This window comes from Alexandromys fortis, unplaced genomic scaffold (genome assembly GCF_014885135.2).
Source record: "Alexandromys fortis isolate MF-2015 unplaced genomic scaffold, M_Fortis_MF-2015_v1.1 scaffold_51, whole genome shotgun sequence".
Taxonomy (NCBI): domain Eukaryota; kingdom Metazoa; phylum Chordata; class Mammalia; order Rodentia; family Cricetidae; genus Alexandromys; species Alexandromys fortis.
In genome coordinates, this window is record NW_026067925.1 from 692,454 (window position 1) to 762,528 (window position 70,075).

Below are 70,075 nucleotides of genomic sequence, written 5' to 3' on the forward strand. Positions count from 1 at the left end.
TCAATTTTAAAACATAGAAAAAAGAGAAGGCATGGGCTTGTTGAAGTAGGTGTGGACTTGTTGGAGGAAGTGTGTCATTGTGCCAGGGTAGGCTCTGAGATCTCATATGCTCAAACTATGCCCAATGTGACACACAGTTGCATTTGTTGCCTGTGGATCCAGGTGTAGAACCCTCAGCTTCTCCAGCGCCATATCTGCCTGCATGGTGCCATATCTCACCATGATGATGATGGACTGAACCTCTGAACTATAAGCCACCCATTATGCTTCTCTCTATAAGAGTTGCCACGGGGACCTTAGTTCTCTTCCGCATCTTGAAGGATGGTAGCTGAGAAGCCTGACAAAGAAGAAACCTGCAGCCAAGAAGGCTGGAGGTGATGCCCCTGCTGCTGGTGCCCCGCCGTTGGTGCAGCCAAAAAGGATGACCCTACTGTTAAAAAGCCCAAGAAGGAAAAAAAAAACCCTTGAAGCCAAAACCCTGCCTTGATTAGAAGATTGGCAGGTACTCCCGATCTGCTATGTATTCCAGAAATACAAAAGAAAATACTCAGCTGTGAAAACCAACGTTGAAAAGAAGAAGAAAGAAGTCCTTGGTATTGTCATATAAAACCGGTTGGTGGCTACAAGAATGGTGGTACCCGGCGGTTAAGCTTCAAAAAATGCCCAAGCACTATCCTACCGAAGATGTGCCTCGGAAACCACAGCAAGAAGCCCTTCAAGTCAGCATGTGAGACAGCTGAGTGCCAGTATCACTCCTGGGACTGTCCTGGTCATCCCCACCGGGCACCACAGGGGCAAGAGAGTGGTTTTCCTGAAGCAGCTGGACAGCGGCTTGCTACTCGTGACAGGACCTCTTGCCCTCAACAGAGTTCCTCTGCAAAGAACACCCCAGAAGTTTGTCATTGCCACCTCTAAATAGTTGATATCAGTAAGGTTAAAATCCCCAAACACCTGTCTGGTACTTCGAGAAGAAGCAGCTGTGCAAGTCCAGGCACCAGGAGGCGGAGGGAGATCTTTGACACAGAGGGAGAAGTACGAGATTTACGAGATTACAGAGCAGCGCAAGGCTGATCAGAAAACTGTGGACTCGCAGATTTTTTCCAAAGATCAGAGCTGTTCCTCAACTCCAGGGCTACCTGAGATCTCAGTTCTCTCTGACCAATGGGATGTAGCCTCACAAACTGATTTTCTAAATTGCTAACAACCTAATTAAACAGTTTCATGGGGTGGGGGGAACCTCTTTATCCCTCCTCCTTGCCTGACTATTTTCACCACAGGATCCACTATAGTAAAATATAAAACGTATTAAAAGAGAGACAATGTTCTCTTTGCTAGTTTCCATATTCCCACAACTGCTGGTACATACACTGGCTGAATGTGTCCCAAACGATGAAAGCTGGGCAGGCACGAATGGTCCAGCACAGCCTTCATCTTGGAGAAGAAAATCAGAAGCATGAAAGGGCAGGCTTCCCAGGGCCCTGGAATCCATCTTTTGTGAGACTAGTATGGTAAAGGAGAGAATGTGGGGGGAAATTCAGAAATTTCAGAATTCTGGAAAAAAATGTTTTGAAGCAAGGATCGAATGCTTGTGTGTTTGGGAGTGGGGCTTACCACGCATCATAACAAGGACCCATGCTGCTTGTTTGAAACCACGGCAGTAACTGAGTTTGTAAAAAATCATTTTAGTCATCACTTGTTTCTCAAAACACACATAGGGTACGAGAGAAGGAATAATTCATAAAGAAAAGACATTTCCCACTGTTCTGGAGGCTGGAGAGTCCAAAGTTGAAATGCCTGCGGGCGGGGGGGGGTATCTTACTGTATTGTCCTGTGTTGACAAGTGAAAAAGAGAAGGGAGGGAAGGAGAGAGGAAGTGGAAGAGAGAAAGAGAGAGAGAGAGAGAGAGAGAGAGAGAGAGAGAGAGAGAGAGAGAGAGAGAAGGGAAGTGGAGAGGGAGAGGTGCAACATAATTACAAAGCGAAAGGCAAACACATTCTAGACACAGGAGTTAAAATGTATGTATTATTTAAGTACTGCAATGTATATACTGCGTGTAAGTATAGAAGGTTGCCGGCCACAGCCTGCTGCCTTGCTTCTCTGACTTCTTGTCTCTCCATCTGTGTGGGATGGGAATGGTAGCACAGGGTAGCTTTGAAGAGCAATATTTCAGTGACTAAAACGTAGATGAGGGTCCAGGATGACCTTAGGTAAGATGGGCTTCCTTATGTTAACATGATCTAGATATTTCCTCATAAGTGTGCATGTGTTCTAAGTGTTTGTAGAGCCCATCAAGTTGAAACATTAACCTTCCCAGTCTCCTATTTTTTTATTTGACGTTGGGCAAGTTGACTTTAATATTCCATTTCTTAGTTATTTCCTCATCCGGGAAATAAGTACGGTTGTAGTTCCTAGTCATTAAAGTTGGAAATAATAAATGAACTCATACATATTTAAAAACAGTAAAATGGACTACCTCCTGATAAAGCTTCAGTAGCATTAGCTATCATTTAAATGGTTTTAGATTTATTTTATTTCGCGTGTGTGCGGGTTTTGCTTGCCTCGATGTGTGTATGCCACATGCATGCAGTACCCACAGAAAGTATCAGAACCTCTGAAACTGGAATTGTGGATGGCTGTGAGCTATCATGTGGATGCTTGGAATCAAACTCAGGTCCTCTTCATGAGCAGCAGGTGCTCTTAATGGCCTAGTTGTTTATATAGCAACGAAATTCGCTATTATTTTTAAATCATTTTAACAGCTTTTGCTAACTTCTGATCAGATCTCAGGTTAGGTGCTGTGTGTGTATCGATGTATTAGCAAGGCTCACTCATTGTACCTAATAGGGAAAGCTGGTGAACCACACACCTGAGTCTTTCTCAACTTGCCTTGTTTTCAGTGCCGTTCTAACTTCTTCCCATGGCAAAAATAAAATTACCTGGCCCCCAATGCCAGTCCCAGTAACTTGTGCAGTTGCCCTTTCTCCATCCCTCCCTATCTCTCTTTCCCTCTATCTCTCTGTCTCTATGTGTGTCACTCTCTGTCTCTCTCTGTCTCTGTCTCTCTGTCTCTCTGTCTCTGTCTCTCTCTGTCTCTCTCTGTCTCTCTCTGTCTCTCTCTGTCTCTCTCTGTCTCTCTCTGTCTCTCTGTCTCTCTCTCTCTCTCTCTCTCTCTCTCTGTGTGAATCCCATGTACACAAAAGGCCAGGTTTAGATGGGGTTTGGATGGGGTTCAGGAAGTTCTGTGGGAAATTTTGAGGTACATCTGTGGACAGGTGCAGAGGTCTCCGTTATAGGTACTCCCATAAGAGTGAAACTTAGCATAGAATATCAAATCTTAACATTTTTCCCAGTTGCCTAGTAGCTGTGCAAACTGATACAAACAGATCTGTAGAGCATTTCGGGCACTGTGTTGTGGAAACTAAGGGTGGTTTTGCTACTAAAGGTCACGCTAACACATTAAACTGGGGATAATGCAAAGCATATTAGAACCTCTGTCTCCCTCCACACATACACGGTTCTGATAGGCCATGATGGGCTCTGGTCTCACATCATTCAAAAGTAACTTTGTGGCTAACGTAGGCAAATATATGCAGAGTTGCAGTTAGAGGAAAGGCTCAGAAGGCAAAAGCACCAGAGAGTATAGAACATAACACAAAGCCTGTCCTACGACAGATGCAAATCTAACCAACGGCATCCTGGCTGAGTGATCTCTTTGCTCATACGGCTCTCTCCGCAGGGCAGGGCGTGCCATCTGTACCCTTTGACCCGATTTTAGACTCGTCCACTACTCCACTTCATCATGCATTTGGCCATTTTCCTTTTTGCAACTCTGCAATTCTTCTTCTCCAAGCATGTTCGCTCACCAGACACACCCAGGCATCCCAGTCTTTCTAATCACCGCTAAAGTCCTGCCTTTGCCCCACAACCCACATTCCCAAACTTCCCAGTGCAGACTGGAGATGAATCAGGCTCTGTGCCTCTGATGCAGGTTCTGTGTCTCCGATGAAGAAAATGTTCTCAGTGTTCTGTGTCCCTACGGTGCTACAGACTCCTCAGAGGTGGGACGTCTAACTCCATGCACACATTTTTATTTTGTTTGTGAACTGATATGATCATGTCTGTGATATGCCAGTTTATGTTCAGAAAATCATATAAAGTAGCGTGAAGTTTCTGCTAAGACATAAGACATTGTGTTAAAGCTAGCACAATATCCATATATGTTTACTTCCTAAGAATACCACAGAAACATCTAACTTGCGACTGGACTATTCAAATAAAGGGAGCAGTGGAGAAAGACCGAGGGAATAGTGTAGTAACTGAACGTGTGGCAGTCAGTGGCTGGAGTCCTTTGCGCTTCCTGGATGGAATCGTGATTCACAGGAAGATGTGTGAAGACTTGGTCTCTAGCAGTTTTTGCTTCCCTGTGTTTCACAACAGCTGCCTGTTTCTGCCTGTCTGGCAGCGCCCTCTAGTGTTCAGGTTCAGGGCAGTCCTTTGGTATCAAATCTTTGCCTTTTTTTTTTTACAGCCAAATCTTTATTAAAATATCTTATACCACAGTAGTAATACATTCAATACAAAGAATACATATGATAAGACATGTTTTTTTTTACTCTCACTTCATTTTCCAGGCTAGAAGACACAGTGCCTTAAAGAAAAGGCAAAATTTTATCATTTATATAAAAATCTATATTACATATATATGTAACCAATACATGGATATAGATATGCTGGAAAATATAAGTGTATACACATGCATATATGTGTATTGTTTTACTCCACCAAGAACAGTATTTTTTTAAAAAGAAAACAAACTATATCTTTTTTCACTCTACATACCAATCCCAGTTCCCACTCCCTCACCTTCCATTCCCTCCACCTTCCTCCCCACTCCACACCCCCACCATCCACTCCTCAGAGAGCGTAAGGCACAACTGCTTTGAGGAAGGACCAAGGCTCTTGACTTGCTTCTTGACAGCAGTCAGTGTTAGAGTTCTCAGTCTGGGGTCCAGGACTCTTGGCACTAAAGACTGACAGCTCTCTGTTCTTCTGGTAAGGAAGGTCTGGGGGTCCTATTCTGGCTCCTCCAGCCGTTCGTTAGTGTTATGCACTCTCTGCCTGCGTCTCTAATTCTTTCTTGTTTCCTAACCTAGCAGCTTGAAAGTGTTCAGGTGTTTACCACCTCCACCCGTATTAAAAATAAATTATTTTCTCATACAATATATCCTGATTACAGTTTCCCCTCTCTCTATTCCTCCAAGTTCCTTCTTACCTCCTACCCCATCCAGATACATTTTCTTTCTGTCTCTCATTAGAAAAGAACAGGCCTATGAGGATGCTGGACTAAAATCTGTTAAATGATGTAAACAGGCAAATTGTATACTACATGAATTATTTATCAATAAAGATTTTATAAAACTTAAAAAAGAACAAAAACATAACAAAATAAACTATAGTAAGATAAAAACAAAAACCACTACATTGAAGTTGAACAAGGCAAACCAACAGAAGAAAAAGAACCACAAAACCACATGACTCAGAGACCTATTTGTTCATGTGCTCAGACGTCCAATAAAAATACCAAACTGAAAGCTACACTGTGTATGCAGAGGACCTGGTGCAAACCTGTGCAGGTCTTGTGTTTGCTGCTTCGGGCTCTGTGACTTCATATGAGCTTTGCCTAGCTAATTTAGAGAGACTTATTTTCCTGGCATCCACCATCCCCTCTGGCTCCCATACTTCTGCCGCCTCTTCTGCTGGTCCCCCGAGCTTTGAGGAGAGGAATCTGACAGAGATATCCCAATTAGAGCTGTGTGCTCCAAGGTCTCTCTCTTCACATAATATCTGACTGTGGGTCTCTGTATTTGTTCCCGTCTGCTGCAGGAGGAGGCTTGCCTGATGATGGCTGGATAAGGCACCAATTTATGAGTATAGCAGAATATCATTAGCAGTCATTTTATAGTTGCTTTTTCTTTCTTTATAGACCAGTAGGTAGGTCTCGGGGCAATCTAGTCTCTGGTTCTTCGTCAATCACCCGAGCAGTGACAGGTATGGGTTCCATGCCATGGAGTGGGCCATAAACCAAATTAGACACTGGTTTATTAACCCCCACAAACTTCGTGCCACCATTGCCCTAATATTTTACAGGCCGGACAGATTATAGATCAAAGGTTCCACGGCTGCATTGGTGTTCATGTTTCTCTCTTAGTAGCCTGCAGAGTGCCTTCCCATACCAAAGACACAAGAACGTGCCGGTGCAGGCTTTATGTAGGCACCAGTTCACCCTCTCCATGGGCAATGAGTTGCATGGGTGCCGTCTTCAGCAATGCTGCCCTTATGTCTGTTAGGAGAGGGCAGCCCATTGTCTTGGTAACAGCCTGGGTTGTTTAGAGATTTCCATGGGACCTTTTTGCGCCAACGCTCAGTCCTGGTACTGGCAACATCATTTGGTGACAAGACCTGGTGTTTCCCCCGTTATTTGGAGACTTCATTAGGATTGTCTTCATATATTTTAGGAAGTTTCCACTGCACTAGGTGGCTATATGACCTTCAATTCTAGCTGTCTCTCCCTGCATTCCCTCCCTCAACCCTGTCTCTCCTCACCTCCCCACCTGATCCTCCCATTCTTGACCCTATTACCCTAGTCCACCCATAAAATTTATTTTGTTTCCCCCTCCCATAGAGATCCGTGTGTGTGTGTGTGTGTGTGTGTGTGTGTGTGTGTGTGTATCCCCCCAGTCCCTTTCTCTGTTCCAAATCCCTCTGGTTATATAGATTACAGGCTGCTTACCATTTATTTAATGGGTAATACCCACATATAAGCAAATATATACCACATTTATCTCTCTAGGTCTGGTTTACATCACTCAGGATGAGTTTTTTATTTCCATCCATTTGCCTCCAGATTTCTTGTCATTTTTTATTACTTTATAAATAATACCAATCAAAATTTCCACTTCTTCCCCTCCTCCCAATTCCCTCCCTTCCCCCTCCCCCTCTAGAGAGAGGGCCTGTGGGAAATCCAAGGCCATCCCCCCTCCACCCAGGAAGGTGTGCATCCAAATAGAATAGGATCCCAAAAAGCCAGTACATGTAGTAGAGACAAATCCCAGTGCCATTATCATTGGCTTCTCAGTCTGCCCCAATCGTCAGCCACATTCAGAGGGTCCAGTTTGATCCCATGCTCGTTCAATCCCAGTCCAGCTGGATTTGGTGAGCTCCCATTAGATCAGGCACACTGTCTCAGGGGGTGGACCTCGTGGTCCTGACTTCTTGCTCATATTCTCTTTCCTTCCACTCTTCAACTGAACCTTGGGAGCTCAGTCCAGTGCTCTGAGGTGGGTCTCTGTCTCTATCTCCATCCGTTGCCGGACGAAGGTTCTACGGTGATATTCAAGATACTCATCAGTGTGACTACAGGACAAGGTCAGTTCAGGCACCCTCTCCTCCACTGCCCAGGGTCATCCCCATGGATTCCTGGTAACCCCTCTAAAGACAAGCTTTTTGCAAACCCCAAAATGGCTCCCTCAATTAAAAAGCTGTTGAGTATAGCAGGTTTTCTCAGACCACCAGCCCCCAAATCATGACACAGAGACTTACTAATAGTTATTAATGCTCAGCTTTGACTTCGGCTGATTTCTTGCTAGCTCTTATAACTTATTTTAACATGTTTCTCTTCATCTACACTTTGACTCATGATTTTTTAACTTTCTCTCATTCTGTGTGTCCTACTCCATATCTAGGTGGCTGGCAGCTGCCTGGCTAACTGACCCCGGGCATCTCCCTCATTCTTTTCTCTTTTTTCTCTTCTCTTCCTTTCTTGAGCATAGATTCCTTTTCCTACTTATTCTCTGTGCCTGCCATCCCTGCGTCTCCCTCTACGGCCTAGTTATTGGCCAGTCAGCTTTTTTTTTTTATTAGACTCTCTCTTGCTGTTTTTTTTATTACCTTATGCAAGCAAAGCAGCACATCTTTAAACAAATGTAGCATGAAGAAATGTAACACATCTGCCTAAAGTAATATTCTACAACATAAACAGATGTGACTCATCTTTACATAGTTAAAGTAATATTCCACAACAGCTGAATAATACTCCATTACATAAATGTACCACATTTTTTAATCCATTCTTCTGTTGAAGGATATCTATGTTGTTTCTAGTTTCTAGCTATTATGAATAGAGAAGTAATGAACATGACTGAGTGAGTAGCCTTGTGGTAGGATAGAGCTATCTATATCCTTTCGGTACATGCCCAAAAGTAGAATAGTTGTATTTTGAGGTAGGCTGGTTTCCAACTTTCTGAGAAACTGACATATTGATTTCCATAGTTACTGTATGAGTTTGTACTCCCACTAGTAATAATGCATTTTTCTCTTATTTCACATCCTCACCAGCATGAACTGTCATTTATATTATTGAACTTAGCCCTTCTGACAGGTGAGAGATGGGATTTCAAAGTAGATTATATTTGATTTGCATTTCCCTGATAGCTAAGGATGTTGAGCATTTCTGTTAGTGTTTCTCAGCCATTTATATTTCCTCTATGGATAATTCTCTATTTAAATCCTTACCTCATTTTTAAATTGGATTATTTGGGGGTTTTTTGCTATCCAGTTTCTACACACACACACACACACACACACACACACACACACACACACACACTATATATATATATATATATATATATATATATATTAGTCCTCTATAAGATGTTGAGTTGGTGAAAAATATTTTCCCATTTTATAACCTGCATCTTTGTCCAAATGGTGTTGTTCTTAAAGAAGTTTTAAATTTCATGAGGTTCCATTTATTAATTGTTGATCTTGGTGGCTGCGCTATTGGTGTTCTGCTCAGAAAGTTGTCTCTTGTGGCAATGAGTTCAAGATCAATGCTCTACTTTTCTCTTCTATCAGGTTTAATTGCCTAGCTTTATGTTGAGGTCTTTCATCCACTTAGACTTGAGTTTTGTGCATGGTGATGAATCTGGATCGCCTTGCATTCTTCTACATGCAAAGATCCAGTCTGACCAGCACCATTTGTTGAAGATGCTGTCTTTTTTTTAAGTGTGTATTTCTGGTTTTTTTATATATAAAAGAAAAAAAAACAAAACCAGATGTTCATAAGTGTGTGGGTTGGTGTCTGGATCTTCAATTTGATTCCATTGGTCAATGTGTCTGTTTTTACACCAATACCATGCTGTTTTTATTACTGTCGCTTTGTAGTACAACATGGAATCAGAAATGGTGAGGTCTCCAGCAGTTCTTTTATTGTTCAGAATTATTTTAGTTATCTTTTCGACAGCAAGAGAGAGTTGAGTAGCTGCCAATTAGGGAGTCTAACTGCTCTCTCCTTAACATCTTTGCTTGTTTACAAAACAGATGTCAGAAAGAGGGCTTACAATATCATTATCATAAAGTGGTAATGATTTCAAGAGACCTCAATAATGTTTTTATTAATTCTTAATACCTTTCAACTGCCCAGGAAAGGATATATTTTCCTAGTCATCTCAAAAGCAATTTGATTTATCTCATATATAACATGAAATTACCACCAACACAGAAAACAGAAAGTCACTCTCCAGCCTCAGCGTTATACATCCCCACCTCTGATGATTGTGCTCATGTTCATTCTGTAAGATCTGAAAGGGGTATCACTTTCTAGGCTCTCCCACCCTCCAAAAATTTGCGAAAGCTAGCCGACTGCAACATTATGGGACAGCCCTCCAGATTTCCTTATTTCTGACATTAACTCACATGTTGAGGGACTGCCCCAAACCATAGTCAAGTTACATAATTCAGTAGAAGGGACTCGCATGAGTTACAGAAACCTGATACTGTGGTTTGGGTTAATAAGGTTGGCTTATAACCAAGGTTATAAACTAAAGGCTAAGGCTACTGAAGGGAAAAGACACTGGAGGGTTCCAAAGACATAGATTCCAACTAGTTTCCCTCTGCTCGTGGACTTGCCAAGAACTTTAACTTTTTCTTTAAAAAAAATCTTATTTTACATATCAATCCCAGTTCCTTCTCTCCCTCATCCTCCCACACCTCCCACCTTCTCCCCATCCCACCCCTCATCCACTCCTTAGAGAGAGTAAGGCCTCTCATGAGGAGTCAACAAAATCTGTCACATCACTTGAAGCAGGACCAAGGCCGTTCCCCCTGTATCTAGGATGAGCAAGTTATCCCTCCATAGGAAATGGACTCCCAAGAGCCAGATCATGCATGAGGAATAAATACTGGTTCTACTTTTAGTGACCCTACAGACTGCCCCACCCACAGAACTGCCATCCACATTCAGAGGGCCTAGTTCATCCAGTCTTATGCTGTTTCCCCAGCTGTCAGTCCAGAGTCAGTGAGCTCCTACTAGCTCAAGTCAGTTGTTTCTGTGGGTTTCCCCATCAGGATCTTGGCCCCTTTGCTCATAATATCGTTCCTCCCTCTCTATAACTGGACTCCAGGAGTTCAGCACAGTACTTAGCTGTAGCTCTCTCTGCATCCGCTTCCATCGGTTTCTAGATGAAGGTTCTATGATGACATTAATATATTCATCAGTCTGATTGAAGGGGAAGGGCAGTTTAGGCACCCTCTCCACTGTTGCTTAGATTCTTCGCTGGGGTCATCCTTTTGGTTTCCTGGGAGTTTCCCTACTGCTTGGTTTCTTGCTAACCCCACAATGGCTTCCTCTTTCAAGGTAGCTCTTTCCTTGCTCTCCCTTTCTGTCCTTTACCCAACTTGATCTTCCTGATCCCTCATGCTCTCCTTCCTGGTTCCTATTTCCCCTCATCATGCCCCCCCCCCCAATGCTGCCAACTTACTAAGGAGAACTTGTCTACTTCCCTTTCTGAGGGAGATCCATATATTCCTTTCTGTCTTCTCTGGGGTTGTGGACTGTAGGCTAGTTAGCTTTTTTATGTATAATATCCACATATGTGTGTGTACATACAATGTTTGTCTTTCTGTGTCTGTGTTACCTCACTCAGAATGGTTTTTTCTAGTCCCACCCATTTACCTGCAAATTTCAAAATGTCAATTTTTTTTTTTACCACTGAGTAGTATTCCATTGTGTAAATGTGCCACATTTTCTTTACCCATTCTTCAGCTGAGCATGTAGGTTGTTTCCAGGTTCTGGCTATTACAAATAATGCTGCTATGAACAGAGTTGAGCAAATGTCCTTGTGATATGGGTTTGCATTCTTTGGGTATATGCCCAAGATTGCTGGGTTTTGAAGTATATTGATTCCCAAGATTTTGAGAAACCACCATTCTGATTTCCAAAAGGGCTGAACAAATTTACATTCCCACCAGCAGTGGAGGAGAGTTCCCCTTGCCCCACATCCTCTCCAGCATAAGCTATTATTGGTGTTTTCTATCTTAGCCATACTAACTGGTGTAAAATGGTTTCTCAGAGTCATTTTGATTTGCATTTCCCTGATGTTTAAGGATATTTAGTAGTTCCTTAAGTGCCTTTCGGTCGCTAGAGATTCCTCTGTTGAGAATTCTCTGTTTAGACCTGTACCCCATTTTTAATTGGATTATTTGATATTTTTATATCGAGTTTCTTGAGTTCTTTCAATATTTTAGAGACCAGCCCTCTGTCCAACGTGGGGTTGGTGAAGATTATTTCCCATTCTGTAGGTTGCTATGTGTCTTGTTGACTGTGTCCTTGACTTTTCTTTTTGACATGTGACTGCAGGCACTTATTTTCCACAGCAGAAGCACACACCAAGTCTAGAGTTAGTGTTGGGATGCTGTCCTGAGGGCATTCTTAGATTCTTACGGCTGGTCTCAAAGTTCAGCCCTTCAGGAATCTGAGCAGATAGTGTATGTGATCCAAAACCCTTACATCGAATCATTTTGCTTGCTAACTGGAGCAAATCTCTGCCATACATACACAGCTCCATCAAGCATGATATTTCAAGGACTCGTATCGTTTCTCATAGTCTAAGGACAAATGTTAGTCCTCTCTTTGGGTAAAGTTATAGAGTTACTTTTTTTTCACTATCTCCTTTTCCTCCTCTTCTCCTCCTCTTCCTTGTCCGATTTTCCACCATTTTGTCTCTCTTCCCCCTCCCCCCCGACTACCATTGGACTACGTTCCCAGTCCCAAGGTAATGTGCTTTTTTTTAAAAAAAGAGCAATAAGCAATCTTTTAAAAAAATAATTTCTTTCTTTTTATTTTATGTGCATTGGAGTTTTGCCTGCATGTATGTCTGTGTGATTGTGTCCTAGGAATTATAGATAGCTGTGAGCTGCCATTTGGGTACTGGGACTTGAACCTAGGCCCTCTGGAAGAGTATTCAGTGTTCTTAACCATTGTAGTATCTCTCCAGCCCCTAATAATTTATTTATTTTTATTTTATGTGCATTGTTGTTTTCCCTGCATGTATGTATGTGTCCAATCTTCAAATTACAGACAGTTGTGAGCTGTCATGTGGGTGCTGGGAATTGAACCCAGTCCTCTGGAAGTCGGTGTTCTTCTTTTTTTTTTTTTCTTTTTCGAGACAGGGTTTCTCTGTGGTTTTGGAGCCTGTCCTGAAACTAGCTCTTGTAGACCAGGCTGGTCTTGAACTCAAAGAGATCCACCTGCCTCTGCCTCCCAAGTGCTGGGATTAAAGGCGTGCGCCACCACCGGAGAAGTCGGTGTTCTTAACTGCTGAGCCACCTCTCCAGTCCTGGTAATATTATTTACTATACAGATTTTTTTAAAGCATTGGTTAAATATCCTTTTTTCAAAAGTTAAGCATATTGAAGTTATTTGGCTTTCTAAAGCAAAATTCAGTGAATGGAATAGCTTATATATAATAGAAATTTATTTCTCACAGTTTGGGGGCAGGGGAAATACGAGATCAAGATGATGCTAGATTCGGTGTCTGGTGAAGACAACCTCTGTGTTCATAGATGAAGCCTTCTCACTGAAACTTAGATGGTGTAAAAGGTCAGAGATTTTCTAGGCCTCCTCTATAAGGGCATTAATCTTATTGATGATGACTGCACTCTCATGATTTAATCTGCTCTTACAGGTTCCAATTTCTTATACCATCAGTTATGAGGTTAGGATTTCTTCGGATGAATGGAAGGGGTGCGAACATTCAGAATAGAGTCTATGCTTTAGTTTTGATTTAGATTGCAAGCAGAGGATGTTCTAAAACTGATGGACTGGTAATGTGACTCCTGTTCCTAAATATCCTTTCCCTATTGCCATGGAAGAGACACAAGGAAATAGTGAAATTCTGGTCAAGTTCTAGTGACCTTGGAGGAAGCCATTCTTGGGTCAGATTGCTGTGTTTTAGTTAGAGTTGCTATTGCTATAATGAAAAACCATGACCAAAGCCACTTGTGGAGGAAAGGGTTTGTTTGGCTTATATTTCCACATCATTAGTCCATCTCTGAAGCATTTCAGTACAGGACCTCAAAAAGGGTAATAACCTGGAGGCAGGAACTGATGTAGAGGCCGTGGAGGGGTGCTGTTTACTGGCTTGCTCCTCATACCTTACTCAGCCTGTTTTCTTATAGAACCCAGGATCATCAGCCCTGGAATGGCACCATCCACAAGGGCCTTTCCCCTTTCCCATCAATCACTAATTTAGAAAATTCCCTACAGCCAGATCTTATGGAGACATTTCATCAATTGAGGTTCCCTCCTTTCAGGTGAGTCTAGCCTATGTCAAGTTGATATAAATCCAGCCAGCACAGCTTGTAGACACACAGCAGTATAGATCAGGTGAAGTGAAAGGGGTGAAAAGGTGGCCTCCACACTCAACTCAGAGAACCAGGGCAGTACCACCAGTAAAGGATCACCTTGGATTTTTATTTGCTGCTTCCAGAAAGTTCAGGATAGGGCTGAGGAGATGAGGATGCCAGCCTTGAAAGTCAGAAAGCCTGGGTTTAGAAACGTGCTCTACCAACTCTCCCATTCCTGTCCTCACTTCAGGGTTATACTAGCAACTCTGCTGTGGCCCGAAGCTTAAACCAATACTTTAAAGCCTATCCAAGTTTATCAAGTGCACGTTGTTTAAACAGTCACTTTTAAATACAAGTGATTAAACAGGAGTTTTAAGCAAGACAGGAGCAGATCATCAATAGCGAGACCGAGTGACTGAAAAACATTTTTCTTTATGGAACAGCAAAAATAGTTCTAAAAAATACCGACAACAACAACAACAAAAAGCCCCCACAAAACCCCCCAGTGATTAAAAATAAAACAGTGGTTTCAAGGCCAGATTGGTCTTGAACTTCTTATCCCAGCCTCGCCATTTCTAGTACTACGATTACTGGTCTCTGTCACCACACCTGAAATTCCAGCAACATCTTTATTCTAACACAGACGTGTATGCCACAGTCCTCTACTGAGAGTGATTTTGCCCTACAAGGGACATTTGGTGGTTTCTGGAGACGGTTTGGGTTATTGCAGCTGGGACCCAGAGTGTGTCAGTGGCATGTGATGGGCAGCAGAAGCAGGGGATGACTCTAACATGTTGGTGAAAACACAAAATTTCATCTTACACAATTATACAAGTTGCCAGGAACCCAAAGCGCACACATGTCATGTGACGTCTCTAGCTCCTTCAGGCTTGTGTTCCTAGTCTCTCTGTTCGGTATCTCTCTCTTTAAAATATTTTTTTCTCAAAATTTCCCCCCTTTTCCCTTTTTGCTGGGGGAAATATTTTCTCTCTTTTCTTCATAGATGCTCTTAAGCATGGTTTCAGGCATTGTAGGAGAGAAACTTTAGCAGATTAACTATGATCTACCTTGGTTTTGCATCTGTGCGCTGTCCATGAACCTTGCTTCTTGCATGGAGGCCGGGAGCATGGCAAGACAGAAATGCAGGATGAGGGGATGGGTCCAAAAGTTGTTTTTTTTTTTTTTTCCCTCTTCATACCCTGGAAAGCAAGCAAGCAAACAAACAAAAAACAAACACAAAAGTCGGGCAGTGGTGGCACACGCCTTTAATCCCCAGCACTCAGAGGCAGGCAGATCTTTGTGAGTTCAAAGCGAGGTTTGTCTATAAAAGCTAGTTCCAGGACAGACTCCAAAGCTACAGAGAACCCTGTCTCAAAAAACCGAAAGAAAAGAGGGGAAAAAATCCCACAAATTCAGATTTATACTCTACCCATTTACTTCTTAATTCAGTGCATAATAATGCTCTTCCTCATGATTTATTTGAAATTAATGATTTATCAAATCCAATGAAAACCCCTTTTGGAAGTGTAATAACAGATGAGACTAAGAGCACATACTTAGGTGCCGGAGAGATTGCTCAGTGGTTAAGAGCATTTGCTGTTCTTGCAGAGGACCAAAGTTCAATTCCCAGCACCCACATGATGGCTCAGAATCATCTGTAAAACCAGTTACAGGGGATATTCTGCCATTTTCTGACTTCCATTGGCACCAGTCATGCACATTGTATACATACAAACATACATACATACATACATACATACATACATACATACATACATACATAAACGGAAAATGCCCATACACATAAAATAAATATTTTTAAGAAAACATGTTTATTGTAAAAAAAAAACCATCAAGTAACAATAAAGCTAAAACTTAATTCAGGCTTTCTAGTACAATACTGAACTAGAAACTAGTTTTATGCAAATCCGTTAGTGCTGCTTAAATGCATACAGAACCATATTAAACACAACCTTCCCTACACACATGGATTTTAACAAAAATAGGAGTAAAATGGATTTGCCTATAAAATTTCCCCAATAATCTATCAGAGATATTCCCCTGGAAGGATTCTAAAAGTCCTTGTTTATATAAGAATTTATTTATCTAACCTTTTTTTTTTGATTGCTATTCATAGGTCATTTTCAACTTCATTATAAACTACACCAAGTGAGACCGGTGGATCGCTGTGAGTTCAAGGCCAGCCTAGTCTACATAGTGAGTTCCAGGACTGCCAGAGTTATATAGACATACCCTGTCTCAAAACACACACACACACACACACACACACACACACACAATGTTGTATGTGAGATTGTACGTGTTCAAATTTTCTGTGTGCATATGTGTGTGTTGTATGTATGTATAGTATTGTGTTGTATGTAAGTGCATATGCATAGGAAGGCTAGATATTGATGTTGGCTGTCATCTTTGATCGCTCCTTTTAGTTCTTGAGATGGGGACTTTCACTGAACCTGAAACTTAGCAATTCAGCTAGTCCAGTGTTTTGGTTGCTCTCACAAAGGCTGGGTTTTTAGACACTTCAGAGTTTATGTGGGCTCTGAGGGTCCAAACTCAGGTCTCCAGGCTTATATGGCAGGCACATTACCATATGAGCTATGCCTCCAGGTCTATTATTGTATTTTTCTTTGGTGTGTTGCAAGTAGAATGCATTACTAAAGGCAATGTATAGTTGAAATTTCAGATAACACGAAGCTTTCTTCCAAAATGACAGTATAATTTGTAATTCTATCAGTTGTGAGTATGTGGTTCCTACTACCTTTACCCTTAATGGAATCTATTAATTCAGTTATTTTTTTTAACTTGAAGGGGATAATATTTTTGTTTAATTTGCATTTCTCGAATTTCCAGTATAGTGCTTTTTCTCTACTTCCTGGCCATTTTCTTATTCTGACTTGTGTGACTTTCCCTGGGGCATGTGAAATTAACATCTGCCCAAAGAGTGACTCATACAAGATTATCACCCAGTGGAAGGCGTTATCACGGGGTAAATTAGAGGACAGCAGACAACTGGACAGCTGCACTAGGACAGTGGACAACTGGACAGCTGCACTTTCCTAAAGTTACCAACTCCTCTAGCTGCCAAAAGCTTATTTTATAGGATAATAAGTTGAGACAGAATTGATGGATCCTTCTGCTAACAGTGCTGCCCAGTTTTAAAGCAGCAGAGGTGACTCTGAGAGCAGATAACATACTGTACAGATGAAACCAGGCTCTGGTTAAAATGTACGTATAAATGTTCTCCATCCTTCCCTTGTCAGGGATCTTGTTGGTTTCAGAAAACATTGTCCAACTCTGAGAAGGATAGATTGTTGGTTGAAGTCTGACCTATAGAGATCCAAAACAAAGTGCAAAGTGGAGTTTCTCTGGCTAGGGGGCAGGGCACTAGTCTCACTACATCACTCTATAAATTGACCATTTAAATGTGTTCCAATGCACACAGCTCCCTGACCTCATCACATCGCATCCATTTATGTTGCATTTAGCAACATCAAAATCTCAGTTCTTCATGTGCAATTGGTCTCCTCTCTCTCTCTCTCTCTCTCTCTCTCTCTCTCTCTCTCTCTCTCTCTCTCTCACACACACACACACACACACACACATACACACACACACATCTCTCTCACACACACACCTCTCATCTCTCTCTCTGTATCTATCTATCATCTATCTATCTATCTATCTATCTATCTATCTATCATCTTTCTGTCATCTATCCATCTTTCTATCCATCTACCTATAGACAAGGTGGAACTTTCTGTGTAGACCAGGCTGACCTCCAAGTGCTAGGGTCAAAGGTATGTGCTACCATGCTCACTCAGCTGCTCTCTCTCTTTTCCCCAGAGTTTGGACTGCAGCTCCCATCACATCTTTGTCCTTGGCTTCCTCAATGCAGCACAACTAGCACTTGGTGTCATTGGATCTGAATCCCAGGCACAACCAGTTTCTCAGGTCCATACTGATCTTTGAGGAAGTCACTCACTTAGTTCAGAAGGGGAGGCCTATGGGTTTTTGGGATTTAAAAGGCAGAAACTATACTTCCTTCCCTGTTCTTATCTCCATACACAACCAAGTATCGTGCTGGGCCCATTGTGACCCTTCTCTTCCTGACATTGCCCTGATTTTGTTAAGGTCTTCATTATGAAGGCTGGACCCATCCTACAGCCTTATGCTGTTTCCTTGCTTGTATTCTCATCTCTTTCTTCATCAACATATTCTTTCTAACCTGTGACACAGAGAAAATCATCCAGCTTCTTAAAATCACCCAATGACCTTCCCTTACAAACCTTCAGGACCAAATTGAAACTCCTATTTATTTACACAAAACCTTAGCCATGCCTGCCTTCTTTCCTAAGCTCAGGTTTATTGCAGCCACTCTAAAATACCTTCGTTTTCCAACCGTTGAAAAGATCTGACTTCACAGTCTTTATTTTTCCTTCTTGCTGTGACCTAGCAAGAAGCGCCATCAAGAAGGTTAGCTTGCTGTAGTGTGAAGTGATGTGATCTCTGGTGGTTTGAATGAGATTAGGCCTCATAGGCTCACAGATTTGAATGCTTGGTCACCAAGGAGTGCTGCTATTTGAAAGGATTAGTAGGTGTGGTCTTATTGGAGGAAGTGTATCCCTGGAGATGGGCTTTGATGTTTTCAAAAGTCCCAAGCCAACCAAGCACAGGGGCTTTCTCTTCCTGCTGCCTGCAAATCCAGATCCAAAGCTCTCAGCATCCATGTTTGCCTGTGTGCCAACATGCTCCCTACCATGAGAATAATTAACTAATACTATGAAACTGTAAGTAAGCCATAAGTAAATGTTCTCCTTTGTAAGAGTTGACATGGTCATGGTGTTTCTTCACAGCAATAAAATGCTAAGGCAGAAGTTGGTACCAGGAAGCAAAGTATTGTGACAGGCCTGACCTTGCAGTTTCTCTGGTACTATGTAGACCTTGGGACTTTGGACTAGAAAAGCAGTTGAGTGCTTTATGTGTGGCTTAATGAACCATAATAGTAGGAATATAGTAGACAGTGGTGCCAAGAACAATGTAGATTATGATGGCCTGGCTCAAGAGGTTTTAGAGAGGAAAAATATCAGTAAATGCCCTAGAGACTGGTCATTCTGATATTTTTGTAAAGAATATTGCTGCTTTCTGCCCTTCTCAAAAAAATCTGCCTGAAGCTAAATTGAAGAGCTCTATCTTAATGGCTTTGGCAGAGGAGATTTCAAGACAGTCTCGTATCGGCTCTGTCATGTGGCTGTCGTGGTCACTCTCATGCAGATCTGTAGTGAAAAGGAACAAGATGGAGAAGAGGAAATTTAAAAATGTACATTTTAAGAAGAAAGGGAACATCAGGAAGTGTAATAGAGCTAAGTCCAATGTTCAAAGAGATAAAAAGTTTAAAGAAAAGTCGGGTGCTAAATGGAATAAAGGGAGTGATGACCTCAGGGTATGGCTTCACTAAGCTAAGTATCCAACCTATGACAAGGAATTAAAGAAAATCTTAAGTGGTGAAAGGATCAGCCTTGAAAGCTGATGCGGATGTAATTGAATGAGGGAGGCATGTTCCAGCCCCAGCAAGCAGCAGAACTTGTCAGCTTTGGTCATGTGGTTCTGGCATTAGAGTCAAGGACACAAGAAAGGGTTGTAATATCTCCCCCCCCCATGCTAAGGAAAGCTGCTGAGGTCAGGCATGAATAGGGGTGTCTATGCATGGAGGTCTAGAGAGGCCATTGGGTAAAGGTGTGAAGTTTAAGCATGGATTATGTTGGAAACCCCAAAATGTCGGAAATGCCAGAGTTGTGAGATACCTGCTAAGGAAAGCTGCAGACCATGTGTGGAATGAGCCCAAGAGAAAGAAAAATGTGTTGCAGTCCACAAAGCTGGAAGGAAATGGAGATCTGAAGAGCACTTTGACATTAGACATGGAGATACAGAATCTGGAACTTGCCCAACTGGTTTTAGGTCTTGCTTTCATCCAGTGTTTCCTCATTATACTCCCTTTGCTCCCTTTTGGGATTGTAATATATATTTTGTGACACTGTGTATTAGAAGAATATAATCTGTTTTTTTATTTTTATTTATAAAGGGTTACAATTATGAGATTGGCGTGAGTCTCCAAAAAGACTTTAGACTTTTCAACAGCATGGCGACTGTGATAGACTATGGGGACTTTTGAAGTTGGGCTAAATGCATTTTTGCATTATGATATGGCTAAAAGTCTATGGAGGGCCAGGAAGGGAAATGTGGTGATTTGAATAATAATGACTCCCATAGGCTCAAGATTTAATGCTTGGTCACCAGGGAAATGGCACTATTTGAAAGCATTGGGAGGTATGGCCTTGATGTAGGAAGTATGTCACTGAAGGTTGACTCTGAGGTTTTCAAAAACCCATGCCAGACCAAGTGGCTCCCTTTTCTTACTGCCTATGGAACAAGTCTTAAAACTCCCAACAACCATGTCTGCCTTCATGCCACCATGCCTCCTGCCATACTGATAATGGACTAAACTTCTGAAAGAATAATCAAGCCCTATGTGGTAATTTGAATGTAGTTGGCACCCATAATATAATAGGAAGTGGCACTATTAGAAGATGTGGCTTTTCTGGAGTGGGTATGATCTTGTCAGAGAAAGTGTGTCACTGTGGGGTGGACTCTGAGGTTTTCTACTCTCAGGATACCATCCAGTGTCCCAGTTGACTGTTTCCTGCAAGATGTAGGACTCTCAACTATTACTCCAGCACTACATCTGCCTGCATGGCACCATGCTCTCTGTCATGATGTTAATGGCTGAGCCTCTGAAACTATAAGGTAGCCACTTCAATGAAATGTTTTCTTTATAAAAGTCACCATGGTCATGATGTATTTCTTCACAGCAATAGAAATCCTAACTAAGGCACTGTAATTAAATGCTTCCCTTTATTAAGAGTTGATGTAGTGTTAGCATCAATTCACAGCAATGGAACATTGACTAAGACACAATCCATCACAGTAATGAACATGTGTGGCTCTGTAATGATGGAATGTAGTAGGAGCGGTGGGCAGCTTCCCGCCACCTGGCTACCTTTACCCAAAATAATTACACGGAAACTGTATCCTTTTAAACACTGCCTGGCCCATTAGTTCCAGCCTTTTATTGGCTAACTCTCACATCTTGATTAACCCATTTTTAATAATTTGTGTAGCACCACGAGGTGGTAGCTTACCAGGAAAGATCTTAACCTGCGTCTGTCTCGGAGAGGAAAATCATGGTGACTGCCTGACTCAGCTTCTCCTCCCAGCATTCTGTTCTGTCTATTCCACCTACCTAATTTTCTGTCCTATCAGGGCCAAGGCAGTTTCTTTATTAACCAATGAAAGTAACACCTAGACCCTCCTCCATCAATGGAAGTATGAGGCAGCTACTTGTTCATATTGTGGCTGACCAGGAAGTTGGGAAAGGGATGCCAATCTAGCTTTTCCTCCCCTCTTTTCAATCTGGTGCCCCCACTCATGGGATGTTGCTGGCAGATGTCCCTTCCTTAGTTGATATGCTCTGGAAATGTCCTCACAGACACCACCAGTAGTATGTCTCTTGGGTAATTATAAACCAAGCCAAGTTGATAATGAAGCTGAACCCTCACACTGTAACACACTTCCCTGAGTTCTTCAGTGAAACTGCAATACTCATTCATCTTTATCTTATGTAGTTAAGAAGTTTTCATTAGGGTTAGAGAGGGAAGGAAGAGCAAGAAGAAAAGAAGGAAGGAGAGCCTTGGTTTTGCTTTTACTAAAATGGTTCTCGTCTGGCCAAAGTCATTCATGTGTATACAATTGCGAAATGCTTTCACCAAATTAGAAATTTCACTGGAGTGAGTTGGTTTTCTCTTACCTATCATGTCATGTCAATCATGGACTTTATAGCTCTTCTCCAATTATTGTGGCATCTGTCCTCTTATGACAAGAGTATGCTAATCTGCATATAGTCATGACTGTTTATTGAGACAAGGTTTCTCATGGTCCAAGCTGGCCTAGAACTCTCTATGTAGGTGAGGATGACCTTGAACTTCTTATTCTCCTGCCTCTACCTCCTTAGTGTTGGGATCCCTGGGATTTTTGAGATGTGAATTTCTCTTAGAATCCTTTATGTCTATCTAGCTGGTTCTTCTTATCCTCTTCAAGATTCCTTTGTTCTGATCTCTAGTTAAAAATTAGGGTTATCGACAGAGACCCACATTGGAGCACCGGACTGAAATCTCAAGGTCCAAATCAGGAGCAGAAGGAGAGAGAGCACGAGCAAGGAACTCAGGACCGTGAGGGGTGCACCCACACACTGAGACAATGGAGATGTTCTATTGGGAACTCACCAAGGCCCGCTGGCCTGGGTCTGAAAAAGCCTGGGTTAAAACCAGTCTCGCTGAACATAGCGGACAATGAGGACTACTGAGACCTCAAGAACAATGGCAATGGGTTTTTGATCCTACTGCACGTATTGGCTTTGTGGGAGCCTAGGCAGTTTGGATGCTCACCTTACTAGACCTGGATGGAGGAGGGTGGTCCTTGGACTTCCCACAGGGCAGAGAACCCTGATTGCTCTTTGGGCTGATGAGGGAGGGGGACTTGATTGGGGGAGGGGGAGGGAAAGGGGAGGCAGCGGTGGGGAAGAGACAGAAATCTTTAATAAATAAATAAATAGAAATAGGAAAAAAAAGAAAAAAATTAGGGTTATCCCAAAATACTGTATTTTTTTCAGTAGTAATGTCCTATCTGCATGTGCTTCAGAAAATGTTGTGTTATACTGCCCTCTACTGAAGTAGTGAGAGGTCGGTATGGTTCCTGTCTCAGAGAAGATGACAATAATGTGCTATAGTTCTGCTTATTGAACCCTCCAATATTTCAACCAGACATTGGATGGCAGTCTTTTTGACAACTTCAGAAACAAATATTGCTTCTTTTCCCTATCTTCAACTCCTGCTTTATTACTCTTATTCCTTGGGGGTCTGAATCCTAGAGTGGATGGGGTTTCTTCTGCAACCTCACTAACCTGTTCTCCTTATCTCTTTGCAAGGAGATAGATTCTATTTCTATTTTTGTTTTCACCAAATTGGAGAAATTTCTTTGGAGTGAGTTAGCTTCCTCTCACCTATCATGTCATGTCAACCATGGACTTCACAGCTCTTCTCCAATTATTGTAGCATCTGTCTTCTTAAGTCTTCAAGTCAATAATAAACACTTATTTGCTGGTGTAAATGTCCCTTAGTTGAATCTTAGAGCTTTTTCACATTTATTTATTTTATTTTATTTGTGTGTGTGTGTGTGTGTGTGTGTGTGTGTGTGCGCGCGTGCACAGAACAAAGGAGGGTGTCAGATGTCCTTCCATATTAGTCTTTGCCTTATTTCTCTGAGGCTAGAATCTGAACCTGGAGCTTGTACTTTTTAAACTAGTCTGGAAACTAACAAGCTACAAAGATCCTCCTGTCTTCACCTTCCTTAGTGCTGGGTTAAAAAGATATACATAGAACATAATTAGCTAATTACACGGGTTCTGAGACCTAAAGTCAACAGGAGCAAAATCATGTATGGTGCTGGGACCTGAGCTTCCCAGGGCTAATGAGGTCATATACCTTAGAAGAGAATCTACTACCACCATTTTGCTAGACTATCATAATTCCTAACGCCATTCTGAATTTTTTCCTTACACTCACAGAGAAGTGTAACTATCATCCCCCGTCAAAGAAGCTTCTTTTTCCAGCAAATTGAGACCACAGAAAAGCACAAGTAGACACAATGCAGAGATCCGTGGATTGTAGGAAGCTTAGCCCCTGTGCATCTATACCACAGCTCCTGCATTTGCAGCTCAGGGAACAACCCAGAATAGGGGCAGAAAATATTGTAAGAGCCAAAGGCAACAGTCTTTCCTACAAATAACTACATAAACAAGGTTTTAACAGTGGAAATATCAAGACACACATTAATACTGAAAGAGGAACATCTCATGAGATCATATCCCTGGACAAGGATCTACAGGCAATGGTGACTCTTGAGAGAGGGCGAGTTAATCTATCCCTGGAAAGAGTACCAATCGATTGTTTCATACTAAATGATCAGTCTTGAAACCAAACAAACAACAAAAATAGGCTTAACACATTATATTTATGTATCTGTGAATATATGTACATATAAATACATATACACATATATGTAATAATAGTAATCAAGGAAGAGAATGGGGGAGACTAGGAAGGAGATAGAGGGAGAAGACTTAGGAGAACTTGGAGGGGTAAGAGGGAAGAGGGAAAACAATGTAATTACATTTTAATCCAATGGTATAAAATTAAAAATGAGCTGATTTTATAGTGAAATATTTGCAAAATAATTTTAAAAATTAAAAATTAATTCAATGCCTTGAAGAAAGAGATGGAGATTTGGTGACACTCTTTCCTCATTACCGTCCCAGTCCATCTCTGAGACCCTGACAAGGGGGTGATGTTTAGGCAGAGTGTCATAGTTGTGCACAGCTAAGCAGCTCCAGTCAAGTGGTTGACTGTGACCCTGTTATATCTCATCTCTAATCTCTCCTGCAAGGTGACAACCCCTCAGTTTTCTGGGAGACAAGATTCCCACTCTGGCTGGCACTAGACTTCAGCCTTTTCCTTCTACCAGCTTGTGATTCCTGGGTTGAAAATCCAGTTCATTGGTTTACCTTATGTCAATGGTATGATCACCAAAGCAAGGGACACAGTGTCTCTTTAGAACATTTTCTTTTCTCCAGTTACCTGCTTTTACACAAGACTTGGTATTTGTTTCCTGTGGCTTTCAAAGGATATGTTCTAGTCCTGTATACTTAGTGTTTCAACTGTAATATGATGTGGGGAGTTTATTTTCTTATCTTAACTATTTGGTCTTCTAGATGTTTCTTTTATGTAGATAGGCACCTTCACCTTACATCTGGGACATTTTTTGCTATGATTATATTGAATTTTTTTCTGTGCCTTGGCATGAAAGTCTTCTTTCTTCTAGACTCAGATCTTGTCCTTTCATGGTGTCCTGTGGTTCTCACATGGCCCATTCGTACATTTTTATTGGTCGACCTTTGTCAGGAGCTAAATGTTCAAATTTCTCTACTTTGTCTTCAAGCTATGATATTGTGTCCTTCTTGTTATTAGTTCCACTAGCAAGGCTTTCCATGGAATCTTCTTATTTAAAAATACTTATTGAAATTTTTGCCTCCAGTGTTTCAATATGTGTTGCTGTGAGAACCAGCTTCCAGCAGCAGCTCAGAAATTGAGGGGGAGCCATAGAGTTGGTGAACTAATCACTTAATTTGATTTTCTCTCTAGGGGTGCAAAATTTAATTCTCTGGGGCCAATGAGTGAGGCAAAAATTAACTCTCCATGGCCAGCAAAAAAAAAAAAAAAAAAAAAAAGGGAAGCACACACACACACCTACCTACTTTTGGGTCTTTCTATCATCTCGCTCTCATCTTTTTATTTCTTTTCTCATCTCTATCCAGGTGAATCCTTTCTGTGCATCTTTAGTTTTTTCATTACAGCTTATATACCCTAGCAAACTCTTTCAAGCAAGATAAAAATTTCAATGTGATTATGTTGTTTTTCAAGTGAATGATTATAATGAACACAGGTTAAAAAACCATGTTTCTCATTTCCATTACATGATTAAATATTTTACATATTACAAGTGAAAAACAAATTACTCCCAAGAGCCCATATACATTCATATGCAAGAAACATGTTATAGATTAACAAAGTGTAATCAAGCAAGGCATTTTTCCTCAGTCAGTTCTTTTACTCACAGGCTGCATTTTGCAGTTATAGAGAAAGCATCAATCATTTTATTATTTATCTGAAAAGGCGACTGAAAACTCTTAAAAGAATCGCAAATATAAATTTTTATATATAAAAACAATCAGTTGGTTCTACTTTAAATCCTTGGGGTGAATACGCATTCATCACAGTTTTTTATATCAAGCAGAGGGCAGAAATGGACACAAGGAATTCATCATCACTTTTGATCACCAGCCCATTCTAGCAAGAAAGGTACGCCAGTCAGCAATAGCCAGGCTGCCAATTGTTCCTGTTCCCTGATCTCAGTGAGTTCCTGAAGCACGATTAATACAAACTCAGGGTCAGAAATTGGGGCTCAACCTGAAGATCTGAAAAGCAAACCAGCCAACCACTGGCTCTTACCTCGACCTCAGTTTGAAATGGCGATTCTGCTTCCCGGAATCTCAGGATGTGACTGTGTGTTGAGAACTGTTTCTTCCCACTTTATAATCCTCCCTAAGGCTGGGATTAAAGGCGTGCACCACCACGATTAAAGGCACGCACCATTCGGCTTCTATGGCCACTAGTGTAGCTACTGGGATTAAAGGTGTGTGTCTTTATGGTTACTGAGATTAAAGGTGTGTGTTACCATAACCTGGTCTATAAGGCTGACCAGTGGGACTGTTTTACTCTCAGATCTTTAGGCAGTCTTTATTTATTAAAATATAATTGAAATGCCACTACAAGTCCCTTGTACTTGATCAAGGTACACTAAAAGTGTACATTTCTAAGCTTTAAATTGTTCGCCAAGATTTGTACCTCAAATTCATTAACAAAATCCCTTAACCTAGCCTTGCTAACAATTATACACATCTAGATTCTTTCTGAGGGTGCCGGTTGAATTACTAATCTGCTCCAGCAGCAATGCTTGGGAAAAGTCAATCACTATTATTATGTCAGGAACACTGCCCAGGGAGGGTCAAGAAATCCCTAAGAGTTTTCATACAACCTGCAGATTATGAGGGTGTGGTGACCACAAAGGCAACAGCCAGAGCTATGCTCAATAACACCATGAGTTCCTCAGGACACATAGTCCTTGGGGCTTTGCCTTTCCAAGACTTTGCCGACTGCCCAGCTGTGTTCCATCACTTCCAGTGCTTCCTGTGGATCCCCTCGCATGGCCCCCGACAAATATGCTTTTTCTTTAGTCTTTCCTTTTATTGAATTCCATTTTTTATTTCCTATATTGACTCCCTTTTTTTTCCATCTCACTGTTTGCTATATTTTCTTGACATTTATTCAGGAGTTTGTGTCCTTTTGAAACTATTTACAATCCTTTTTTAAAAAATGTGTCTGGAATTTCATCTCACTCCTTCTCATTTCAGGTGTTACTGTGGGGTTGGTGATTTTTTAAGGAAACCTGCTGCCTTTGCTTTTTATGTTTCTTCTCTTTTTGCATTGGGACTTGTACATCTGGGATTAGGTTATTGATCAAATTTGGAGTCATCTTTCTTCTTTCAGGAAATGTGTTTGCAATGTTCTGGAGATCCTGAGTTACAGCAGGGCTGCTGTGTTGTTTTCCTCTGCTAGACCAGGCTCAGTCCCCAGTGCTCTCCTGATGGTGATCACTATCTGCAATATCAGTGTCAATGGGTAGGCCCAATAGGAAAATACAGTAATATAAAAAAGAAAAAATATATCACCCCTTTAACCATCAATAATTTTAGGGAATAAAGGTGGGGCTCTGACAGTACTTTGTACACTGATAGATTTATTAGTTACTGTGGGTGTGAATAAAATGAAAAATTGCAGAGTAAGACTAGCGATCAGTTTGGGTGGGATAGAGAAAATACAGGGAAGAAAGCAAGTAGAATATAAACCGTATGAACAGTAATGCTGTAGCCAGATGAGGTGGAGAGGCCAGAGGTGGACTGAAAACAGAGAGGGAAATAAACATGAGCAGCTCGTGTAGAAGAGTTCTAACCCCCAGGAGATGAGTCACAGGGAACCCACAAACCAGACCCAGTCTACGTACTTCGGGAGAGGAAAATTAAAGAGGAAGAAGTAGGAGGAAGGAAGAGCAGGGGGACAAGAACAGAGCAGAACAAAGTTGACTTGCTTGCTGGGTTCAGGTTTTAGCCTCTGCTCACTTTCCGAGGCTCTTAGAAGCTCATCTCATCCCTGAGCATATTTTGCAAACTCAGGTTTCAGGTACTGACATACTTGTGGGTGGTGTTTTTCTCATCTTTGAGTCTTTCTTTGAGAAACTGCCTTGCAGATTCTGGTTGGGTCTTGTGGTAGTTTAAATGCAATTGGCCCCCATAATCTTGTGGCATTATTAGGGAGTATGGCTTTGTTGGAGTGGGTATGTCATTGTCGGAGGAAGAAGGTCACTATGGAGTCGGGCTTTGAGGTTTCCTATTCTCAGGATACCACCCAGTGTCTTAGTTGACTTTTTGTTGCCTGCAAGATGTAGAATTCTCAGCTACTACTGCAGCACCACATCTGCCTGCACGCCACCGTGCTTGCTGTCATGATGATGATGGAGTGAACCTCTGAAACTGTAAATGAGCCTCCCCAATTAAATGTTTTCTGTATAATAATTGCCCTGGTTACACTGTCTCCTCACAGCATTAGAAACTTTAACTAAGACAGGTCTCTGAGTGTGGTTTACAGACACTGATGATACCTCTGAACAATTCTTCAGGAGTCTACTTGTGAATGCTGTGCCCCCTCCCCGTCAGTGTGATCTTTCCCAATGTTTAAGCACTCCTTACAGCCCCTGGTTCCCCAGGTTTCAGCTTACTGAATGCTGCATAGTTCTGAGTCATACTTTGATCCCCACCGCCTAGCTGTGTTCTGCAAACAGTCCCCTAACACTGGCCCTGAGTTCCCCACATGTGTGGTCTACAGAGCACCCCAGGCTGTCAAGTCACCAACACAGCAGGGACCTTTCTAAAACGGTGTCTGCTCTATTAAGTGCCAAGTGCTAAATGCTAAGTCCTGAACACCAAGTACCTAGAAAGGGAGGGGCTTTTCAGTATCTTCTCTAGGAGCTGTGGCTGCACCGGGTCTCCCAGCCCTTTCTTGTCCTTAAAATGTCTATGACTGCGAAGAACTTCTGAACCTCTCTGACTCCAGTGATCTGATGGTGGAGTCACTCACTGTAGGTGTGAAGCTTCCTAAACACACCCCATCCCACCAGATGGACTCTGAGCCTCTCTAATAGGTGTCTTTTTACTTTCTCTGAACTTTAGGGGTTTCTTGTTTGCTTTTGAAACAGGGTCTCATGTAGCCCAGACTGACTTGAAACGCGCTCTATAGTGTGTAGTCAAGGATGAAACCTTGACTTCTGAAACCTTCTATTTCCACCACATAAGCATATAGCACTACACCTGATTCATACAGTTCTGGGTATCATATGCATGGTTTGTGCATGCTAGGCCAGTGCCCTGCCCACTGAGTTACCCATCTATTATCTTTGAGGACAAATATTCTTGTCACTACCACGCAAAATCTTCTGGAATATGTTAAACTCAGACCAAGAGCTTTTACCAACCCCAAAGCTAAGAATGTCAGCAGAAAGCATTGCAGAGGTTACCCTATTTATATTAAAATATTCAAGACTGACTTGACTCCTGGCTTCTTTTCATATGTAACTGTAAACCTTCTATAAACAGTTTCTGCATTACACATGCTATTGAGGGTTATACGAATCTGTGTTCCTGAGCTTTGGTCTCTCATATTTGACTCAAGAATAAACTATTTTATATTCCCTTTGAGGTTAAAAAATCTATTTTTGTAAATATTAATCTGTTTATTCTTTTTTATTTTATTTATTTTTAATACAATCATTTCTCATTTTATATAGCTATCCCCATTCCTACTTCCTTCCCTCCTCTTGTTTCACCCTTCCTTCCACTCCTTAGAAAGGGTAAGGCTTCCTTCCCATGAGGAGTCAACAAAGTTGACATATCACTTCGAGGCAGGACCAAGGCTCTTCCCCCTATATCTAGGCTGAGCAAGGAATCCTTCCATAGAGAATATGCTCGAAGATGCCAGATCAAGCACTAGGGATAAATCCTGGTCCCACTGCCAGTGTTCCCATAGACTGCCCAAGCCTCACAACTGTTCCCCACATTCAGTGGGTCTAGTTTGATCCTATGCAGATCCCCTTGCTATCAGTCCAGAGTCAGCGAGCTCTCGCTAGCTTAGCTGTTTCTGTGGGTATCACCATCATGGTCTTGACCCCTTTGCTCCTATTATCACTCCTCCCTCTCTTGGGCTGGTTTCCGGAAGCTTGACCCAGTGCTTCACTGTGGATCTCTGTGTCTGCTTCCATCAGTTGATGTCTGAAGGTTCTATGATGATAGTTAGGTAGTCATCAGTGGAAGGCTCTTTAGGCACCCTCTCCGCTGTTGCTTGGAGTCTTAGCTGAGGTCATCCTTGAGGATTCCTGGGAATTTCCCAAGTGTCAGGTTTCTCACTAGCTCCTTAATGTCTCCTTCAAACAAGACATCTCTTTCTTTTTCTCTCCCTCTCTGTCCTTTCCCCTTCTTGAGCATCCTGTTTCCTCATGTTCTTCTCCTCCTTCCCCTTCTCCCCTCCCTCTCCTCTTCCACTCTCCCATCCCCCCACTCCCAATTTTCTCAAGATATTTTTTCTGTTTCCCTTTCCCAGGGAGATCCATGTATGTCTCTCTTACAGTTCTTCTTGTTACCTAGCTTCTAATCTATTTATTCTTATGTGTATGAATCTTTTGTCTGCCTGTATACATGTTCTACTTATTCTTACATGTACAAATCTTCTGTCTGCATGCATGCATGTACACCATGTGTGTGCCTAGTGTCCACGTCGGATCCTCTGGAACTGGAGTGGTTTTGAGCCACCATGTGAGTGCTGCAAATCAAACCTGGGTGATCTGCAAGAACAAGTGTTCTTAGCTACTGAGCCATCGTCTGCAGCCTAAGAAGAGTGTTTCGTACTGTCTCTTTACTGACTGGTGCTTCCCATGGTTCCCCACACAGATTCTTCTACTTTTGCAGCCCTGCCCTTTTTCCTCCGTCTTTCTTGGAAGACTCCTGAGATTGGTGGGGTGATGGTGTTGAGAAACCACACCCCGCTTATTTCCTGTTCGTTGCTCGCCCTCTCATTTCACTCCACCCCCTCGTCTTCAGTTCCTTTTTAAGGTTTGCTCTAAAGCCTGCCCTACCTAAGTCCGCTTTAAAACCTTGCTCATTTGTTTCTGCCATAACTTCTCGTCTAGTTCAAAGCTTTGTTGTCTCCCATGCTGGAGGATAGCAGAAAAGAGCAGGCACAGTGCAAAGAGACATAAGGAAAAAGGCACTGATCTCTGGAGGGCATGGGCCAGACTCAAAACCTTGACATATTTCTGCATGAGGAAAATACATGGGGAATTCACGATAGCTGAAACATTACTCAGGCAAGGTCTGACCCTGAGTTTCAATAAAATGAAAGTACTGATGCCTGACATGGCCACTTCATAGGTCCCTGGTGTGATCAGGATCATGGGACATCATGTCCAGTGCCAGGCAATGAGTTGGCCTGGTGTCTCTCTTCCTGCTGACCACTTGCGATGATGGCTACAAGAGTTCACAGGATAAAGAGAAGTCATCACCTCCATTATGAACATCAGAAATATCTTCACTTATGAAATGATTACAGATGTTCTGTCTCGGGGCCTATGACTCACTTCCTGAGTCTCCCATAGTGTCGTAGGTTTAAAAAAAAAGTTCATTTAGACTCAATAAATTAGAATGAGACCACAAGGGTGAGAAGAAATCTATTCTTTCAAGCAAAGAAATTGTTCCTGATGATGTTCAGTGGAGAAGAATTTGAAATTTCACACCATGAATTTTCCATGAGGGAAGATTGCCAGACAGGAGAAACAGGACTAAGGCATTGTAAAACCGTGCTGGTGTGCAGGTCTCAGGGAGATGAGCTAGCCCTGTGTGGAGGAGATCTGAGTGACGCTCATGCCGGGCTTCTCTGCCCGGCGTTCTTGGCACAGATTGGCTTCAAGTCTAGGGATGCACTGTCTGCAGGGCCCTTGGTAATTTTCTCATGGACTTTCTGCCCACTCATGCTTGGGTGGGCACCTCTGTGTCTTAGCTCCTGACTGAATCTCTATGATTGGGTTTTAAGAATCAAAGGTTATAACAATAATACATACCACATTAAATACAGTGCTTTTTGTGCGAGGAGCAAACTCAGAGCTTTTGTTGGTTTTTCTGAGTGGGAAACCCTCAGGACAGACTAAAGGTACCTTTAATTCACAAGCCAGGTATGGTGGCACATCCTAGCCCTCAGGAATAAGGAGGCAGAACTCTGTGAGTTCGAAGCCAGCTGGGTCTACAGAACAGCCGGGGGGGGGGGGGGGCGGAGATCCTCCCACCCTACCGTAAGGCCTCATACACAACTTCCTGATTCTGCTGGGGTTTTTCTCTGCCTGCTCTCACAGTTGTCGCTGGTGTTCCTGAGAAGCTTTGCAAAGTAGCATGTGTTACTTCAGAAAACAGGAATGGTGTCTGGTCCTGGAACTGCTACTCCTGCCTGTGATATCGGGACTTCAAGGTAGTTTCCACCAAGTGTCTGCTTGTGGTTGTGCACTGAAGGCATGGCCAGCCAGGAAAGGGGAGATGGGACATAGTTCAGCCCTAGAAATGGGTGGGATCTTGGGCAGGGTGCTTCCATGCTGGCGGCAGGGCTATGGGGAGGCTGGGGAGTCTTCTTTAGCTCCGGAAAATCAGGCCCTGTTTCTTTTCACGAGGGGACATGAGAAACAGGACCCAGGGAGATGGGGAAGTTGGGCCCCCTGTATTGTAACTCATGGCTGTTGGCCTATAAAATTACAGGAACTTATTTTTAAGTAAAAGAAGCTCTCCGTGGAGGGGTGCTCCGTTGTTCAGTTGCCATGTTTTCTGTTCAGAAGCAATGTGTCTCGTTAGGTGTTGGGGATTTTATTTATGTAAATAGTCCTGCCCTGAGCTAAAACAAAAGGTAAACAACCACGTCAGAGACAGATCCAGATTTCAGCACTATGGGTGAGCAAGAAGTTACACAGCATTGTAAAACCGTGCTGGTGTGCAGGTCTCAGGGAGATGAACTAGCCCTGTGTGGAGATCTGCGTGACGCTAATACCAGGCTTCTCTGCTTGGCCTTCTTGGCACAGACTGGCTTCAAGTCTAGGGATGCACTGTCTGCAGGGCCCTTTGTAATTTTCCTGACCGCGCTGGGCTGCTTCAGCTCATAGCACAGTATTACGGCCGTTGACGTGGGAGCTGATAGGAAGCGTTGGTCAACTGCTGAGACCAAGTTGGCTGAACTGAACTTTGTTGTTTGCCTAGAATGGAGCATCCCTCTTGACTCTGGGCCTTTCTGTCTAGAATTCTGTGTACTCTCAACTCATCCTGCCTCACCACCGTCTGCCATTTTCATGTGTCTTCCTCCAGGAAACCTTGGGGCTCAGCAATAGTTTATGACTTGCTTTTTATTTCCTTCTGAGTCAGCATCCAGTATTTGCCTGGAGCACAGCAAATACTCAGTAAACAACTGCTAAACAAACGAATGAGTAACTTCAAAATCTTCCTTTCGGTCTACACGTCCATAACTTCATGAGCATTTGACAAGCTTCTTCTCTTTTGTAATGTTTGCCTTCAGGGTAAAGTCTGAGAAACACTCTCTACAACTCTTCCCTCGTCATCTTTAGGGTTCTAAGCTGTCCATTTTCAAGGAGATGATTCAGGAGCGTCCTCTGCTCCTGAGTGGCATTTTGCTATCTCCCTTCAGGTAGAAGGGTGCACTGGAAATGGTATTATACTGGGACCTGGAAGAACTGGTTTTTGTTTGTTTGTTTGGGTTGGTTTTTTTTTTTTTTTTTTTTTTTTTTGGTCTGGGCTCCATCCTGTAGGCCCTTTTAGAATTCTCCTCCACTCTAAAATGGGCGTGATGTCACACTTCCTATGTCTCTGAGGAATTTCTAGTCAGACTCAATGAAGTTGTAAAATGTGAAGCTGCACCCAGGACACACATTGCAGCATGAGGTAGAGGGGAGTGGGGGATACACATAAACGAACTCTCAGAGCCCAACTCTTGCCTGTGCCTCAGATCTGAATTTCTGTTCTTTTTTTTTTTCAAGCGTCTACTCTAGACGTTCCAGACATGTGTTCATAATTTGACTCCCCATTTTTGTTCTGACTTTTTCTTGCTGTTTAATGAGCCCCTCCCCCCCCAAAGCACAAGTGCCGGAAATAGTAGCTACAACTGATTTCACTCATGAGTTGGAGGTGGGTTTCACTAGGTTACTTTTCATTTAAGGAATCGCTCCTAATTGCCGGCGAGACCATGGTGGAGCCTAAAGTCATTTGAAAGGCATTTTATTCATGTGGTAAATGTCTAACTAACTGTAGTGTCTCTTACGGTCAGTTAAGACAAACCAGCCAATGGTGTCTGTTATTTCTCACCTAGCTTTGTGAGTCACCCCTCAGCACTCTCTTCACTAAGGCAGTCACGAAGGCCGATCCAGCTGCAAGAGGACGGGACATCATCGTTGTTGTTCTTTTGAGACAGGGTCTCTTGTAACCCAGGCTGGCCTCACATTTGCTGTGTAGCAGAGAACAGCCTTGAACTTGCAATCTTACTGCCTCTCCTTCCCAACTGCTGGGATTACAGATTTGAACCACCATACCTGACCTCAAGGGGAAGGGACCAGAAACCCATCTACTGATGGGAAGGGTGTTAAAAAGGCAAAGTTGGAGAGTAGGGCCTCCGACATGTCAAATACTGAGCAACGTCCTCAGCTCCAACTTAAAATACAAAGTCCCATAGCCAAGCGTGGTGCTGCGTGCTGCTAATCTCAGCACTTGGGTGCATCTCAGCGAGTTCCAGGCCGTTTTGGTCCACACAACAAGTTACAGGATGGCCAGGGCCACATAAGAAAGGTCATGTGTTAAACAAACAAAAATAAAAATTAAAAACCAAAGCCCTTCCATAGTTTCTCTCCTCCCCAACTTTTCTGTTCTTCCATAGTTAACTGCCTTGACTAATAGCACGCCCATTTCTGCAGTTTCTCAAGCTAGAATTCTAGTAGCTATCCTCAGTCTTTTCTTTCCCTTGCTTTTCACAACCAGATATGTGCTAGTTTATCTCTCTCCATTGTCTTTCATCCTGGACCAAATGATCACTTTCTGGTGTTGACCAGCAGGAGCACGACCAATCCTAATTGCTCTTTTTGGTTCATTCTCTGTACCTACCTGATCTGAACACTGCTATTGATGTAAATTTTCTAAAATAGTTATGTTGATTTCACCTTTTTTAAAATGTGAAACTCCTCAATAACTTCTATGACAAATGAGAGAGCCCAAATTTTGAGTACAAAGTTCATACATCACCTTGCCCTCACCCTGTGTATACTCATCTCATTTTAAATGAATTTTGCCTTTGTCATCTTTGAATGCTGGGTGCTATGATTAGTTAATTGGATTATTAGAGATAGGAAGAACCATCCTAAATTTGTCCTCATCTTCACGTGGTACCCTATATAAAGGTCAAGGAAAGAGGAAGCTTTTGCTCTTTGCCTGCTAGTCCTCATTCTTGCTCTCAAGTGAATGCCTTAACTGGTATTAGTGCCTACTTTTCAGAATTCTTTTGTATACTGAAGACCAGCTTAGACATTCAGCCATATAAACTGATAACTACTGGGTTCTTGGAATTTCTGTCAGGAGACAGGCATTGTTGGGCCACAGTCTGTGAGCCATTCTAATAAATCCCCTTTCTATCAGTTCTGTGATTCTAGAGAACCTTGACTTACACAACAGTTTAAGTCATTTCAGTCCCTAAACCAAGCAAACAAAATGGAAACCTCTTTTCACCTTCTACGACCTTCCACACACTCCATCCTCCTTCCCATTCACACTGTGGAACCTCAAGAGGATGGCTCATATCTGCTTCTCCTTCTCTACACTCAGAATCCATAGCAAACTGGCCTACTACACTCATTCTATCCCCTGTCTCAGAAGAGATCACCCCGGGTATAGTTACCAAGACCTAAATCTAGGGTCTTAATAGTTCCTAAATGGGTTTACATAGGTTTCTTAAATATTTGGTCTCCAGAGAAACCCTGTCTCAAAAAACCAAAAACAAAAAAAAAAAAAAAAAGTTTTTTCTCTCCAGCGCACTCCAGGTGACACCACACCCTTGTCTTCAAGATTCATTTCCATTTCTTTCTTAACAATTTTACTACAACTACAAGATTTGTGGTTTTGGTAATCAGAATTTCTTCTTTAGAACATTTTTCTCTTTTCTGATCAATGCCTTGGCTTGAAATTACGCCCCCCACCCCCCTCATGTGTGTGTGTGCGTGCGTGACTTAAGGGGCTCACCATGTAGCACAGATAACCTTGGATCACGATTCTACTGTCAAATTTTCAAGTGCTGGGATACATTCACTTGCTATCCCAACAGATACAATTATGCCTTTCTAACAGACAGGTTACGTGGATGGACAGAAGCAGGATTATCTCCATTCCTATTATGAGCTACAGGGAAACACTGTTACTTTGCCCTCAGTGCCTAGACACACCACCCACTGCTTTGTCGTCTTGCCAACAGTCATCATCCCCTTTACTCTTGTCTCACCTGTCTTCTAAAGAATAACCGCAACCATTATGAAGGTACAGCAAGACTTTAGCCACCAACGGACCGCTTCCTTAATTTTGCAAGCGGCCATCCCCAGTGATTAGGTCAGCCTTTTTTCGAGTTGCTACATGCAGATGGTTGAGGGAGGCAATGCAACATCCTGTTCACCATGGCGTCTCACCGCTCCCCTACGTGGGAAGGGGCTGGGGCTCAGTTTCTTCTTTTATTCTATCGTGAGTTTTTCCATCTCCTGAGTGTAAGCTGACGCTTGTCGGAGAGGCTGTCCTGGATGACTTAAGTGAGTTCTTCATGGATGAGGGTGGGGAACTTTTGTCCCAGTACCTGTGGTACTTTTGGTTATCTCCAATAAGGAAGTGTCTGGTGGGCCAAGGACAGTTACTTAGAATCTTAGATTCTTAGAATCACAGAACAGATTTCTCTTTTGCAAAGAAAAAAAAGTGTATCATTTGGCCTTAAATACCAAAGTATTAATGGCAAATCACTGACTGAGGCCACATATTAAAACCACATGGAAATAAGAATGAGAGGAAATATGGAATGTATAGCCAAAGACTTAAAATTCTGGACATGATGGCACACAGCTGTTACCCCAGCATTTAGGCAGCTAAGGCAGGAGAATCTGTTATTTAAGACCATCTTTGACTACATGGTGAGGTTGAGCTCAACCTAGGTTACATGACATTTTATCTAAGAACAGATACAACAAAAAGCCCCGTGGGAATATTCTCTTATGCTATGCTCTCTACTAGGCCAGGCACCTGCATACATTGCTGCTGTCAAAGCCCAGAGAGTCCAGGGCATGAGACTGTACAGTATCTGGTTTTTTTTTTAGACTTAAGTGATTCTATGAAGGATATGGTAAAATATGGACTGGACCAATCAGAAGCAACTTGGAACCAAGTGTCAGGGTATGTCTGCATAGGTCAAAGGACGGGGCCATTGGTATGAACAAGTGCAGGGAAACCACCAAACTAGATCACCCCGTGGCTAGAAAAAGTTTAGAGTGGGTCAGGCATCTCATAGAGTAGAGAGCAGTGGTCAGGCAGGAGGAGCTTCTATATGACAGGCAGCAGGGTAGGAGTCTCTAGAGGCCACAGGCTTTTGAGTTAACTTTGTTTGCAGTGGTCTGCCATTAGGGACAGAGAAGGGAAATGGTGGCTTTCCTGAAGAACAGAGACCCACATCACAAGGTGTCTGAGGCGTGTTGAGTTTAGGTCTCAGTTTACCTGGTAGGATTCTTCTGTTCACCTGGGCTGGGCCATCATCTTAGGACATCATCAGTAGCACTGTCCTTTTGGGGCCTGTTTTGTAACCTAACTGATAAGTTCTCTTGTTGAAGCGATAGGTAGGTCGAAAGAATGAATGGATCCTGAAATGAAGGGCTGAATTTTGAAAGCTCTGGGGCCATAGATGTTTCTATCTTTTGGTAGTTGAAGAGGAGGCTCTTGAACAGTCCTGATGCTATGTGGCACGGACACAGCAGGGGGATGTCACCATGGGCAGAGGGGATATTCCAGGGCATCATGTATTTGCCTACATGGGTGGCAATGCCTTACATGGAAGAGTGTATGAAACACGTAATTATATCCTTTTGAGCTCAAGCTAAACATCCCCCAATTCTAGTTCCTCTTAGACAGATCCGAAAATACTCACAAGTCTGAAATCACCCAACATGAAAGCGATGAAGAGGCTGTGCTGTTGGACTGAAAACAACCAGTAGCCCCCACTGAATGTTTAAATTGCTATTTAATAAAATTTGTTGATACATAAAGACACTGTTAGGGCACCTACAATCACATAAGGGATCGTCCTGGTCAGGTTTTTGTCAGGCGGCATAAGCTAGAGTTGTCCAGGAAGAGGAACCTCAATTGAAAAAATGCCTCCATCGGTAGGCCATTTTGTAATTAATGATTATTGTGAGTGGGCTGAGCCAGTGGGGTCAGTCTCATCCCTGGGCAGGTGGTCCTGAGTTGTATAAGGAAGCAGACTGAGCAAGTCACTCAGTTGCAATCCTCCGTGGTTTCCGCTTCAGTTCCTGACTCCAGCTTCCTGCCTTGAGTTTCTGTTCTGACTTCCCTCAGTGATGGGGTGTGACCTCATACTTGTAAGCTGAACTCTCCCTCTCCAGTTGCTTTTGGTTACAGGACTTTGTCACAGCAACAGAACACAGGAACTCGGACGCTTCAGCGACCTCACTTTACAGCAATTCTGCCTCAAAACCAAACTTCCTCAGATAATTCCTTATGAAAATCATCAGTTCCTACTTTCTAATGATTTGCGTGTAAGAAAATGCAAGTACCTATGTTAACCTAAGCCATTTACAGGAAATTTTGAAAAAAATAATTTAAAGTTTTTATTTGTTTTATTTAATTATTTATCATATCATTAATTTTCTGTTTTTCTTTTGAGAGGATCTTGCTATGTAGCCCAGTATAGCCTGAAATTCGCTATATAGCCAGTCTGACCCCAAACTCATGATCTTTCTGCCTCAGCCTCCCTAGTTCTGGGATTACAGGTCACTGTACCTGGTTGAATTTTTTTTAGAGCAAAAGTAAAAGATTACTAAAAGAAAAATACCTTAACTGATTATCTTCAGCCCTTTCACTGCCCCCTTTCTTCACCCATTCCCCTTCACTCCATGCCATCCCCTGTGATCTTTTCGGTGTTGGTTAAATATGGCAGGCACACTCCCACCACAGGGCCTTTGCTGTAGATCTTCCTCTACCTGGCTCAGGCATGGCAGATATCTGTTAGGTTTCCTTTCGTCTTGAAGCCTTTGCTCAGATGCAACAAACTCATTACCTTATACATGACTTCTCCCTGATCTAACTCTCCGCCTGTATTCATAACCCTGCTTTCTCTTAGCAATCATCACTGCCTAATATGCTGTATGATATATTCAGTTATTGTATTTCATTACTCTTTTTCTTTATATTGAAAGTAGATATTTTTCATATAATATATCCTGATTATGGTTTCCCCTCCCTCTACTCCTCCTAGTTCTTCTCCACTACCTCTCTCAACTGGATCCACTCCCTTTCTGTCTCTTATTAGGAAACAGACAGGCTTCTATAGGATAATAATAAAATACAACAAAATAAAATATAGTAAGATAAAAAACGATCACACTGAATTGGACAAGACAAAAACAATTAGAATGAAAAGAGCTCAAGAGAACATACAAGAATTAGAGACACACTTGTTCACACACTCAGGAATCTCAAAAAAGCACTAAACTGGAAACCATAATGTATGCACAGAGGACTTAATGCAGCCCCATTCAGGCCCTTTACATGCAGTTTTATCCTATCTGAGTTCAAATGAGCTTTGATCATGTTGATTTAAAGGACCTTCTTTCCTTGGTTTCTTCCATCCCCTCTGGCTCTTACGCTCTTTCTGACTCCTCTTCCATGGAATTCCCTGAGCTCTGAGCAGAAGGATTTGATAAAGACAGCCCATCTAGAGCTGAGTATTCTAAGGTTTTCACTCTGCATAATGTGTGGCTGTGAGTCTCTGCATCTGGTCCCATCTGCTGCAGGAGGAACCTTCTTTGATGATGGCTGAATAAGGTACTGATATAGCAGAACACTGTTATGATTTATTTTATTGATAAAGGGTTTTTGTTTCATTTTGTTTTTCTAGAACAGTAGCATTTGGTTTTAACCAAAGTCCCTGGGCTATCTAGTCTCTGGTTCTTGGTGAGTCAAAGAGTGTCAGGTATGGGTTCCATCTCATGGAGTGGGCCTTAAGTCAAATCAGATATTGATTGGTTACTCCCACAAGATTTGTACTACCATTGTCCTAGCATATCTTGCAGGCAGGATACCATTGTAGATCAAGGGATTGTAGTTGGACTGGTGTTTACTTTTCTTTTTTGGTAGGGTGAGAATACATTCTTATACCAAAGATGCTAGCATACAGAGTGGAAGGCTCTCTCTGTAGGCACAAGCTCGACTTTCCATGTTCAATGAGTTTTATAGGTGTTGTTTTCAACAATGGAGACTTGCTGTCCATTTGTGGAAAGCAATTTATAGTCTTGGCAATGGTCTGAGTATTTTTGGGAATTCCCATGAGACATTCTACTTTGACAACAACTCAATTCAGCATAATCTAATCCTGGTACTGGAAGCTTCATTTAGTGACAAGAGATGACCAGTTGGGACTATGTCTCTCCCATTATTTGGTGATTTTTAATTTATATCAATTTCATACATGTATATATAATAGGAAGATTCTACTGTATTAGGTTTCCAAACACCCCTCAAATTGCCATTAAATTTAGGTGTTTCTCCCCATATTCTCTCCCTCAGGACCTTTTCCCCTCAGCCTCCTTATTTGGACCTCCTGTCCTGGTCATATCCACACATAACTATCTATTCCAATTCCCTTTCCTCAGGAGACATATCTGTACCCCTAGTTCCTTGTTCTATACTTGACCTCTGTAGCTCTATGAATTGTAGCTTGGTTATCATTGATTTAACAGCTAATATAAGTGAATTACATACTATATTTGTCTTTCTGGGTCTGAGTTATCTCCCTCAAGTTGATTTTTTTCTAGTTCCATCCATTTACCTGCAAAATTCATGATGTCATTTTCTTAAGCATATGAATAACACTCCATTGTGTAAATGTTCTACTTTTTTTTAAAAAAAAAATCCATTCTTCTGATGAAGGACATCAAGGGGGTTTCCAATTTCTGGTTGTCCATAATTTCCAAATTCTAGTTATTATTAATAGAGCAGCAATGAACACAGTTGAGCAAGTGCCTCTGTAGTAGTGGTGTCTTACTTAGGGTTTCTATTGTGAAGAGACACCATGACCATAGTAACTCTTATAAATGAAAACATTTAATTGTCATAGTTTGCTTATAGTTTCAGAGGTTCTGTTCATCATCAAGGTTGGAAGCATGGTGGCAGGGATGTAGACATAGTCCTGGAAGAGTAACTGAGAGTCATAAATCTTGCAGGCAACAGGAAATTGACTGAGTCAATGGGCTGTATCCCGAGCATAAAAAACACCTCAAAGTGCACACATACAGTAACACACTTACTCTAACAAGGCCATACATACTCCAACAAAGCCTCATCTCCTTATAGTGACACTCCCTATGGGATTATGGGGGCCAATTACATTCAAACTACCACAAGTGGTAGATTCATTTCCATCTTCCTGAAGAAACACCATATTGATTTCCACAGTGGCTGTACAAGTTTTTACTCCCACCAGTAATTGATGAATGTTCCCTTTACTCCACATCCTGGACAGCATGAGCTGTCACCTGTGTTATTGCTCTTAGCCATTCTGACAGGTATAAGATAAAATCTCAAGGTAATTTCAACTTGCATTTCCTGGATGACTAAAGATCTTGGCCATTTCTTTAAGTGTTTCTTGGCTATTTGAGTTCCCTATGTTGAGAATTTTTTGTTTAGATTGGTACCCTGATTTTTTATAAACAGCTTTTTTTATTTAAATAACATTTTTTCATTTATTTTATATACCAACCAAAAGATGGATGCTAAAAAGAAATCCCACACTAGCTCAGAAATGAGTACAATAAAGAGTTATTTATTTGGGGGTAGACTCATAGATCACAGTCCTCTTCATGAATGGAGAACAGGAACCAAATCCAACACCTGGAAGAGAGAGGGAACATGAGCTATTACATCAGCATTTATACTATAAGAGGCCATGCCCAAGTGGGCAGGTAACTTAAAGGCTACTGGCTGTAGGATTTCCTACAGCACCCTCCCTCCTCTCCTCCTACCCCTCCCCTTTCCTATCTTCCTCCCTCCCCATCCATTTTTTCTCCATCTCCATTCAGAAAGGGGCAGGCCTCTTATAGGCTTGTACAAAGCATGGCACATCAAGTTGAGGTAGGACAAGTTCCTCTCCTTATGTCAAGGCAAGGCCAAGTAATCCAGCATGGGGAACAGGTTACCAAAAGTCAGCTAAGTGCCAAGGAGGGGCCCTACTCTCACTGTTAGAAGCCTTACTAAGAGACAAAACTACACAACTGTTACACACATGCAGAGGGACTAGGTCGGTACCATTCAGGCTCCCTGATTGTTGGTCTAGTATCCATGAGCTCCCATGAGCTCAGGTCTGCTGAATCTGTGGGTTTCCTCATCATGATCTCCCTGGCTGGTATAATCCCCCTTCCCTTTCTTCCACAAGACTCTTGGAGCTGAGCACAGTGCTTGTCTATGAGTCTCTGCCTCTGCTTCCAACAGTGATTCGATAGAGTATCTCTGATGACAATTACGGAAGTCATCAATGTGCTTACAATAGATGGCCAGATCAGTCACCCTCTCCGTCATTTCTAGGAGTCTTAGTTGGGGTCATCCTTGTGGGTTCCTGAGGGGGTTTTCTGGCACCAGGTTCACCTACAGATGGGAAAAGATCCTCACCAACCTCACATCTGACAGAGGGTTGGTCTCCAAAATATATAAAGAACTCAAGAAGCTAAACATTAAAATACCAAATAATACAATTAAAAGGTGGGATACAGATCTAAACAGAGAATTTTTTACAGAATACTCTCAAATGGCTAAAGGACAAAGAATTGCTATATATCCTTAGTCTTCAGGGAAAAGCAAATCAAAACAACTCTGGGATACCATCTTACATTTGTCAAAATGGCTAAGATCAAAAACTAATGATATTTGTAAATGGAGACTATGTGTTCACTTCCCACCTGCCAAGACCAGAATAGTCACACAGAAACTATATTAATTACAACACTGTTTGGTCAATGACTCAGGCATATTTCTAGATAACTCTTACATCTTGAATCATCCCATTTCTATTAATCTGTGTATTACTATGATGCTGTGGCATACCAGTAAGGTTCCAGCCTCTGTCTCCTTCAGCAGATACATGGTGTCTGCATAACTCTGCCTTCTTTCTCCCTGCATTCAGTTTAATTTTCCTGCCTAGCTTTATTCTGCCCTGCCAAAGGCCAAATCAGATTCTTTATTAACCAATGGTAATAAAACATATTCATAGCATACAGAGGGGAATCCCACATCAGATAGTTTATGATAGAGAGGATGTGGAGTAAGGGAAATACTCTTCCACTGCTGGTGGGAGTATAAACCTGTACAGCCACTTTGGAAATCAGTATGGCAGTTTCATAGAAAATTGGAAACCAATCTGCCTCAAGACCCAGCTACACAAATTTTGGCATATACCTAAAGGATGCGCAGTCATACCACAAGAACACTTGTTCAACTATGTTCTTAGCAGCATTATTCATAATAACCAGAACCTGGAAACAACCTAGATGCTCCCTTGACTGAAAAATGAATAAGAAAAATGCAGTACATTCCCACAATGGAGTACTAATCATCTGTAAAAAGTGATGACCTCATGAAATTTTCAGGCACATGGATTGAACTAGAAAAAAATTATTCTGAGTAAGGTAATCCAGACCCAGACAAACATGGTATGTACTCACTCATTGGTGATTATTAGGAATAAAGTAAAGGATAACTAGCCTAAAATTTACAGCCCCAGAGAGGCTAGATAACAAGGATGTTCCAAAGAGTGATACATGGATTTCCCTGGGAAGAGGAAGTAGAAAAGATCTCCTAGGTAAACTGAGGGAGGGGGTTGGGAGATAGAGGGATGGGAACAAGAGAGAGTTGGTTAGGTGGGCTGTGTGCAGGAGGCAGGTTAGAGGCAGGTTGGAGGGGGAGAGTAACAAAAGAGATGTCTTGATGGGGGCCATTTTGGGGTTAGGGTATCCTGTGTTTTAAATGTGGCATTTTGTTTGTTTGTGTCTAGTTTCTTGAGTTCATTTTATATTTTGAATATTAATCCTCTATTGAATGCAGAGCTGGTGAAAATCATTTCTCACTCTGTAGGCTGCTTCTTCATCCAAAACAGTGTCCTTTGCAGTGCTTCCCAGTTTCATGAGGTCCTATTTCTCAATTGTTGATCTTAGTGCTTTGCTAATAGTGTTCTGTGCAGAACATCGTTTACTGTGCCAATAAGTTCAAGGCTATTCCCCACTTTGACTTCTACAGTTCACTGTATCTGGTTTTATGATGAGGTCTTCAATCCTTTTGGACTTGAGTTTTGTGCAGAGTGGTTAGTATGGATCTCACTGCGTTCTTCTACATGTCTACATACAATTTGACCAATATCAATTGTAGACAAATCTGTCTTTTTTTTTACCGAATGTGTGTTTCTGGCTTTTTTATAAAGAATCAGTTGTATATTGGTGTGTGGGTTTATGTCTGGGTCTTCAGTTCAATTCCATTGATTTATATGTCTGTTTTTGTGCAAATGACATGCTGTTTTTAGCTTTTTAGGACAGTTTGAAATCAGGACTAGTGATACCTCCCATAGTGCTTTTATTGATTCAAGATTGTTTTAGCTATCCTTCTGTGTGTGTGCGTGTGTATGTCTGTGTGTCTGTGTGTATATGTGTTTTCCATATGAAGTTGAGAATTGTCTTTTTAAGATCTATGAAGAATTGTGTTGGAATTTTGATGAGGATTGATTGCATCTATAGATGGCTTCTGGTGTGATGGCTGTTTTTACTCTGATAATCTTACAGATCTGTTAGAACGGGAGACTTTCCACCTTTTGATATCTTCAATTTCTTTCCTCAATGATGAGGTTTTATCATAAAAACCTTTCACTTGTTTGATTAGAATTAACAAACTTTATAGTTTTTGATGCTATTGTGAAAGGTGTTGCTTTCCTGAGTTGTTTCTCAGTCTGTCATTTATATATAGGAAGGTGTCTTACTTACGGTTTTTATTATTGTAAAGAGAAACCATGACCATGGAAACAAACATTTTGTGGGTTGGCTCACTTACAGTTCAGAGGTTTAGTCCATTATCATTGTGGTGGGAATCAAGGCAGCATGCAAGCAGACACGGTGCTGAAGCTGAGAGTCCTTACAACTTGATCAAAAGGCAACAGGAAGTGGTCTGTTTCCTGTCCATTGGGTGTGGTTTGAACATATATGAGACCTCAAAGCCTGCTTCCAAAGTGACACACTTCCTCCAACAAGATCATACTGATGTGAGATTATCCTCTGTATGCTATGAATATCATTGGTTAATAAAGAAACTATCTTAGGCCTGTGATAGGATAGAGTAGAGCTAGGTGGGGAAAACTAAACTGAATGCTGGAAGAAAGAAGGCAGAGTAAGGGAGAGGCCAGCCTAGGTCTGCAGATCCAGTTTTAAGACAGTCAAGCTTAGGCAGTGAAGAAAAATTATTGAAAATAACAAGTTGGTGTGGATGTAATTGAATGAGGGGGCCATGTTCCAGTCCCAGTAAGCAGCAGAATTTGGCAGCTTCAGTCACATGGTTCTGGCTGTAAGGATAGAAGAAAGGGGTGTTGATTTTGTCAAAGGCCTTTCTGCAACTAATAAGATGATTATTTGGTTTTCCTTTCAGTTTGTTCATGTGGTAAACATATTATATTTATTTATATATGTATATTGGCCATCCCTGCATCTCTGGGCTGAAACCTACTTGATCATGGTTGATGGTATTTTTGATGTTTCTTGGATTCAGTTTGCAAGTATTTCTGCATATATGCTCATAAGGGAAGCTGGTCTGCAATTTTGTTTCTTTGTTGAGTATTTATGTGGTTTGAGTATCAGGGTAACTGTGCCCTCATTAAAATGAATTAGGCAATATTCCTTCTGTTTTTATTTTGTGGAATAATTTGAAGAGCATTGGCATTAATTCTTCTTTGAAGGTCTGATAGAATTCTGAGCTAAAACCATCTGGCCATGATCCCTTTTGATTAGGAGACTTTTAACAACTGCTTCTATTTCACTAGAACTGCTTATCTTGATTAACTTTGTTAAGCAGAATGTTTTGAAAAAATATCCATTTATTTTAGGTTTTCCAATTTGGTGAAAGTACAGGGGTTTTTTAAAGTTTACTCTTATGATTCTCTGTATTTCCTCAATATCTATTGTTATGTCCCCCATTGGTGTAGGAGGTTATTCTATGTGTTGCTTTCATTGGTTGAATAAAGAAACTGCCTTGGCCTTTTGATAGGGCAGCATTTAGGTAGGCAGAGTAGACAGAACTGAATGCTGGGAAGAAGGGCAGGGAGAGAGCTGCCGTGGAGCTGCCAGGTCAGAGATGCTGAATCTTTCCCAGTAAGCCACGACCTCATGGTGACATATAGATTATTAGAAATGGGTTAAATCAAGATGTGAGAGTTAGCCTCTAAAAGGCTAGAGATAATGGGCCAGGCAGTGATTTAATTAACACAATTTCTGTGTGGTTATTTCGGGCGTAAGCTAGAGGGGTGGCTGGGATGACAAGCATCCTGCTTGCTCCGCTCTCCCTACAACACCCCAGTTTTGTTTCTGATTTGGTTAATTTGGACATTTACTCTCTGCCTGCTAGTTAATTTAGATAAGGGTTTGTTGATTTTCTCAAAGTACTAAGCTTTTGTTTCATTGATTCTTTGTACTGTTCTCTTTGTTTCTTTTTTATTGATTCCAGCCCTGACTTGATTATTTCTTGCCTTGTGCTCCTATTTGGTATGGGTACTTCTTTTGCTAAGTTACTAGTATGAGATTGCTCCATATTACTAGTATGTAGACCCTTAGTACTATGGACTTGCCTCTTGGAACTGCTTTAATTGTGTTCCATAAGTTTAGGTATGCTATTTCATTCAAATCTAGAAAGTCTTTAATTTCTTTCTTAATTTCTGTCTTGGTCTATTTTTCATTCAGCTCTATCATATTCATAAAGACTGTTAAGGTTGTTTTCTTGTGCCTCAGCTGGGTTGGAATATTCAGGGTCTGCTTTCAGAGGGTTGCTGGGCACTACTGGAGCCATATTATACTGGATATTATTTTTACAATGGCATCTAGGTATCTAATATTTGGAAGATTGTAGCTCGAGGTGTTGATATCCTTGTTGACCAAGGTTCCTATCCCACTGGTCCTGCTGCCATTAAGCGCCAAAGAGGTCTAAATTAGTTATAAACTGATTGTCCCATTAGTTCAGGTTTCTTATTAACTAATTCTTACATCTTAAATTGACCCATTATTCTTGTCTATGTTAGCCACATGGCTTGGTACCCTTTTTGGCAAGGCAGTCACATCTTGCTTCCTCTACAGCTGGGTCATGACTGTGGACTATGCTTCCCTCTTCCCAGCATTCGTGTTGCCACACCTCTACTTCCAGCCTGTTCACCGTCACCCTGCCTATACTTCCTGTCTGGTTACTGGCCAATCAGCATTTTATTAAAAATAATACAAGTGACAGGATAAAAAATCATTGTCCCACAGCACTCCTCCTTTTTTTAAAATAAGAACTCTAAATCTAATATCCTTTGTTTAGTTTTTCTCCTGACCATTATCCATAACAACTTGTAACAAACATTCTAGACAAAGGAAAATATTCATAGTCCATTTTTTTGGAATATGGGTATAGTTTTCATGCTGATTGGAGATATTATTATGGGGGACCTAAACAAAATTTAGAATTATGATCAGGTTGTGACTGGAGTATCCTGTGAGGCTTGATCACCTCAGGTAGCAGTCTTGAATCTTTTCTGGATGTAGAATTCAGATATCTGGGCCATTCACTCCTACTAGAGATTTCTCAGGGGTCTTCCTTGATCAAACATGAATTTTCTTAGCCCAGAACAAATCCACAGCCTCTCATTTTCTGTGGAAACAAAAGCAAAACCTTTTCTCCAAAGTAACATACCTGTTGACTTCAATTTTAAAGTCAAGATATTTTCAAAATACCTATCTTGGATTAATTCAGCAACATTTATATTAAAATGTCTTTTAGCAGCTTTTTTTCCTTCCTCAGCTGTAGAAGGAGCTGCGGGCCACTTCCTGTCTCCCGGCTTCCAGCCACCAGCTAGCTTTACCCAAAATAATTACATGGAAACTGTATTCATTTAAACACTGCTTGGCCCATTAGCTCTAGCCTTTTACTGGCTAACTTTCACATCTTGATTAACCCATTTCTATTAGCCATGTGTGTAGCACCACGAGGTGGTGGCTTACTTGGAAGATTCTAACCTACATCCATCTTGGGCCGGAGCTCATGATGTCTGCCTCATTGCCTTGTTCCCAGCATTCTGTTCTGTTTACTCCACCTATCTAAGTTCTGCCCTATCAAAAAGCAAAGGCAGTTTCTTTATTAACCAATGAAATTAACACATAGACAGATAACCCACCTACATCACTCAGCCATCAAACAATTTAAAAACAACACAATAACATGCAGTATCTAGGCTCTCTGTGTATTTTTCATCTTTATGTGCTTTATTTTAACCTCTATTTCTTTTATTTTTAATTTTTGGCTTTTTGAGACAAGGTTTCTCTGTGTATCTTTGTCCTGGAACTCAGTCTGTAGACAAGGCTATCCTTGAACTCACAGAGATCTGCCTGCCTCTCCCTACCAAGTGTTGGAATTAAAGATGTGTGCCACTACACACTGAATTTACAGAGATCCATCTGCCTCTGCTTCCCAAGTCTTGGGATTAAAGGCATAACTGGATATCCACCTGTAGAAGAATGAAAATAGATCTTTTTTTCTTTTTTTTCTTTTTGTTTTGTTTTGTGTTTTGATACAGGGTTTCTGTGTTGTTTTGGAGCCTGTCCTGGAACTAGCTCTTTAGACCAGGCTGGCCTCGAACTTGCANTTTCTTCATCTTTAAATCTTTCTTTACTGTATATATATGTGTGTGTGTATATATATATCTTTACTTTTAACCACATGAGTCTTTAATTTGCTAAGTGATATGGCTAGGATTAAAGCCATAGGTTTGATTGCTGGATCCAGTTCATTCCTTATCTTTCTGAGAATCTAGCTTCATGGTGGAGGTACTGGCCAGAACCATGTTTATTGCTACAACTCTATGGCATTTCAAAGTCCGTGCTGCCACCAAAAAACATGCTGTAGACTATTCATAAACACCATTTAAGTGTTCTTTAGCAGAGTCTTTTAAAAAAGTCTGCAAAGTTTTTGTAGCTAAATTGAGTCAACAAGCCTCTCTTAAATAAGATACATTTACCTCCAGCAAACAGAGCCCACCTGAGAAAATTCTGCTATCAATAAGCTGTGCTTAACTCTATTTTTTTCTGTCTAGAATTACTTCCCAAGCTCTCTCAGGCTTTCTGTGGATGCAGTTGTCTACACTTGCCAAGACAGGGTAAAACAGTTTTGAAAAATTCCTGCCTCTGAAAATGGCCTGTCAGTTACTCTAGGCATTAGCCAAAGTTGGTTGCTTCAACATTGCAAATGAGACTTTGGGTGATTGCTTAGCCAGCCAGTTGTCTCTGACATCTATTGTACATTTTGGAAGCTGCTTGATTATATTTCCTGCCTACTCAAGTAATATTATCTCCCTTCTCAGGCCTTCAATGGGGTTGAAGATTAGATAGTCATAGTTACCATCCACTTATGATCTGGTCAAGTCATTTCCAATATAAGACTTAGACTCCTTAGGATAGAATGTTTATTAAAACATTTGTAATATGTTCCTTGCTTAATATTTTTATGCTGGTTGTATTTCTAATCTTATGCTTGATATTTGTTCCTAGTGTATATAGTTTTGTATTGGGTTTGGAACTCTCTTATTTAAACAAAAGGGGAAGGTGCTGTGGGAGCTCCTTCTGCTCCTTCAGCCAATGGCTTTTAAGATGCTAGCCCGCTTGGGCATGGTCTCTTATACTATAAATGCAGCTGTAAAGCCTGTGCTCTGCTCGCTTGCTCCCAGCTCTTGCTTCCAGCTGCTTGACTCTGTTCTTGTTCACCATTTGTAAAGAGGACTGTTATCTATAAGTTTCCCCTAAATAAATAACCCTTTATTATAAAAAATTCTGAACTCGTATGGGATTATTTTGTAACTTCTGCCATCAGATATCTGGTCTTGTCTTGTTGGTGGGTTTCTTTTTTTTCCATTTCTTTTCCTCTCTGGATTTTAGGAGAGTGTAGTGGCTGTATGTTGTCTGATAGGAAATTTTTCTGGTGCCCTCATAGGTGTGACTACTGAGGATTCCAGTTAAAATGTTTTTATGGGTATAAGAGTTGAGACCTAGATTAGGGTATGAGCTGGCAGGGCTGGGGGTGTTCACAGAATGGAGGGAAGCAAGGTATTTCATTGGGATATGCTTAGTTCCCTGGAAAGGGATGCAGTGTATGAGGAGAGGACACAGCAGAAGGTCGGCTACAGAGCTGGGGATATGACTGGGGGATTGAACTTGGAGGAATGGAGACAGGGTAAAGCTCTGCAGCTAGTCCACTTCTTCTCTGGACAGAGTGGCCTGTGGGTTCCCAGGGAAGGCCTGCTGGAGGTGGAGACTGGGACAAAACAATGGGTGGAGGCAAGGATGTTTGGATGGGGATATCTGTGTGATCCATTGGAGATGGGGGAAAGGGAGCCTTCAATAGGTGCTCTGCTGGAGATGTGGTTGGGGGATTAAATCTGGAGGAGCAGAAGGAGAGGTGAAGATCTTCAGTCAGCCTACCTGATTCCCTGGCAGGAATATTTATTTCTTACTGTTAGCTCAAGGGCCTCTTACGTTTAACTCACTGACATATTCCCACCTCCTCATATAGCACATGACACATGGTTCGCAACAAGTATTATTTTTTAAACATCTTCTAACTCACATTAGTGGCCATCACTCCCAGCTTCTCTATCCCCCATCCTATGTGGCTTAGTCCCACACTACCTTGTCCTTGTCTTTACTATACTAACAAGATATTATACTGGTTTTTTTTAGACAGTCTCATTTAGCTCAAGCTGGCCTCAAGCTTACTATGTAGACATTGAGGACCCTGACGTTGTGATTCTCCTGCCTTTATCTCCTGATGGCTAGGATTACATAAAAGTACTCTACCAAGTAAGCTATACCCTCAGCCCAGGTTGATTTGCTATTCTGTTCAGTTCACACTTATGTATTATTAAATCTGCTAGAGTATAATTGTGTAATAATGATGTCTATGACTAATGTGCTTGTTGAATAAAACTGAACAAACAGGAAACAAATCCATAGAGGGAAATGACTTGGAACCAATTTATTTGAAACTCTATGATGGGTGGGGGCTATGAACAAGAAAATGCCAGTATCAGCTTAGTGCCCTTTGTCTTTTTGGATGAGAGCAGAAATTTGGGATTATAATCAATATGTTCTGTCCTACCCTGTCTCACCCCTGCTTCTCAGACTCTAACTTTTTCCTCCTCTACCAGCTTAAGCTAATGCTGGGCCACTGGACAGCACTGCTTTCTCCAGAATGAGTCTCACACTCTGAATTTTATTGACAGATCATTCAGAACTAGAGATAAATGCTAAAACCGGCAGCAACATAACCCTGCAATTCTTCGAGAAACCACTTGGAACCTACACACACATCACCTGGCTTTATACTACCAAACAGAAGATTTTAGAATATGCATATAAGGGTACAGAGACAACCTATGCTGGTTATCGGGGCAGGGTCAACCTTGACAATATAACTGGTGCACTTCAAATCTACAATATCCAGAAAGAAGACAAAGGTGACTACTACATGAGAGTGTTGAAGAAAAGTGAGGAAGAATACAAGAAAATCTTGAATGTATTTGGTAAGTTTTAGAGTCAAAGGAAAAATGCCTATTCGGGGAGCTTACTGGGAGTTGGGGGTGCTGACTGGAAAAGAAGAGAGGCGCATCACAACACACTTACTACATTTCTCCCAGAGACTCATCTACTTGTGAGTGAGCCTGACCCAGCAGATATCAAATTGTGTTAGTTTTTCGTTACTAAGACAAACGCCTCAGATAAAGAATTCAGACAGGGTAAGGTTTATTTGGGCTCATGGCTTCAGAGGTTGTATGGTCCTTGGTTAATTGGCTCTATCACTATGGACCTGTGGGAGGCACAGCATCATGGCAGGAAGGGGAAATGAAGCAGAGATGCTCACCCCAAGCTGGGAAGGAGGTACTAGAATGAAGGGCCAAGAACAGGATATACCTTGCAATAATATGTTCCTAATGACCACTTTCTCAGTTGGGTCCCTCCTTCAGGTTTCTACCATTTTCCAGTAGTCCATTCAATTATTAATCCATCAAAAATCAATTAATTGATGGTATCAGAGATTTTTGAACCAATCACTTGCACAAATATTGCCTACTAGTGACCAAACCTTCAATGTGAGGCCCTTTTGAGGAGCCGCATAGAGGAAGAAACAAATCATGGTAAAACTGGAAACAGTAAAGACTATTTCTTCTGTAGTGCCCTCATTCTGTCGTGTGAGCAACCCAAATTAGTTTTGAACATATTTAATTCTGTCTGAACTCAGATTTCATCAGACTTATAGAAAAAGAGATATTAAAAATAAATTGAGATAGTTCTCTGGGAGAGTTCTATCAGATTTAGTATGACAAAAATTTCCACTTACAGCTTCAGCCTAACCAGTCCCTATAGAAATAAGAGTAGGGCATTATCCTTGGAGTCAGACAGATTTAGGATCAAAGTGCCAATTTAATAAAATAACTGTGTATGGAAAGACAAACACTCCCATGTTCTCATTAATTTGTGGAAGCCAAGAAAGATGACTTCATAGTCACTAGAGCGATGTTGGATAATGGAAACCATCATAAAGTTAAATAGAAGGGGTCATCTCTGGGATTCCATAGCACACTATTTCAAAGTAGCTGGAAAAGAACGTCCCAAAGACCCCAACACATAAAAATTATAAATATTTGAAGAGGCAAATCTCAATTTTCTGAAGTAATTATTATACTGTACATTTAATTATCACATAGTACCCCCATAAATATGTACAGTTATTATGTACCTATCAACACTTTAAAATCCCTCTGGCCAGTTCCCTAGTAGCCATGGCACCATGGTGTATGATATTAATATCTCTTTGTCCATATTAAGTAAGGTTCTTTGGAGGGAACTGACAAAAGCCAACTCTTTGTACATTTACCAGAAAAGGAGATATGTTCCACTGGAGCTCAGTAGAGCAATTCAAGGGAATATAGAAGCGCTATGAAGGCCTGAGGGATGGAAGGGTGATAACAGGGCCAGTTCAATCCTGAGCCTCAGGAATCTACAGATCCAGGCATCGGCATATTAACACAACTTAGCTCTCAATGCTTGGTTTTGTGCCAAATCAGAACCTCATAAAGAAAAGTGCATTTATTTATGGTTTGCCTAGATTATTTAATGTCTTTTGCTATGTGATCTTCCATCTAAATACTTAATAAATGCACTAACTTTGCTTCATTCTATTTGATTATGGAAATTATGGAATTCTTTTTTGTGGGTCATCAAGATCCATCTTTATTCAAATGGGGATCCCCAACGGAACAGGAAACTCCTTTGGCTGCGGGTGACTATGTTGTAGTGTGTCTCCCTGATACGCTAGCAGAGCTACAAACAAAGAAATCTATGAGGCCAAGAATGTATAGAACCCAAATCTTTTCTCTTTCAAAATTGGTGGGCTCAAAACATTTCCTTGGTCAGAATTAAATAAAAAATGGTTTCAGAAACAACCCAAGATCCAGGTTCCATTTTCCTCAGGAAAGGACTGTTTTGCAATTAAATTTAGTGTTCTAGCCACCATCTCACGGCTTCTTCCAATCTGTAAGATGGCCACAGGCACAGGGTGTTTTGGGGGTGGGAGATAACTAAACAGCCACGAGTGGCCTAAGGAGTTCACCTTCCTTTTGGAGATTTCTGCTCAGGTAAAGCTGGATTCTTGACCACCCCACGGAAAAGAATTCATGGTGAGCCGGAATGAAGCAAACTTAATGTGTTTATTAAGTACTTAGACAGGGAGTCATATAGAAATAAAGACATTACATCATCTGGGCAAACTAGTCTATTTTTCTTTATGTGCTTCTGATGCACAACAGAGACAAAGATGGCAGATTTATAGACCTAAGCATCCTATAATGACAGTGTGAAGGGCTTTGCTGTGTACAGGTTGAGGCCCTTTAGGATTCTTCCTGAATCTGAACTCCAGAATTCTTGAGGGACAGAGTGGCCCCCGCTGGTGCTTGCTGTGGGCTTTTTTTAGAGGACAGGCCCTGAGTATCCCAGATAGTTAGGAAACACAGTCAGAAGTCAGCTGGTCTCCCCCCTCCCCCCAACACTTAGCTCACAGATGACCATCACCCCACTTTGTTCCTAATGGTGTGTAAAGAACTCTGGCTCCCCCTCCTGGATCTACCTTAGCATCACCACCCAAAAGTAGCCTCCTGAAGACAAAATTGCTCCCTGGCTCCATCTATAGGAGTCTCTTATCCATACCCACCTTGAACAGCAATCATGGCCCCTCCCTGGTTCCCTTTGCAGTCTGTTGGTCAAATCCTTGCATCATAAACACCACAAAAATGTATAAGCCCATTGTCTCATAACAAGTCTTTTTCAGATCCTGTGTCCCAGCCTACCATAAAAATTGAGAAGACTGAAAATTTGCCTGACTCTTGTCACCTGATACTGTCCTGCAAGGGAGAGCAACAGAATGTTACATACACTTGGTTTGATGACTCGGGGCTTCTTCCCCAAAATGAGGAAGCAGATGTGCTGGAAAGAATCATCACTCCAAAGAACAAGTCTACATTTTATACCTGCCAAGTCAGCAACCCTATAAGCAGGAAAAATGACACCATGTACTTCACTCCGCCTTGTACTCTGGGTAAGAATTACCTTCCAGGGAGCTGAGGTGGGCACCATGATGACTGGTTTCTTTTGAATGAAGGAAGATATGGAGTTCCTACTCAGCCTTCTGGCAGAGAATGTGGTGGGAAATCTCAAAGGTGTCACTGGAGTTTGAGACCTGGCTTCCACCTGGCTCTACAGCCACCTACCAGCTAGCTCACCTTATCTTTCCTTAAAGCTGAGTCCTGAGTAACTGTAGGGCAGCCTGAGATACCAGAACAATTGGGGGAAGTGGGAGAGTAGTCCAGGCAAGGAAATAAGGAAAACGGGATGAGTGAGAGAGAGGTTTGTGAATAGAAGCAAGGTCCCCATCCTCAGGAAGAGACTGCATAGGTATTATTCTCCTTGGTAAAGGTAGGAAGGCAAACTCTAGGCTTCATGTTTCAGATTTCTCTGCATTGCCTAGAAGCATCCTTTCATACAATGTCACTCCCCCTTAATTCAGACCTACAGAGGTACCACTGGATTTTAGAGTTAGTCACACCTCAGGTTACTCCTGATATAGTCTCTGTATTAGTTATTTTTACTGTTGATATGATAAAATGCCTTACAAAAACAACTTGAAGAAGGAAGGGTAAGAATTCAACCCATCACGACAGGGAAGGCATGGCAACAGAAATGTAAGATAGCAGTTCCTGTCGTGCCCACAATCAGGAAACAAAGAGATGAATACTGGTACTCAGTAGGCTTCCTCCCTTCCCACCTTTCATTCCCCAGCTTGTGGAAGGATGCTGCCCACATTTAGTGCAGATCTTCCCTCCACAGATAAATATCTCTAGAAACACCCTTAACAGACACTCTCCGGGGTATGGGGTTGGTTCTTTTCTGGTCCTACAGATAAGTCAAGGTAAGCGTCCATCACGGGATTCAACCAAGCTAATGACATTTAAGGAACTTCCAAGGTCTTTACATCTGAAGAGGATGAGTTTTTGCAAGAGGAGGATTTCCCTAGGCAGCTGGGATTAGGTTTAGGGAGGTAGCCGTTCTCCTGTTTTAAGAGTGCCATCCTTATGCCAAGTCCTCCTCTTCCTCCTCAAAACAGTGATCAAGGTCTAAGTGTTTGGGGTTTTGTTCTTTCAGCAAGATCCTCTGGAGAACGTTGGATTGCAACTTGGCTGGTCATCATGGCACCCATCATTCATACCTTCCTGTTGACGTGAGATGAACTCTTCTCACTTGAGAATGAAACTTCGAGGCCACTGGATCCTGTCTTTATCATCTGGAAAGCAGCTCTAACTCTATGGGACAGAAGAAATTGTGTTGTTGAACATTTGTGATGGTTTGCATTTTCTTACCATCCTAGAGTTAAGTACAGGGCCTTCTGCATGCTCCAAAAATGCTGAGCCACTGACCTATGTGCCAATCCCTTTACAAAGATTTTTTTAGTAATCTTTTAAAAGTTGTGGTTAATATCTAATTTTGTATACCCCATTTGTTTTCCAAGAGTCATTAAAGATAAATGCGTTATTTTCACCAAAATACATAACTACATTATGCTAATGGTTTTTCTTTTTTAAAATTGATTCTTTTCTCAAACAATATATCTTAATTAGTTTCCTCTCCCTTTAATTCTCCCAGTTTGACACTACTTCTAATAGGTAACAACAAAACATAACAAAATAAAATATAATAAGCTAAAACAAAAACCATCACATCAAAGTTGGACAAGGCGGGCTGGAGAGATGGCTCAGTGGTTAAGAGCATTGCCTGCTCTTCCAAAGGTCCTGAGTTCAATTCCCGGCAACCACATGGTGGCTCACAACCATCTGTAATGAGATCTGGCGCCTTCTTCTGGCCTGCAGACATACACACAGACAGAATACTGTATACATAATAAATAAATATTTAAAAAAAAAAAAACAAAAAAACAAAGTTGGACAAGGCAATTCAAAAAAAGGAAAAGTGCCCAAGAATCAGAGACCCACTCATTCAAATACCCAGAAGTCCCATAAAAATGTTAAACTAAAGCTATAATGTATATGCAAAGGACCTGATACAGAGCTGTGTGGGCCCTGTACTTGCTGCTTCAGTCTCTCTAAGTTCATAATGACCTTGCTCAGTTAATTTAGAGAGACTTGTTCTCCTGGTGTCCTCCATCCTCTCTGGCTTTTAGTCTTTCCACCTCCACTTCCACAGGGTACCCTTAGCCCTGGGGGAGGGATATGATGGAGACATCTCATTCAGAGCTATATATCACTCTCTCTCTCTCTCTGTCTCTGTCTCTATCCTTCCCTCCCTCTACCCCCCCTTCATAATGTCTGGCTGTGGGATTATGTATTTGTTCCCATCTATTGCAGCAGGAAGTTTCTCTGATGGCTGAATAAGGCACTAATCTATGAGTGTAGCAGAATACCAATAGGTATTTTATTTTACCCTTTTCTTTTTGTTTAGACCAGTAGTATTTGGTTTTACCATAGGTCACCCAAGCAGTGTCAGGTTCATCTCATGGAGTGAGCTTTAAGTCAAATCAGACATTGGTTGGCTATTCCTGCAATCTTTGTGCCCACCATTGCCCTAGCATATTTTACAGGCAGGACAAATTGTAAGTCAAAGGTTTTGTAGCTGGGTTGGTGTTTACATTTCTCTTTGGGTAACCTGTAGAGTGCCTTCTTCTACCAAAGACTCTAAAATGATTGGGGTGAAGTTTCAACATAGGTACCTGTTTGACAGCTCCATGTTCAATGTGTTGTGTGAGTGCTGTCTTCAGCACTAGAACCTTACTGGTTGGTTTGTGGGGATCAACCTTGGTCAAAGCTTGGTAAAAGCCTGGGTTGTTTGGGTATTTCCATGCGACCTTTTTGGCCAACAACTCAATTGGATGTAACCCAGTTCAAGTACTGGAAGCTTCATTTGAAGACAAGAGATGGCCAATTGGAATTCTATCTTGCTTATAATTTGGAGACTTCATTAGAATTATCTCCATATAGCTTAAGAAGGTTCCAGTGCACCAGCTTTTTATACCACTCCTCAAATACACCTTAATTCCACCTGATTCTCCCTACATTCTTTCTCTCAATCCTATTTCCCCTACACCTCCCCACATGACCCTCCTGTTCCTGTCCTCCATCTCCCAGTCTACCCATAAAATTTATTCTATTTCTCCCTCCCAGGGAAATCTATGTGTCTCCTTCTCAAGCCCTTCCTCTATACCTAACTTCTCCAAGTCTTTGGACTGTAGTTTGGTTCTCATTTTTTTTAAAGACTAATATCTACATATAAGTGAATACATACCATATTTATCTTTCTGGGTCTGGGTTACCTTACTCAGACTGATTTTTTTTCTAGTTCCACCCATTTGCCTGCAAATTTAGTGATATCATTAGACTTGTCATTTTTAACAGATGAATAATATTCCATCATGTAAATGTACCACATTTTCTTTATCCATTCTTAAGTTGAGGGACATCTAGTTTGCTTCCAATTTTTGGATATTTTGAATAGAAAAACAATGAACATGGTTTTGAGCAAGTGTCCTTGTGATAGGAAGAAGTGAACTTTGAATATATGACCAAGAATGGTATAGCTGGATCTTGAGGCAGATCAGTTCCTATCTTCATGAGGAACTGTCATATTGACTTCCATAGTGGCTACACAAGTTTGCACTTCCAACAGCATTGGAGGAGTGTTCCCCTTACTCCACATTCTTGCCAGCATGAGCTGATTTGTGTTATTGATCTTAACCATTCTGATGATAGGTATAAGATGGAATCTCAAAGTAGTTTTGATTTGCATTTCCCAGATGACTAAGGGTGTTGAACAATTATTTAAGTGATTCTCAGACATTTGAGTTCCCTATATTAAAAACATTTCTGTTTAGATCTGCACCCTATTTTTAATCAAACTATTTGGGGTTTTGGTGTCTAGTTTCTTGAGTTCTTTACATATTTTGAGTATTAGTCTGCTATCAGATTCAGATTTGATGAAAAAATTTTCTCATTCTGTAGGCTGCTACTTTTTCCAAATGACAGGGTCCCTAGCCTTACAGAAGCTCTTCAGTTTCATGAACTCCCATTTATTAATTGTTGATCATAGTGCCTGTGCTATCAGCATCCAGTTGAAACTCTGTTCTTGGCCAATGAGTTCAATTCTATTCCCCACTTTATCTTCTTCCATTCAGTATATCTAGCTTTATGTTGAGGTCCTTGATCATTTTGGAGTTGAGTTTTGTGCAGGATGATAAGTCTGGGTCTCTTTGCATTCTTCTGCATGCAAACATCCAGTTTAATCAGAACCATTTATTCAAGAAGTTGTGTTTTTTTCCCAGTGTGTGTTTCTGGCTGCTTTAATCAAAACCAAATGTCCATAGGTATGTCAACGTCTGGGTCTTCAGTTCGATTTCATTTATTCATGTTTGTTTTTGTGCTGGTATCATGTGGTTTTTAGCTTTACAGTACAACTTGAAATTGGTGATGGTGAAAGTTCCCACAGTGCTTTTATTATTTAGGATTGTTTTAGAAATCCTGTTTGATTTTTGTGTGTGTTCTCATATGAAGCTGAAAATGGACATTTCAAGGTCTTTAAAAAATTATGTTAGAATTTCTATGAGGATTGCATTGACTCTGTAGATGGTGTCTAACAAGACAGACATTTTTATTATATTAATCCTACCAATCCATGAGCATGGGATATCTTTCCATCTTCTAATATCTTCTTCAATTTCTCTCTTCAATGACTTGAAGGTTTTTTTTTATTATACAAGTCTTTCACTTGCTTGGTTAGAATTAAGACAGATAAACCTAGAGAGGAGGGGAAATGGGGAAAAACTAGAAGGAGTAGTGGGAGGGGGAGCTATAATCAGGATATATTGTATGAGAAAAGAAAAGAATCTATTTTCAACAAAAGGAAAAAATTAAAAGGAAAATTACACATTTCTTTTAGGTTTTCCAATTTGGGAAAATATAGATTTTTCATATATGTCCTTATGATTTCCTCAGTATCTGTTGTTATGTCCTCTTTTCATCTATTTTTTTATTGAATTTTGTTGACCTCTCCATTTTTCTGTGCTCCCCCCCCCCTGCCTCTCCCCTTCCCTTCAACCCTCTCCCAAGGTCCCCATGATTTACTCAGGAGATCTTGTATTTTTCTACTACCCATGTAGATGACATCTATGTATGTCTTTCTTGGGGTACTCATTGGTGTCTAGGTTCTCTGGGGTTGTGATTTGTCAGCTGGTTTTCTTTGTTTTATGTTTAAAAACCACTTATAGTGAGTACATGTGATAATTATCTTTCTGGGTCTGGGTTACCTCACTCAAAATGATGTTTTCTAGACCCATCCATTTGCCTGCAAAATTCAAGATGTCATTATTTTTTTTTTCTGCTGTGTAGTACTCCATTGTGTAAATGTACCACATTTTCCTTATCCATTCTTCAGCTGAGGGGACTTTAGGTTGTTTCCAGGTTCTGGCTATGACAAACAATGCTGCTATGAACATAACTGAGCACATGTCTTCTGTAGGAAGTCTTACAGCCAGTGGTTCCCCACCCATTGGGGCATGGAATCATACTATTTATACCAATGTACAGTGTGCGTCTGGCCTCTTTTCCAGCTGTGGGATTCAGTTTCTGTTCTCCATTCCAGCAGAGGATTCTGACTTGTGAGTCTACCCCCCAAATAAATGTCTATTTTTCTCATTTCTGAGCTAGTGTGGAATTTCTTTTAAACTTCCTTTATCATCATCTGGCACCAAACTTGGGTAACTTCATCCACATAAAAACCTGAGAAAGCTTAAAAACTAATTCTGGACACAAAAGAACAGAGTTAAGCATGGTTTGCTAGCAGCATTTTCTTGGATGGGCTCTGTCTAAAAGCAAGCAGAGGCATGGCTCCTTTAAGAAGGATTTTCCTGATTCAGCCATAGCAGGAAAAAAATGCTATGGTTATTTTTAAATGTTGGCTTTCTGGGTCCTGCCAGCACAAACTCTGACTCCTTCGGGCAGGAGGTCTGGCTACAGAGCATTTGACTGGCGTTTGTGAGCAGACTGCTGCAGCTTGCTTAATAGCAACATGGACTGTTGTGTGCCCGGAAGTGGGGCAGTGTGCTTGGCTCTCAGAGGGCTAGCAGCTCCACCGTGCTGGACTGGGCAGGACGAGCAGGCAATACCATATTTGACCTAGGAATGTTGCAGCTTAGATTCTTAAGTGTTTAGCATTTTAAGAAGCACTTCAGGTCAGAAAATAATTACAGATATGCAATAAGGACAAATCCAGATTTAAAAAGATCTACAAATGGGTCACAGTGTTGAATAAATGTACGTAGGCTTGGGAGAGAGAGAAAAAAAGAGTATAGAGAATAGTCATAGACTAAAGGAGTAAACATAATAAAATAAATATTAAAAAACAATAGAATAAAAATAAGCCACATAAAGACGGAAAATTCACAGAGAGTCTGGATTATGTATATTATTGTGTTATCTTTCAATTTTTTGACTGTGAAGAAGCTAAGTAGAGAGAGACATTTCATTGTATGGGCTGCTAAGCTAAACCAGCATATATATTATAAAGATATCATTACTTTGAAATTTGGGTCTAAGGATATGTTACTTTGGAAAAGTTCTTCTCTTGTTTCCACAGACGATGAGAACCTATGGATTTCTTTCAGACCAATATGGTTTCATGGAACAAAACCCCCTGAAAAGTTGCTGTACACAGCCCACAAAGAAAATACTTTGCCCAAAAAACAGCAGGAAGCAGTTTGGAGAGAAAAACACTCCCATATTCCCAAATATTGTTTATAAATGTTCTTTACATTTAAGGGGGTATATGATATAGATATGAATAATTTGCATTGGTATGGATCTTGGTTTATTGATACAAATTTAAGGTGAATTTTGTTATACTGTATATGTATATTTCTGCCCTTGATTAAAGTATTGTATTTGTATAGTTCATTTAAAAATATAATGTATAATTAAGAAATATAGGTTAATAGATAGCCATCTAATAGTCAGGCTTGTAGTCATGTTAGTTAAANAGAGAGAGAGAGAGAGAGAGAGAGAGTTCAGTTGGTTAGGTATTCTTCAAATCTTTCAGAGAACTTCAGAGTATGGCATTTAAATGTTTTAAAAATTTAGAACTTTTCATGACAGTGAGACACATCTGCTCCTGGCAGCACCAATCTACTTCAAGAAAAAGATGGGCATCAAAGAGGCTCCTTATGGGGTTTATTAGATGAACTGGACAATCAGGATCCACAGAGAAAAGATTGCTGAACTTGCCTAAAGGTGGGATAATCCTTTGGGGTTCCTGCTTCATGACAGAGTCTGTGAGACATTCTGCAGAATACAAAAGAAAGTGACTGAACTGTCTTTGAAAGTTCCTGCTTCATGGAAAAGTCTGCCAGATACTATGGGCCTATAGGCTGTAGATGGATATACCAACGGTACAGAAGAACTTTGGGTGACTGTCCAGGTAGTGAGATGCCTCTGTCATTTCTAGAGTTTTGGAAGTTGCTTACAGTGCACTTCCTGTTGACTTAGGTAATATTATATCCTTCTGGAGTCTTTGATAAAGTTGAAGAATAGATAGTTATAGTTATAGTTTGCCTAAGTTATGATAAAAGATAAGGTAAATAAAAATATTGTAACTGTAATTCTTGCTTGATAACTGTTTTGTTATATGTAATTTTACTATGTGCCAATGTGTTCAAGTTTACTTCCCACTTTCTCTTTTATGAGGTTCAGTGTGGCTGTCTTTATGTTGAGATCTTTAATACATTTGGACTTAAGTTTTGTGCATGGTGATAGATAAGGGTTTATTATCATTATGTTGCTATCCAGTTATGCCAACACCATTTGTTAAATATGCTTTCTTTTTTCCATTTGATATTTTTTGCTTCTTTGTCAAAAATCAGGTGTTCAAAGGTGTGTGGATTAATATCTGGGTCTTCGATTTGTTTTCATGAGTTTGTAAGCTTCCTATGGTTTCTGTTTTTGTTGCTATCTAGCTTTAATCCATGGTAGAGGGGATTCAAGGAGTTATTTCAGATTTCTTCTATCTTTAGTGACTTGCTTTGTGACTGAGTATGTAGCCAATTTTGAAGAAAGTTCTATGAGGTACAGAGAAGAAGATATATTATTTTGTGCTTTGTTGAAATGTTCTGTAAATATCTGCTAGATACATTTGGTTTGCACATCAGTTAGCACCAGCACTACTCTGTTTAGTTTTTGTCTAGACGATTTGTCTATTGGTGAGAGTATGGTATTGAAGTCTCCAATTATAAGTGTGTGAGAGTCAATCTGTGATGTAGTAGTGTTTGTTTTATAAACTTGGGTACCCTTATGTTTGGGGCATAGATGTTAAAAACTGCAATGCCCTCTTGGTGGATTTTTTTTCTTTGATGAGTATGTACCGTTCTTCCCTAGCTCTTCTCATAAATTTTGGTTTGAAATCTATTTTGCTAGATATAAAAATAGCTATACCAACTTGATTCTTAGGTCTATTTGCTTAAAATATCTTTTTACAACCCTTTACTCTTGATATTAAGGTATATTTCTTGGATACAGTAAGTAGAAGGATGAATCCTGTTTTGCACTCATTCTGTTAGGTAGCAGTATTTTGTTATACCATATAAGCCTCGCAGGATACCATCCATAGTGGAAGCAAAAAGTTATTAAATCCTTGGGTGGCGATATTGTCTGCAATTATATAACTTTCAAATTTATTGAATTATTTATTAATCAAACAAACTTAACCTTCGTTGTAAGACTTCAGTAAATTGTGGTAGGTGTAATAACCTTTATTGGCCAGCAGGTGTCGCGGTTACAGGCACATGGTGGAGAGATATGACTGGTGATGGTGTGAACAATCCCACTCTGCTCCACATTGGTGCCTGATTAAATATTGACAAATTAAGAGCAATTAAATCAATTCCATACACAAAGAGAGGGTTTTTTGTTTTGGTTTTTTGTTTGTTTGGTGACTAGAATATCAAGGAACCCTGAGCTTGCAAACTGGGACGGCAAACCTGAAGCTGGGGCTGGGAGCGGGGAGTGGGGGGGTTTGGGCAAAACCGGGAAATTGCCAAGGAATATGCCTCCTCCTGCAAATGTTTTCATATCTATTTAAATAAATATTTGTTATCCTGAAGCAGAATTTTAAAGTAGTTCCAATTTTTTCATAAGCACTACCTTTGGAAAACATGGGAACCACACAATGCAGAATCAGAGACCTTGGTGCCTGTGCGTAAGCGCATCTGAAAGCTCAGTTGTGCTACCTCTAACATCCGTGCCAAGCCAGGGGTTCCAGTTTTTCCAAGGCTCCCTCCTTCCCACCAGGTTCCAGCAGTGGTCTGAGAGCTGAGCATGAGATTTGTCACAAGGCCTTGACTAGGGGAACCTGAATGTAGTAGTAAGAGCAGCAAGATGTTGCTGGGTGGTGGTGGCGCACACCTTTAATCCCAGCACTCGGAAGGCAGCTGCAGGCGGGTCTCTGTGAGTTAGAGGCCAGCCTGGTCTATAAGAACTAGTTCTAGGACAGGCCCCAAAAACCTGTCTCAAACAAACAAACAAACAAAAAGAGTAATACTATGTTAAGCTCTTTTGGGGAGCCACCAGCTCCCAAATGAATCACACATGGAGTCTTATTTTTAGTTATAAACATCTGACTTTAGCTTGGCCCATTTCCTTCCAGCTTGCTCTAACTTATCCCATCTACCTTTTGGCCTCTGTGGTTTTCTCATTCTCTTACTTCTGTAAATATTACTCTTAGTCTGTGGATTGATGTGTAGCTGGGTGGCTCGTCTCTGATGGCCTCCTCTGGGGCTACTTCTCTGACCCTCCCCCCCCCAGAGATTTCTCCTTCTGTTTATTGTCTCTGCCTGCCAGCCCCACCTATCCTTTCTCCTGCCTCGCTATTAGCCGTTCTGTTATTTATTAGACCATTGAGTGTTCTAAAGAGGTAAAGTATCACAGCTTCACACTGTGAAACAAATGCAACATAAACAAAAGAAACACACCTTAACATAATATTCCCAGCGTCTGAGTGCTCGGTTCTCTTTACACGATGGTCTCTGTTGAGCAGCAATTCAAGTATTAGTTGTGTCATTAGATACAGTAAAACCATCAAACTGACCTGGTGTCCTCAGCATGGTCTTCCGCAATAAGCAGACAGAAGTTGCCAGACTCACCTTTTAGTAACTCCTAGGATTTATTCTTTCTGTTCCCTCTTCTAAATCTCCTCACGGGCCTGGGGCTTAGAGGTCACTAAAGAATGCTGTCTTCCTCCCCACCACAGACCACCTTCTGCTTACCTCAATCAGCCTCCTCCACCTCTCCTTTTATGGTCCCATTCCAACCTCAGAACTCAGCAGACTGCTTCCTCCTATCAGGCTCTCTCAGCCTGTCTTCTGGAAGTAGTGTTCTTTTCTCCCCTGCCCCACCCCTAGTCTTCCTGGTGGGAAAGGAGGAGTGGGATTAAAAGGTATACGTTGGGAAAACACAAATGAGAAAAGAAATGTCTCTTTATGTCACCAATGAGCATGCTCCTCAGATGCCAAGGCAGGTATGCCTCTCCAGGAACCACATTGCTATCCATTCTGATAACGTGAAAATCTGAGGCATAGCCCACTTTAGATGGTCCAGGTCATAAGCACCAGATACAGAATTTCTGTTATTCAACACAAGCATAAAAATATGAGCCCTTGTTTAAAATACAAGAAAAAAGAACTCATTTAAATTAGAAATTAAATTAAATTTAAATTAGAAAATGTTTCCTTTTCATCTGCAGTTTCTCTTTCCAGCAGAGACATTTTTTACATTCACTTTTTAATGCTGCTATCAATAAAACACTAAATTTTAAATCACTATCATAAATTTAACTGTGTATATTATAAAGTCGGTTTCAAATGCAAATATATAAAATCATTGAAATTACCCAATTCTTATTTTATAGTTCATGTATGCATTTGTATTTTATAATAACAGTGTAAATGCTAATCAAAAATGGTACACATTATCCCCAATGATCACTAAAAGCCAGCGGTTTCTGGAATGGAATTGCTTTGCCCTCACTTGAATTGAAATACACGCCCTTACACTGTGAGTCCACTAGGACGCTGTGTTCACGGGGTATCATGAGTAATGTGTAATGTGAATGAGGCAGCATCTTCCACGGATGTCCTCCTCTCACATGCGTGCTCCATTCTCGAGAGATGGCTCAGAGGATTAGAGCACTAGCTGCTCTTCCAGGGGTCATGAGTTCAATTCCCAGCAACCACATGGTGGCTCACAACAATCTGTAATGAGATCTGGTGCCCTCTTCTGGCATGCAGGCACACATGGAGGTAGAATGGTGCATAAATAAATAAAGAAACATGTAAATAAATAAAATATGAAAAAAAACACAAGTTGAAGGATGGAATGATTGAGAATTTACAGATGGTGACAACAGTATTAGCTAAGTGCAGTATTACTCTGAACATTAGGCCCTATGTGACATGATTATAGGCCCCTTTTGCTTACCGATGCAAGGTGTACCTCCTGGGCACAGGGATATTGTCCTCATTAGCAACTGTCAAATTGACACAGCCAAAAATAACCCAAAAATGAGCGTCATTTGCATAATTTTCCTTACCAGACGGGCCTGTGGACTTGTTTGTGAGGGATTGTCTTTACTGACAGTTGATATGAGGACCCAGCCTGTTGCGACAGGACTACACCTAGGGCAGGTTTCCTAGGTTGTATAAAGAGCTGTCTAAGCATGAGCTGGTATGAGCCAGCCAGCAAGTGGTGCTCCTCTGTGGTTTCTGCCTCTAGTTTACTAGAGTTTCCACTCTGCCCTCAACGATGGGCTATAACCTGTAAGATGAAATAAACCCTTTCCTCCCCTAAGTTGCTTTGGTCCAGAGTGTTTTTTCACAGCAACAGAGATGAAAGTAGAATAGAAATTACTACCTGTTGTTGTTTGACTTTCCTTTGAGACCACCAGCTCCCAAATAATGACACAGAAACTTCTTAATACTTATGAAACCTCGACCTTTAGGTTAGGCTTGTCCCCAACTATCTCTTACAACTTAAATAAACCTTCTAGTAATCTATTTTCTGCCAGGTTATTTTGTGCATCAGCTTGTACAGCAGTCTCATCTATGTTGGTCTCCAGCACCATTCCCCCGTCACTATTTCTGCAAGAATACCATGAACCTTGTCTACACGGAATGCTCAATCAAGTTCACATACATTTTCAAATATTTATCTAATGTATCTAATAATGCTCAAGTTAGATCAAAAATGTCAAGTATGTTTGCTTTTACCTCTCCTCCATCCTGGACATCTGATGTAGTCTGCAAATCCTTGGAGTCTCAGCACCCAGAAATCCTGCCTATCCTCTCCTGCCTAGCTGTTGACCATTCAGTTCTTTTCTAAACCAACCAATCCGAAGGCACCTTGGCAAAGACACATCATCACAGAGTACAAAAAGATTATCCCACAACAACCAGTGTTAAGACTTCTTTAGAAGTTTCAGGGTAAAGGCCAAGCCATGGTCTCATGTGTTTCTAGCCTCTTGTATGTTTGTCTGATCAAAAACTACTCAGGGGATGGGTATGGCTGGAAAAGCAACACCAATAAAGTCCAGGTGTAAGGCTCAAGGGGGACCTGCTCCCACCCTGCATCCTGTGCCTACCCTAGAGGCAGTGCCTACCTGACCCAGCCATAATCAAAGCCATCCTCATCTTCAACAACCACAGGAAGCTGAAGCTCTCCAGTTATACCAGCTCTACTGTGGAGACACAGCAGCCAACCATCAGAGAGGCTTTCTACTCAGTGTCTAAGGGAAGTGGAAACAGTCATAATTTCCAACAAGGATTACACATTAGAAAATCGGACAACAGACTGATTTATAGGCTTTATGCAACACTGTATTTGTCTTCTGTGTGGATTCCTCAGCAAGCATACTTGAGCATTAGTAGATACATTAGATAAATGTTTGAAAATGTATGTGAACTGGATTGAGCATTCCGTGTAGACAAGATTCATGGTATTCTTGCAGAAATAGTGACGGGGGAATGGTGCTGGAGACCAACATAGATGAGACTGCTGTACAAACTGATGCACAAAATAACCTGGAGGGAACTGAGGCTGGCTTAGCAGGGACTCTAGCCTATGCTGTGTTGCTGTCAAGAATAAGGATCTTGCTGAGATGTAAGATACTAACATTGATGATACCATGTGAAAGTTCAGAACCTGCCTTCTTCTAAATAAAACATCTAAAAGGCCAGTCCCAGGTAAAATCCTGGAGGAGAGTCAACTGAGTTTACCATGCAGCAGTTTACCAAAAACAGAGGAGGGACATCTTAACTTTGCACTTGGATTTAAGTCAAGGCAGTTCATAGAGGCTGTGTAAAATCAACATAGAAGTTCAATGATGCTTTTCTTACTCAGTGATTTAAAAAAAATGAGTCATTCCAGTGTGATTCTTTTTCAGGAATTGTATTCCTGGGGTTACATAAAGGCATTCCTCTATGTATTGGCTATAACAGTATTTTGAAAAAGAGGTACTTCTTTAATTATGTACAACCCAAAGTGTTGATGTTTTGTCTGGATCTTTAAAAAAATGCTACATTAAAATGAAACAGTTAAACAATTATAAATTTTAGATGTATGAATTGCAACACATGCATGCCTGGTGCCCTCAGAGGTCAGAAAAGATTGTCAGATCCCTAGGGCTGAAGTTATAAGTCAGAGATAGCTGAGAATCATCATGTGAATTCTGCAAAATTAAGCCTGGGTTCCCTGCAAGAGCAGCAAGTGCTCTTCAGTACTGAGCCATCTCTGCAGACCCCAAGGGCAGTGTTCTTAAATTCTTTCTGTTGTTTGTCACAACTATTATTTAAAGAACCAGTATATATAGCATGAAAACATGATGACCCTTTCCTTAGTTTAAATAAACTCCAAGGTTATCGGAAAGACAAAACAAAACACTTAGTAGATTAAGGGGCTGGAGAGATGGCTCTGAGGTTAAGAGCACTGGCTGTTCTTCCAGAGGTCCTGAGTTCAATTCCCAGCCACCACATGGTGGCTCACAACTAACTGTAATGAGATCGGGTGCCCTCTTCTGGCAGGCAGAACATTGTATACATAATAAATAAATCAATCTTTAAAAAAATAAATTCACAACCCCAGAGAAGCTAGGTAAAAAAGAGGACCCTAAAAAGGAAATACATGGAGGATTCTAGAAATGGGAAATAGTTAAGATCCTCTGGGAAAAGTGGAAAGGGGAGTAGAAGCAAGAGGATAAGGAATGGGACATGAGGGCTCAAGATGGCTGAGTTTGGGGACGGACAGAGAGCAGGAGCAATGAAAGAGATATCTTGATAGAGGGAGCCATTATGTGGTTAGGGAGAAATCAGATGCTAGGGAAATTCCCAGGAATCCACAAGGATGGCACCAGCTAAGACTCCCTAGCAATAGTGGAGAGGGTACCTGAACTGGTTTTCCCTTATAATGAGATTAGTGATTACCCTAATTGTCCTCATAGAACCTGCATCCAGTAACTGATGGAAGCAGATGCAGTGATCCACAGCCGAGCACTGGGCTGAGCTCCTGGAACCTGAAGTTGAAGAGAAGGAAAAAGAATCATATAAAAAAAAATGGAGGGGGGGGTCAAGATCATAACTGGGAAAACCACAGAAACAACTGACCCAAGCTAATGAGAGCTCACGGACTCTGGACTGACAGCTGGGGATCCTGCATGGGACGGAACTAAGCCCTCTAAATGTGGGTGACAGTTATGTGGCTTGATCTCTTGGGCGGGCACTGGCAGTGGGACTAGGACTTATCCTAGGTGTGTGAACTGGATTTTTGGAGCCCATTCCCTCTGGTAAGATACCTTGCTCAACCTTGATACAGGGAGGAGGGGGTTGGTCCTGCCTGGACTTAGTATACCAGATTTTGTTAACTCCCCACGGGAGGCCTTACCTCCTTGGAGGAATGGATGGGAGGGGTGGAACTGGAGAGGAAGGGATGGGAGGAGAGGAGGGAGGGGGCGCCGGGGCTAGCACGTAAAATTTTAAAAATTTTAATTAAAAAAAGTAAACAAAAAAAACCAATTAGTAGATTAGGCTGGAGGGATATCTCAGTGGTGGAGCACTCACACACAGCAGAAGCCCTGGTTGTTAGCAATATTTCATCACGCGAGCTCTCGGTCAATGATCCCAATCAAGCCAAATCACAACAAGTCGAACTAAAGTATATCCAGGTTTACTGGGATTCCTTTGCTCTCTGGTCCCGCCCCCTCCCCCCCCCCCCCCCCCCCCCCCCCCCCCCCCCCC

At 41.3% G+C, this 70,075-nt stretch overlaps 1 protein-coding gene and 1 pseudogene across 1 annotated transcript; both read left to right on the top strand.

Moving 5' to 3' along the window:
- LOC126502032 (60S ribosomal protein L6-like) overlaps positions 1–1,193 on the top strand; it is a 3,541-nt pseudogene extending 2,348 nt beyond the window's left edge.
- A 30,722-nt stretch (positions 1,194–31,915) lies between these two features.
- On the top strand, positions 31,916–60,443 carry Cd48 (CD48 molecule). Its single transcript, XM_050143114.1, has 4 exons — positions 31,916–32,054; positions 51,420–51,719; positions 54,521–54,787; positions 55,891–60,443. Exons 1-4 carry the CDS (start codon positions 31,979–31,981, stop codon positions 55,968–55,970), a joined length of 723 nt encoding a protein of 240 aa, XP_049999071.1. The 5' UTR covers positions 31,916–31,978; the 3' UTR covers positions 55,971–60,443.
- Positions 60,444–70,075: the final 9,632 nt, after the last annotated feature.

Excerpts from the sequence above, each read along its gene's own strand:
- Cd48 (XM_050143114.1), top strand. The coding sequence starts at position 31,979 with ATGTGTTACTTCAGAAAACAGGAATGGTGTCTGGTCCTGGAACTGCTA. Across the intron at positions 51,720-54,520 it reads GAAAATCTTGAATGTATTTG|ATCCTGTGTCCCAGCCTACC; the intron begins GTAAGTTTTAGA and ends AGTCTTTTTCAG. Across the intron at positions 54,788-55,890 it reads CACTCCGCCTTGTACTCTGG|CAAGATCCTCTGGAGAACGT; the intron begins GTAAGAATTACC and ends TTGTTCTTTCAG.